We start from the raw sequence: 72,089 nt of genomic DNA, 5'->3' as shown, positions 1-72,089 counted from the left end.
CAACAGGGTCTGAGAATAGGTGGTACCTTCCAGTCCCTCCAGCCAACAACACCAGGTGTCCAAGGACCAGCTGCAATACCTCCACTACATGCTCTACTAGATAGGGACACTCTCTCCACTCAAGCTTCCAGGGGCTTCCATCAGCCCCTGTATTGCTGTGCACATAGCCCCCTACTACAGCCAGATACCTGTGCCTGCCCCAAACACCCCGATGCAGCCCTGCCTATCTAGGACCGTAGGTGAGAGTCTGCACCACACACTCGGTAACTGACAACCTGGACATCTGTGCCACACCTATATAAGAATGAACAAACTCTTGGGCTCACATACCTAGTAGCTGCCCTAACCACCTATCTCACAGGATGTGACAGCTTCAAAGACACCAATAGCCAAAGTAGTTCATACACCCAGCCTACTTGGGCATATCAAAACAAAACAAAAAGTTAGGACACACTAAAGAAACATACAATACATAATTGTAATAATTTACTGATGCCTCAGAGACAACAGTCAATATCAAATCACATAAAGAAGCAGGTCAAGATGGCTCCAGCAGGTGACCAAAATAAAGAACCAGAAAACCTTCCAGAGAAAGATAAGGCAATGGAATTACCTGAGAAAGAATTCAAAAGACTAATATACAGAACTCTCCAAGAGATCAGGAAGGAGATCAGGCAAAACTCAGACCACACAAAGGAAAGTGCAGACAAAGCAATAGAGGAATTCAGGAAAAAAATACAAGAACAAAATGACAAAATTAAAAAGTGGATATAATCCACAGAGACAGCAAAGAGAAATCCAAAATATTAACAATAAAAGTGCTGAATTAGATGCTCAATAATAGGTCATAGGAGCAGAACTGAGTCAATGGAAGTCAGAATTAGTGAGACTGAAAACACATCCCCTGACACCAATTTATTTGAGAAAAATTAGAAGAAAGATTTAAAAAATGAAGAAAGCCTAAGAATTATGTGGAAACTATCAAGAGTAAAAACCTACAAGTGATGGAAGCACCACAATGGGGAGATAACAGAAAATACAGAGAATTGTTAAATATGCTGGCAGGAAATTTTCCGGATATCATGAAAGATGCAAAGATATCTATCCAAGAAACTCAACGGACCCCACACAATGTAGATTCCAAAAGAAAGTCATTAAGATACATAATCAAGCTTGCCAAAACCAAAGACAAAGAGTTTCGAGAACAGCTAGGGATAAACAAAGTCGCCTACATGGGAGAACCAATAAAACTAAGCTAGGACTACTCAGTAGAAACCATGCAGGCTAGAAGTCACTGGGATGACATATATAAAGCCTTGAAGGAAAAAAATTGTCAGCCAAGAATGATACATTCAGCAAAACAGTCTCTCAAATATGATGGCAAAATATCAGACAACAACCCAAGACTAGAACACAAGACAGATCAACCAGTTATCAAGCCAGATACGGAAGTTACAAAAACAAGTCAAAGTTAAAAGACTGAAAATAGGAAACTAGAGACATCAATATGTAAACGATGACAACATCAAATTAAAAGGGGGACTAAATAATGCAGTCATAGAATTTCCATATGGAGAGGAAGTTGAGGTTATATCAAGAAATAAAACATTGATTTAAACTTAGAAAAACAGGTAAATTTTAAGGTCACCACAAAGGAACCTAACAAACCTACCCGTCAAAATAAAAAAGAAGAAAAACATAAAGTCTCAGCAAAGACAAAATCAACAATAATGAAAAAGACGAAAAGAAAATACCTAAAGAAAAATGACTCAGCACAGGAAATAAAGCGGAACAAAGAAACTGCCAACATCACACACTTAAAAAAAAATCAAAATGACAGCAGTAAACTCATACCTCTCAATAATTACACTAAATTTAAATGGACTAAATGCACAAATAATGAGGCAGAGAGGGGCAAGTAAACAGAATGGATAAAAAACATGATCCATCTATATGCTGCCTACAAATGATACACCTTAGATTCAAAGACACAAACTAAACTCAAAGGATGGAAAAAAATATATCAAGCAAACAACAACCAAAAAAGAGCAGGCAGTGGTAATCTGTGACAAAATAGACTTTAAAGCAAAATCTGTCACAAAGGACAAGGAAGGACACTATATAATGATTAAAGGGTCACTACACCAGAAAGATAACCATAATAAATATATATGCACCCAATGACAGGGCACCAAAATACATAAAACAAACTCTAACAGCATTGAAAAGAGAAATAGCCCCACAATACTAGTGGTGGACTTCAACACACCATCAACAGTGAAAGACAGAACATCTAGAAAGAAAATAAAGGTACAAAAGATCTAAATGCCACAATCAATCAACTTGACCTCATAAACATATACAGAACACTCCACCCAACAGCATTCAAGTATACATTTTTTCCAATGCACATGAAACATTCTCCAGAATCGACCACATTTTAGGCCACAAAGCAAGCCTCAACAGTATCCAAAATATTGAAATATTACAAAGCATCTTTTCTGACCATAATGCCATAAAAGTAAAAATCAATAACAGAAACAGCAAGGAAAAAAAATAAAATACATGGAATCTGAACAACACCTTGCTTAAAAACTACTGGGTTTTAGAAGAACTCAAGGACAGAATAACAAAATCCATAGAATCAAATGAGAATGAAAACATAACTTACCAGAACAAAAGCAGTGCATAGAGGTCGATTTATAGCAATAAATGCATACATCCAAAAAGAAAGGCCAAAATTGAAACATTAACCCTAAACTCAAACAAATAGAAAGAAAAGACCAAAAGAATCCCTTGGGCACCAGAACAAAGGAAATAGTAAAGAGTGGAGCAGAAATAAATGAAATAGAGATAGAAAAAAAATTGAAAGAGTCAACAAGACTGAAAGTTGGTTCTTTGAAAAGATCAACAAAATTGAGAAACCACTGGCCAAAGTGACAAAAGAAAAACAGGAGAGGAAGCAATTAACCCAAAGAAATGAGATGGGTGATATCGCAACAGACCCACTGAAATAAAAAGGACCATTAACAGAATACTATGAAAAATTGTAGTCCAAAAATTTGAAAACCTAGAGGAAACGGACAAATTTCTAAAATACACTACTTACCTAAACCAATACAAACTGAGGTAGAAAAACTAAATAAACCCATAACAAAAGAAGAGATTGGAGAGGTAATTTTAAAAAAACTCCGCTCCAAAAAAGCTCTGACCTGGAAGGCTTTACGGGAGAATTCTACCAAACTTTCAGAGAGAGTCAACACTAGTACTGCTAAAGGTATTTCAGAGCATAGAAATAGAAGGAATACTCCCAAAATCATGCTATGAAGCCAGCATAACCCTGATACCAAAGCCAGGTAAGACACCACAGAAAAAAAGAAAATGACAGACCAATATTCCTCATGAACATAGATACAAAAATTCTCAACAAAATTCTAGCCAATAGAATTCAACAGCATATCAAAATAAATAAATAAATAATTCACCATAACCAAGGGGGATTCCTATCTAGTATGCAGGGATGGTTTGACACTAGAAAATCGATCAATGTAATCCAAATAAACATAAAGAAATAAAACAAAAAATAGGGACCATGTGATCTCATCAATCCATGCAGAAAAGGCATTTGACGAAGTCCCTCACCCATTCCTGATGAAAAGCTCAGCAAAACAGGAATGAAGGGAAATTCCATGACTTAATAAAGTCAGCAGCCAACATCATTCTAAATGGAGACAGACTGAAAGCATTCCCCTTGAGAACGGAAACCAGACAAGGATGCCCTTTAACACCATTCTTATTCAACATTGTGCTGGAGGTCCTAGCCAGAGCAATAAAGTGAGAAAAAGAATTTAAGTGCATCCACTTTGGTAAGGGAGAAGTAAAAGTAACCCTGTTCAGTGGGGCTGAGAATAATATGTTTGGCATTCAGGTGATACATAGGTATGTCTTGGTACTCCATTATCCAGATTTGGCAATAAAGTGACAAGTGTAAGAATCATGGCCTGAAAAGGGCATGGTGACTAGGGTTTCAAAATCCTAGGGATCAGTCCTCTCTGTCACCCTACCATGTTAGCCACCTAAGCAAGCAGAGGTATTAGCTAAAGGGAAGGGAAACCATGAGGAGGGGAAGACTATTAACTGTGGCCTTCAGAATAGCTGCAGCAGTGGAAGTTGTAGGCTGTCCCACTAATTTTCATCATTTAAAATTGTCCAGGAAAAGATAAAAACCAGAATCCTGGAGAAGCTGTTCCCAGAACTTATTATATTAAACATGTGACTCTGAACAGTCTAAGAGGTAGATTATAGTGAATCTAATTAAGCCCGGATTCCACCTTAACTCCCCAGCTGTGAGAGTGCTGGTAGCTGACAATTCTCATCTGAATTCCTGTCCAGGGATTGGACTTGGCTGAAGAGAGTTGCTTCATCCATTTCACCCCTTTTCCTTAGGGCAGTCTGCATCTAATATCCATTTCTTGAAAAAAAAAAAAAAAATTTTTTTTTTTTTTTCAATTTCATAGGAAGTATAAATTCCAGGGTCCTTGCTTTAAGGTATGGAAACTGAAAGAAAACCCTAGCTCCTCACTTCCCCAGGAATTGGCTGAGGTCTTTGTGGTGACTACAGTGAAGTAAAACTCAGCCATCTGCCCAATCTTAATGCCTTCACACCCTAATAAGTATTGAATCTGAGAGCATTCCCCAAGAAACTTGTGGCAGGCAAATCTCCATCTCAGAATCTGTTTCCCGGGAAACTCAACTCAGACAAGGTGCTACAGAAACAGATCACAAGGTTAGAAGACACAACTAAACCCATCCCTCAAAGATGAACCTTCTACTTAAGAAATGGCAATCATGTACCAACAGAGGAGGATGCTGTCACGCCAATAACTTAGTAATCTATGGAATCCCTTCTCCTCTACCTAGATAGAATCAACTATCATTGCTGATCCTGAGAAAGCAGGGCGATTAAAAATAAACAGAAAATTTACAGGCAACAGCCATACCTAACTAATAGAAGAAGAAAACAGAGATTGAGAATTCAAACATTTCAGTTGATGAAAATTCTTCCCAGAAAAACAACCAAGGATAGGGAAAAAACTGTAACACAACATCTCAAGGTAAAATCATTATTTAAGCAAGCTTTGTTGAGTAAGGATAAAGAGCTTATAGAATACTTCCAAAATAAGAACTGAGATGGACAAAAGTACGTGTTAAATGAGAACTGACTAATTGGAGATGGACACAAAATCATTTCATAAATTGAGACTGAATTATAAGGTTACCAAGAGAGAAGAGTGTCTACATTAAATTAAGGAACATTAAAGAGAGGAAAGCAAAAGGCAAGAAAATAGAAATAAAAGAAAGTGGTAAAAAGAATCTGAGAGGACATGATAGGTATGGAAGATTAACAAAGATGACACACCTCATATAAAATTGGAGTCCCTAAAAAAGAAAAGAAAACAATGGAGCAGAAACAATATTTCAAATTACAATCCATGGAATTTTCCAGAAGTAACAGATTTAAATCTACATATTAAAATGGCCCACCATATGGTTGGGATAACTGATACAGAAGAGTTAATTCCATGATATAGCCTAGGAAAAATATTAGAAGTGAACATTTAAAAAAAAATTATCTATACCTCCATGTAGAAGCACAACTTCACTTTCAAGGACAGAATATAGGTTTGCATCTGATTTCTCAACAGCAACATACAAATCAAGACAGATATTGAACAATATTTTCAATAAAATTATGGGGAAAAAATGTGAGCCAAGAATTTTATCTCTAGCCAAGCAGTATTTTCCAAATAATGCATTAGAAAGAATAAGGAAAAAAGAAAACTCTATTAAAACACCACAGTGGGCTAGATCCATTTTAAGGAGGAACACAATATTTCTATAGTGTCAAGGTATCTCTCCTAAATATTTATTAATTACTGTGTGTGTTGAGAAGGAAATGAAAATAAGAGTGTGTATATATTTTTATATATATATATATATGTAGAACACTGCTGGCATGGTGGCTAAGTGCTATGGCAGCAAACCAAAAGGTCGGCAGGTTGAATCCACCAGGCACTCCTTCAAAACCTTATGGGCCAGTTCTAGTCTGTCCTGTAGGGTCACTGTGAGTTGGAATAGACTCGATGGCATTAGTTTCATAGGGTTTCGATGAGTCGGAATCAACTCAATGGCAATGGGTATGGTTTTTTTTTTTTTGGTGTAGGATCACTATGAGTTGGAATCACCTTGAGAGCAAAGGGTTTGATTTCTCGGTTTATATATGTATGTGTCCTTTTTCTCATTTTTAGAAAACAAGTAGAGGAAATATACACCAGAAACCAGTGAAAATTATTACTAAATGAAGTTATCACCAGTGAAAATCACTTATAGGCTTCCTTGGAAACATGTCTAATTCCAGTTTTGAGGTAATAAATGCAGAATAGTAGCTTACACATTTTGCACCAGAGAACAAGAAATCTATTAAAGTCTCCTGATGTAGTATCTGAAGGACTTAGGCATGAACTCAAAAGTTTTCAACTTAAGCACCAATTGACCAAAGATGGGACACTGTTAGCATCAAAAGGTACAATAATTATAATGGATTTGAACTGATAAAATACAATAAAATCCATAAGTTCGTGTTAACTAAAAAATTATTGGTAATCTTCATAGGCTATAACAACTTATTATTCTGAAAACTGGTAATTAAATTTATTCAGTCTGCTTTTCCTTTGTGAATTATATTCATTTTGTACTATCAAGTTTGTCTTCATTGAGGAAGTAAAACTTTGGGTCATTAAGCGTGAAAGAAAGGAAAGGGGGAGGAAGGAAGAAAAAAAAAAGAAGGAGGGGAAGGAGAGAGGGAGGGAGAGAGCCAACAAAGGAGACAAAATAAAAATGAATGAAAAACAAAAACATACAAAGATACTCATTCTGAGATTCCATAAAGCCAGGGATAGAGAAAAGCTCCTAAATGCTTTCAGAGAGATGACAAAAGAATGAGAATCAGAATGATATGCAATTTATCAAAATCGACACTGCATACTAGGAAATGAACAATTCTGCCCAAGCTTGGTAGGAAAATTATTTTAAATTTAAAATTCTTTGCAAACCGAGCTATTTGTGAGGAAGGAACAAAGATCAGTTATAAAGTGTCTCGACTTCAAGTATTGACTGTCAGAGATGATGACGATATTTCTTAACACAGCAAGAGAATGAACAAGGAAGAGGAAGACAGAGATCTTGGAAACAGAGTATCTGGCTTAGTCATCTAGTACTGCTGTAACAGAAATAACACAAGAGGATGGTTTTAAAAAAGAGAAATTTATTTTCTCACAGTCTAGTAGGTTACAAGTCCAAATTCAGGGCATTGGCTCCAGGGGAAGGCTTTCTCTCTTTGTCAGCTCTAGGGGAAGGTCCTTGTCCTCAATTTTCCCCTGGTCAAAGAGCTTCTCAGGCACAGGGACCCTGTGTGCAAATGACCCATTCTGCTCCTGGTGCTGCTTTCTTGGTGCTATGAGGTCCCAAACTCTCTGCTTGCTTCCCTTTCCTTTTATCTCTTGAGAGATAAAAGGTGGTGCAGGCTACACCCCAGGGAAACTCCCTTTACATTGGATCAGGGAGGTGACCTGAATAAGGGTGGTGTTATAATCCCACCATAATCCCCTTAACATAAAATGACAATCACAAAATGGAGGACAATCACACATGGCCTAACCAAGTTGATACACAGATTTTTGGGGGGACATAATTCAATCCATGACAGTATCTAACCCAGGACATAAGGAAAAGGAAGTCTCAGCATGACAGCTGTGCACTGGGCCTAGAGAAAAACCTATCTAGACTGGAAAGGGAGGACTGAAAGCACCAGGACAGAAGTCTCCAAGATAATGAAAGAACAAAAGATTATTTAATGCAGTTGAGTTTTTAAAGAATATATTTGATAGGCATATGTGTGAGTCTCACTCAGCAAATGGGAAAATAAATTTTTTTTCATTCAAAAACTCTCAAAAAGGAAATATAAGCATGATACACAAGTTGTCTTAGCAGTGGAAAGTATTTGCAAGTCTCTAATAAAGACTGATGTTCAAATTACTAAAAATTGTGATATACCATTAAAGAAGAGGGAAATGGGAGACCTTAAACAAACAAACAAATGAATTTTTAATTACTATTACAGGAAGGAAAGGCGCCCCAGTGGTGCAGTGGTTACGCCCTCAGCTGCTAAACCAAAGGTCAGGCAGTTGGAAACCACCAGCTGTTCTGAGGGAGAAAGATGTGACAGTCTGCTTCTGTAAAGATTACAGCCTTGGAAACCCTGTGGGGCAGTTCTACTCTGTCTTATAGGGCGGCTATGAGTCGGAATCTACTGGATGGCAATGGATCATAACAGGAAGTCAGTTAATATGTCTACAATTGATGATAAATATGTTAAATTTACAGAGAAGTAGCTACAAAACTTGAAAGTGGTTGTAACTGGAATGCATAGATTACAGTGGGTAGGACACCACAGTTTTTGAAATACATTTTTAGTACTATTTTAAAAATTGGTGTGTCATAAGAAATTTCAAAGGAATGTAAGGAGTGAAGCAGAGAGACTAGTTTGAAGCTATTAATATTGTTCAGGTGGGAGATGATGACAGCATGGAATTGCATGCAGAGGAAGTTGAAATGAAGAGATGTGGGAACATTTAAGATACATAGATATTCCCCAATTTAGGACAGGATTCTGTTCCAATGACTCCATCATTGTCTAAGTCGAACACTTTGGTTTTCTTTTTTCAGTTTACATTACTATTGCCTTTTATTATCAGTGTCTTTAAAACTCTGAACTTTATTTGTCTTTAGGGTTTGACATGAGAATGATAACAAATTATACTTTGCAACATTGTATGTAGTACATATTACTAATAGAATATAAGGGTAGAAATTAGGCCTGTTATATTTTATGTTGTGAAGATTAGCTAGGCTGGAAATAGACTTCAAATGTGCATGTACATGTGAGCGTATGAATGTACCTGTGCAAAAAGAAGGCATGTGAAATTGGTGAGTAAGGAAAGAACTAGTTAACAAATGCTTCTGGAAATACTACTTGTTATTCATTACAAATCAAATTTTAATTCTTATTTCAAAACATTTTAAATGAATTCCAGTTGAATTAAAATGATATGCATAACCATTCATGCTATATAAAAAAGAAAATACAAGTTTATGTTTATAAAATAATCTGTGAATGAAGAAGGCATATAAATTTTAACACAAATGGAAAAGACAAATAGTTAACCCATTGGCACAGGGTTATTTATTAAACAATTTTTTCTTTTTCATTGATTTATGGTGCACTTCATATTTTATGCAGGAATCTCCTTTTAATAATATGATCTGTTCCAGTCGTCCATCTATTGATTCTTGACCTAAAAGTTAACAGCTTTAATTATCGGAGGTACATCACATACTTCGATATTTAATGCACAAAGGCTACTTGTTTTATGGGTTATTAATTTTTCTAGAAAATCTAGAATTCTAGAAAATTTTAGTGTTATTTTTTCTGGTTCCCATAGAAGTACTCCTTTGATTTTTATTCAAACTAAACTAACCTGTGGAATATTTTGAAGACATGGGGGAAAAAAAAGGTACATCCACACCTCGGGCCATATATTAAAAAGTTTAAAGAAGTATCAAGAATGGAAGGTAAATTTAAACTCTCAAAAGTTAAGAAAAAGAGGAGGAGAAGATGAAGAAGAAAAAGAGAAAAAGAAATGTTGGTTAACGTCAAACAACAGATTAAGGAAAGAAATTCTAAACAAATAAGCATAAAATAAACTAAGAAAAAATCAATAAATATGATTACATTGCATTAAAATATTTATCAAATATAAATATCAAAAACAAATATTAAAAGACTATCAACACACTGAGAAATTACTTGGAACAAACAGTCACAGCATTTTAATATTTTCTCTATCAACAGTGGTAAAAATAAATGAGGGCAAAAAACAGTACGATCAAAGGAAATAAGCCGATAATTCATAGAAGGAATGAAAATGGCCAATAAACACATAAAATATTGGATTAAGGTCTGGCAGAATATTTTGAAATTCCAGTCATACGCATTTTAACAAATACATCTTAATGATTTAGAGATGAATATTTTGTAGGAAACATATTTTTCTTTTTCTATGGAAGAATTTTAATAAATTAACATCATCACTGCTGTAGAGGATCAAGTTTGTTTAGGAATATTATAGTTCCTATTGATTTTTTTCAGGACACATCATCTCCTTCTTTCTCAGACTATAAATATAAGGGTTTAATAAAGGAATTGTTATTGTATAAAAAATTGCCAAAGTATATCTGTATCCTCTTCTTCAAATGGTCAAGTATACATGAGAAGACAAAAGCAGAATATTGGTAGAGAGAGAAAGTGGGAAGCATAGGTAGAAAAGGCTTTCCTTCTTCCATTTTGGATTTCATTTCAAAAATTGTGAAAAGGATGTAGAGACAAGAGATCAAGTCAGTGGCAACGGCAAAGATTTGAATAGGCATTAAAAAATGTGTACACTCAGTTCATTAATAAAAGGATCAGTACAGAATAGTCTCTACAATGGCAAAATATCACAAAAAAGTGATCAACTGGATTAGACCTGCAGAAAGTTAACTCCAATAGAAGTACAACAGGAATCATGGAATGCAGGTTACTAGTTATGAAGGTTCCTATGGTCATATGAATGCAGAGTTTCTTTGATATCATGATGTGTTACTGCAATAGACTACACATTGCCATGTAACAATCCTAAGTCATTGCTGCCAGGAGAAAGCAGTCTGCAGTTTCAACAAGACATGGAAAATAAAAACGTGCCATTCATTCACAGAGGGAAATCATTCCGCCCTCAGAAAAGAAGTTCTTTAACATCTTATTGGTGATGACCCAGAAACAGCAGGAATTCATCAGAGCCAGGTTGCCCAGAAAGATGTGTATTTTGGTATATGGAGATGGTGCTCCATGAAAATCAACACCACCAGACCAAGACTCCCTAACACAGACAGCAAGAACATCACAAACAGAACGGTCTTCATAGCTAGGTGATCCAGAAATTCTATAGGATAAACTCAGTTGTCAAGGAATGATTGTCCTTGGTCATCTCTACTTTCATGAAGTAGAGTACATGAAGACTAATGTTATCTATGATTGGCATTTTCCACAGTAAAAATTTAAATAAACAATACAACATAATAAAATAATAAAAGGTTAAAATAGTTAAGTGCCCTAGGACCAGACTAAAAAAAAACTCTTATTTTGTCCTAATTTATTTGTGATGTTATTCTTATCATATAGTTCTGTTGGCTCCTAGTCAATCTATCATTTTCAATGATGTATTTATTGATTGTTGAACTTATATGAAGTTGTTTAAATTATTGTAGATTTATCATACATTTTAAAGCAGATATTTTGTATCAGTCACTTCCTATATTTTCTTGATATAGCTTTGGGACAAATTTTAGAGCTTTGTCACTAAATTCTTTGAGTGTTTATTCTAATATTTTGATGGTATTATATTAAATTCTCAGCTAATTAAAAAAATCTAAATAAATTTAGAAAGCTATGTTAGATCACTCATGAAAAATATATTCCAGATTAACTCAAGAATTAAGTGTTAAAAAAAAGAAGTATTTTAAAATATCAATGATCATAAGATTTCAGATTGGTAAGTTTTAAGCAGCAAAAAAATAGAAAAAATTATGAAGTGATAAATCAATAGATTTGAGAACCTTAAAATGAAAATATCTGTACATCACAAAACATCATAAGCAAACCTGGAAGGCATGGAAATCGTTTACCAGAAAAAAAAAAAAAATGTATTACAACTACAGATAAAATTCCAGTAGCATTTTTATGTTAAATGTATATATAAATAACAAGAAAAATGACAGCGCTCTATGAAACAGGCAAAGGACACAACCAGGTGATTTTCGGAAGAAAAGTAAATGGTAAATAAATGTATGAAAACTATTTAAATTCAGGGAAAAGCATTAACTAAACAAAAGACAAGTGGTAACTTTGGTGAAGGGAGTACAAAATTCTGGGACAGACAGCACAACTTGATCAAGCAATGTCGTGAAAACTTCACAGACACATCCAAACTCCCTGAGGGACTGAATTACAGGGCTGAGGGCTGGAGATCATGGTCTTGGGGGACATATAGCTGAGCTAGCATAACACAATTTATAAAGAAAATGTTCTACATCCTCCTTTAGTCAGAAGCACCTGGGGTCTTAGGAGCTTGTGAGTGGCCATCTGAGATAGTCCAATGGTCCCACCCCATCTGAAGCAATAGAGAATGAAGAAAACCAAAGACACAAGAGAAAGATTAGTCCAAAGGACTAATGAACCACAACTATCACAGCCTCCACCAGACTGAGTGCAGTACAACTAGATAGTGCCCAGCTACCACCACTGATTGCTCTGATGAGGATCATAATAGATGGTCCTGGACAAAGCTCAAGAAAAATGCAAAACAAAATTCTAACTCACAAAAAAAAGACCAGACTTACTGGTTTGAAAAAGACTGGAGAAACCCTGAGAGTATGGCCCCTGGACACCCTTTTAACTCAGTACTGAAGCCATTCCTGGGATTTACCTTTCAGCCAAAGATTAGAAGGTCCCATAAAATAAAGTGAGACTAAATGGGCACACCAGCCCAGGGGAAGAAACAAGAAGGCAGGAGAGGAAAGGGAAACCGGTAATGGGGAAACAAAGGTCAAAAAGGGGAGAATGTTGACATGTCATGGGGTGGGCAATCAATGTCACAAAACAATATGTGTATTAATTGTTTAATGAGAAATTAATTTGCTCTGTAAACCTTCATCTAAAGTACAACAAAGAAAGAAAAAAAAATTAAGTTCACCAGTAATAAAAAATATTAAAAGATCACATCATGTAGTCAGGGAATGTTTATTGAATGCCCTTATATGTCTCTCAGTGTAAGAAGTCCTGGTAAAATAAAATCAGGTATGACATGGTTGATACTCATAAGAAGAGAATGGACTTTGATTTTATCATCCAACAATTACAATTTGCTATTTATTCTTTTTTAAACTGTTGTTTATGTCTATGCACCTCTTTCTTTTGATAAAGTTGTAAAGGACAAAACCACTCAGTCTTTGAAACTTAAGAGGATTTATTCAGTAAAAATTAAAAAAAACAAAAGAAGATACATTTGAATGCAGAGAAACACCAGTTCACATAAGCCAAAAACTGACAATTTTAGCAAGAGAGCTTCTAACAAGAACAGGTATAGTCCAAGGAACAGAGAAATTATATTATAATCATTTGATTGGTTAGTTTTCTGTTGAAGTCACAAGAAGGGTGGGTTTGCAGGTGGGAAATAGGCTTCTATTGAATAATTGCATACAGAGGCTTACAGTGATTGATTTCAGTGGCTAATTAAAGAGATTGTCAATCATTGTCACATATCCTTCAGGAGGGATCATAAAAACATCAGTGGTTGATGTTAAATACCTCTAAACACATATCTCAGGGAGTTGTGATAACCAGTCAGTACTAGTACCTTATTTCCCAGAAACAGGTGGTTAAAACAAAACCCTTTTAAGTTGTCTGGAAAACTTAAATAAGGCTAGATCCATGTCCCTTTCAAAACAATTTTAATTACATCCTTTTCACAAACAACTATTTCTTGGCCCACTTTACACAAAAAGACACCTGTGGCAATATTCCCTTCCTTAGAGTGCACTTCTTTTACACTCTAGCTGGAATCCAGAAAGAAACACTCCTTCAGTTTCCTGGGCTACTAGCAATTAAGGAGCCAGTTAGCAGGTCCCTGTGAACAGTAACCATGCTGAGAGCAGTTGGGTAAGTAGGAAGTCCTAGAAAGGCATGTTGGAAAAAAAAAAAGAAAAGGACCAGTTTAATTCATAAAAAAAACTGAGTTTAAATCAAACATTTAGTTGGTCAAAAAAAGCTTCATGAGCTTCTCCTTTATTTACTGAGTCTTCCCAATTTCAGCTCTTACCACCTAACATTTGAATTATTGCAGTTAGTTGCATTCCTTCTAGCCTTTCTTTCCAGTCAAGTGCCAAATCAGTTTTTGGAAAAAATAAAATCATATTAACAGTTGGCCCTCCATAACCGTGGGTTCCTCATTTGTGAATTCAACCTACTATGAATCAAAAATATTGAAAATGAAGAAATTTCCAAAAAGTAAAATTTGAATTTACCACGTGCTGAGCACTACACTGAATCCACGCAAATGAAACGATGTGTAGGCATACCCTGCTGTAGACTCCTATCATTTCACAGATCTTTACTCTCTCTCCAGCAGACAGAACATACACCAACTCAACAGTTTCTACATGCACAATTATGTGACATTGATTACATTCTTCAAGTTGTGCAACCATGCTCACCCTCCTTTTCTGAGTTGTTTCTCCCCCATTAACATAAACTCACTGCCCCTTAAGTTTCCTATCTAATCTTTTGTGTTTCTGTTGTCAATTTGATACCATATAGGTAGTTCTTAAAAGAGCATAATGCTCAAGGTGGATATTTTTTACTAGTTAAGATAAACTATTGTTTGGTTTTAAGAAGACTCCAGGGAATATTTTTGGTTTAGGGTTTAAAGACAGGGCAGAATTCTTAAATCATTCACAAACAAGGAAAAACTAGGTTGGTAAGATTCACAAGGTAAGTGAAAGAGTTACCGGAAAAAATAGTAATTAAATGAATAGGTTCTTTAGAGAAAAATGGAAGATCCCACCCAGCAAAGTACCCTGAGAATAACTTGTTTGGCTTAACATGATCCAGTAACCACCTATTCTTAAATATTCCTATAAAAATTCTTTTTTTTTCTTCTCTGATTTTTTTTTTATGTTTTAGAGGAAAGTTTACAGTGCAAATTAGTTTCTCATTAAACAATTAATACGCTTATTGCTTTGAGACATTGGTTGCCAACCCCACGATGTGTCAATACTTTCCCCTTCTCTTCTTCAGTTTCCCCATTTCAATTTGTCAAGCTTTCTTGTCCCTTCCTACCTTCTTGACTTGCTTTTGGACTGATGTGCCTAGTCTCATGTACATGGTGAACTACGTATGCTATTGTTTGTTTCACAGACCTGTCTAATTTTTGGCTAAGGGGTGAACTTCAAGAGTGACTTCTGTAATGAGTTTAAAGGGTGTTCAGAAAAAATTTTAGATCTTTTCAAAAGTGGCATGTCACTTGCTGCAGTGGGCCATATGGTTGTTAAGAGAGAATCGAGCGTTCACACAATAAATCAGAAAGAAGCTGAAATTTGTGCAAGAGTTAGTGGAAGTACTGTCTCTACAATGTCAAAAATAGTCTCTCTGGTTTGTGATAAAATGTTTTCAAAGGCTGAAAAAGCATTATTAAGTTTAAGCGTTAACAGCTATTAAATAGTATTTACATTTTTGTAGATATGATAAGTGATCTACAGATGATCTAAAGAATTCAGAAGGATGTGTGTAGGTTAGATGCAAATACTACATCATTTTATCTAAAGGATTTCAACATCCCAGGATTATGGTGTCCACTGGGGGTACTGGAACCAATCCCCTGCAGACACCAAGGGGAAACTCCACTTTGCTAACAGGAAGACATCAATGTTGACGTCTCTAGGACAGATTCAGATTCCCTATATAACATTTAAAATTCTCCGTAAATGGAACCACTTCCATCCTTGTTTTCCACACTTGCCAACAGCTTTCACCAAGAGCTCTGCCAGTTTTTAACACCCATTCTTCACCTCCCTCATTCCCTAGTGCCATTGTCACACTTGTTTCCATAAACATTGCCTCTGCTTGTGCTTTTATTCCTGTTTTTACCTCATATCAATTTTTTTATTCCAGTCTTTACAAATCTGTTATTTCTGACACTACTTAATGACTAAATACCCCAGGCTACACTGATCTCCATATTCTTCATTCTTGAGCACATGCTATATACCTAACAAGACCTAAAATTCCTTGTGTATGATCTACATCGCTTCCCCCCCCCCCGTGTGTATGTCCATTTTCCTTATTAGATTTTAAGCATGTGGAGATTAACTGTGACTTAAGTTTCTGTGAAAGGAGCTGTAAAACAGTATGGGGAAGAGGCATCATTGATTCAAATCCTAACTCCATTCGATGCCTACAAGAACTTGGGCAAGCTACTTCATATTTCAATGTATGAGTTTTTTTACGTGGAAAAGCATGAAAAATAATGCCTAACTAATTGAAAGCTAATATATCTGAAAGGTACAATTTGTGTGTAGCAGAGGGTGGATTCTCATTAAGCCATTTTTTTTTATTAACTTTTATTAAGCTTCAAGTGAATGTTTACAAATCCAATCAGTCTGTCACATACATACATTAAGCCATTTTTGTCTTTCATATTTGCACATTTAAGTGATCAATAAATTTTTTGGTGCTGTTGTTTGGCTTTTAAGGATTTTCCCTATTTTCTGCCTCAATTTTGCAGAGAATTATCTCCAGCTTTCTGTTAAAAATCATAATATACCAATAATTTACATAGGAAGTAGTATAAGTTAGTGATATTCCTAATAACAAGCAAGACAAGTAATGCTATCTTGGGGGAAAACCCTTGAATTAATTGATATATTCAGGAATTGTACTGTCATGCATCATGGATAACTACAAATCTATGTGAAAACATTCAAAGCCATAGGACCTTCAATATAAATAGCAATATTTTCAGCTAAAGATTGATAAATTACCATTATATAAACACTCATTCATAGAGCTTCACAGGAAAAACGACTAATACTAAAGACAAAGGTGTTCTTGATTTGAGAATACACAATTCTGTATAAACTCGCATTCAAACATAAATTATTGAACAACTCAAAAAGATTTGAGAATCGAGTTCATTCTGATAGATGGTGTGGCTTAAGTCATTAATACGAGAACCCAAAATGCGTGTAGTTTGTTTGACTACACTTAGAGATTCCATAAATTTGCCAACAATGCCAAATGGAGGCTACATTTACATATCGACTTTTGCTCCTAGGATTTGTTGGGTGTGTTGAAAATTGTAGCGGATTTCACTTTGACACAATTTGTGACTGTAGGACCTTAATTCACTCCTAAGAGAGCCTAGTAGTTTAGATTTTGTAGCAGATTTTAGCAGTGTCTTAGTCATCTAGTGCTGCTATAACAGAAATACCACAAGTGGATGGCTTTAACAAAGAGAAGTTTATTCTCTCACAATTCAGTAAGCTAGAAGTCTGAATCCTGGGTGCTGGGACCAGGGAAAACCTTTTCTCTTTCCCAGCTCTGGAGGAAGGTCCTTGTCATCAGTCTTCTCTTGGTCTGGGAGTACCTTATCAAAGGAACCTCAGGTACAAAGACACCCTCTGCTCCTGCTGCTGCTTTCTTGGTGGTATGAGGGCCCCTGCCTCTCTGCTCACTTATCTCTTTTATATCTCAAAAGAGATTGGCTTAAGACACCATCTAATCTTGTAGACCTTATCAATATAATTGCTGCTAATCCATCGTATTACACCACAGTGATAGAATTTACAATATACAGGAAAATCACATAAAATGTTGGACGATCACACAATACTGAGAATCATGGCCCAGCTAAGTTGACAGATATTTTTGGGAGAGACAATTCAATCCACGACAAACAGAATCCCTTCTTCAAGAAATTATTTAGCCATTTATACATTATTTGACTTAAAAATCATCACAATTGAATGATTTAATATTTGATATACAATGTAGCCATTTTCCATTTTCCCAGTATCCTAGACTTTGAAAAAAGTTTACCTAATAAAAATCAATTTGTCACAGGAGGTATTTGTTTCAGAACATTATGATGTTTTCTGTTCTTCATAATTCTTTTCATGACATTTGCTACTTCCTTATTTCTTAGACTATAAATAAAAGGGTTTAATAAAGGAATTACTAAAGTATAAAAAATAGCAACTGGTATATCTTTATACCCTTCTTTAACTGAACTTGGCCGAATGTACATGAAGAGAAGAGAACCATAAAACATTGAGACAGAGAGAAAGTGAGATGCACAAGTAGATAAAGCTTTGCCTCTTCCCTCTTTGGATTTCATTTTGAAAACTGTGAAGAGGATGCAAAGATAAGAGATTAGGACTACGGTAATAGTAAAGATTTGAATTGACCCTGAAAAGATATGGATCATCAATTCATTGATATAAGGGTTGATACAGGAAAGTCTGTATAATGGAAGAACATCACAAAAAATGTGATTGATTTGATGAGATCCACAAAAGGTTAACCTTAATAGAAGTACTACATGAATCATGGAATGCAGGTTCCCAGCTATGTAGGACCCTATGATCATCTGAATGCAGAGTTTCTTCGACATCATGGTGTGGTACTGCAGTGGACGACATATTGCCACGTAGCGATCATAGGCCATTGCTGCCAGGAGAAAGCAGTCTGCAGTTTCAGCAAGGCAGAGAAAATAAAATTGTGCCATGCATTCATAGAGGGAAATCATTCTGTCCTCAGAAAAGAAGTTCTCTAACATCTTGGGGGTAATGGCACAGGAACAGCAGGAATCCATCAGAGCCAGGTTGCCCAGAAAGATGTACATGGGTGTGTGGAGACGGCGCTCCAGGAAAATCAACGCCACCAAACCAAGATTCCCCACCATGGTGATCAGATAAATAGTAAAGAATACCACAAACAGAAGGATCTTCAGACCTGGTTTGTCCGTAAATCCTGTGAGCATAAACTCAGTTGCCAAAGAGTAATTGTCCTCGGTCATCTCTACTTTCTGTGTTGAGATAGAAATCATGGAGAGATAAGATTCTAATTTAGACTATTTCTAGTTTTCCCTTTGAATTGCTCTTGGACAACAGGGAGTAGAACCAATCCTCCAAGCTTCCCCTGCTGTCTCTGAAGTACAGACAAACATACTTACAGGGAGTCTTAGTTTCCCTAAAGTGTCATCTTATATGACCTCAAGTGCTGATGCTCCAGATTCAAAAGAATATTTTCATAATTTCAAAGAAATGCTTGCAGTGAAAAGGTTTTTGTATATAAACTTATACAAAGATAGGGGACAAATACAGGGTACTCTAGATTTACTGCTCTCAAATAATTCAATGTCAATTTTGTATTGACAATCTTAAAGTGCACTTGAAATCAATTTTTCTGCATATGTATTTTTTCATTTAGCAAACATTTTTTTTTATATCCTATCCTAGTGGTTTGGTGTTTTTTTTTTTTTTTTTTTTTGGTCTTTCCTAGTGGCAGCTGGTAACTGAAAGGTCAGCAGTTCAAATCCACCAGGCACCCCTTGGAAACCCTGTGGAGCAGTCCTATTCTGTACTATAGGGTTGCTACGAGTCAGAATTGACTTGATGGCAATGGTTTTTTTGTGGTTACCCTAGTGGAGTGAAAATTTAAAAATTACAAAGTATTGGTGTTTTAAATTTATAATTTAGAAAGTACACAAAGGTCACTAATTATTAAGGAGGGAACTATTTAAAGAAAATTAAATTGGAAAGCTAGAGACAGAAAAATGCATTGATTTCCTTAATAAGTTAATTGGTGTATGTCATCTTTATATTTCTATCAACGCATTCTGCTATGATGGAGCAAATTTTCTGAGACTAGCTGTAAATAAAATATTAATATTTTCCCTCTTTATCTGAGTACTTTCCATTTCTAGCATTAAGGGTCTCCTGTTATTCTAATCTTATGAGATTTGCAGGTCATATGCTAATAATTATGACCATATTATAAGAATTGATAACTATCCTCCCTAGTTTGTTCCATAGAGACTTCTACCATTTATCAGATAGAAGCTCCCCGTTGTTTCATTACTTATTTAAGGTCACATTCTCCTGATGATTGCCAGATCTATTTATCTTAGTTGAAGTTCAGCAGCCATTACTTCATGACGTTGTCAAATACAACACAGATACCAAGAAGGCTTTAATATTTGTTGTCTCTAAGATAATTTCAAATTCTTTAGGACAATATTTAAAATTCTCTGTAATTTGATCCACATCCATCCTTATTTCCCACATATACCACTCTGTCCACCCATTGTTCAACTCCCTCATTCCCATCCCCAGTGCCAACTTACTCATTTCCATGAACACTGACCCTGCTCATGCTATAATTTTTAACAAATCATAATTCTAAATGTAGATATTAAATAAAACCATCTAATGATTCAGCTAAATCAGAAATAACTTTAAATTCACATTATTACTGCAAACATAGCAACGATTGTGAGAATGGCACAGCACCAGGCAGTGTTTTGTTCTGTTGTAAATAGTGTCGCTATGATTCAGAACTGACTCGACGGCACCTAACAACAACAAACTTGACTTATTTTGTAGAATTACTTTGTGACTTTACCTGTCTCTTTTGAAATTGTACCTTATAATCAGACAAAGTCAGGATGAATTGCAGTATTGTGTCTTATCCTAGCTCCTCACAGTATTCAATTTACAGAAAAACTAGAAAGATAACTAATCAGTTGAAATCTAAGAACAATGAAGGTAAGAAATTTTGAGAAATAAATATTTATGGATGTCAATATCAAAAGTAAAAATAAATCAGAATATTTCTCTTACTTGGATGTCTCTGAGAAGGAGAATAGCTTGTTACTTCCCTTGTGGTGTTAGGACAAATAGAATTTCTGAATATAAATCTTGGTCTCTAAAACATTTGGGATTGAAAAAATGAAAATCTTGGAGACTACTAATAGGTCAGTGATGATAATGAGAGTGCAAAGTTTGTTTTCCATCTAATCCTAAAGGGATTTTCTTGAATTGACATCATTGTATTTCTGTGTGGAGATTCTGTCCTCAAAACACAGAAACAATATGGCATTCATTAAAGATGCTTTGTAAAATACTGTGGTTAAAGCAAAAGGCCTCACCAAACTGAGGATAATCACCTAGCTGGCTCTTATGTAACTGATCTAATTTCTAAATCCTGTTTGCCGTTCTGTGCGTAAAATGTAAAAGGGGCAGAAAAAAGCCTCAGACTGTATTGACCACTTATTGGAAGAAGCAGGTCTAATTTGGCTTATGAAAAATAAACAGGATTTGGTGAAGAAAAGATGAAAAGGTGTGGTGAGTTCAGCCAAGGTCCCTGACTTCTTCACTCTGTGAATTGAATCCATCCACGTGTCCTTCAAGCCTTCACTGGAAAAACTTTGATATTACTCTTTACTTACCTAGTGCTGTTATAACAGAAATACCACGAGAGGATGGCTTTAACACACAGAAATTAATTTTCTCACTGTTTAGGAGGCAAGAATTAAAAATTCAGAGTGTTGGCTCTAGGGGAAGGCTTTCTCTCTCTGTTGGCTCTGGAGGAAGGTTCTTGACTCTTCTAGCTTCTGCTCCTGGGCATTTTTCTTCTTGCATCTCTGCTTCTCTCCTTTGCTTGCTTAATCTCTTTCATATCTCAAGAAACATTAACACAAGATACATGCTAGGCTTATCCAGCCTCATTAACATAACAAACACAACCCATTCCCAAATCAGATTTTAACCACAGGCATAGAGGTTAGGACATACAATACATATTTTGGGGGATCATGATTCGATCCATAATATTCCACCTTTTGGCTCCTCAAAATTCTTGTATTTACCACATGCAAACCACATCCATTGTGTCACATCATCCCAAAAGTCTCAAATGAACTCCAAGTCTAAAATCTCATCTTCTAAAGCATTTAAATCAAGTATGTGTGAGACTGAAGAAGTATCCCATCCTGAGGCAAAATTTCTTTTCATCTGTTAACTTGTGAAGTCTAGACTACAAATTATCTGTTTCTGAAGTACACTGATACAACAGGCACAAAGTAGACATTGCCTTTGCAAATGAGAGAAATTGAAGGAAAAGAAGGGATAATGGGCATCAAGAAAGTCCACTACCCAGCAGAACAACTAACATTAGCTGTCAAGTCTTGAAATGAATCATGTCTTCTCTGAGACCACCTGAGCAATGGCCCTGCCCTCCACACTCTGGGTATTGGCCATTCTGGGTGAAGATCGCTGGGCCCTGGATTTCACCCATGCGCACAAGGTGCGCTGGTAGGGCAATTCTTCTTAGCTCTGGGTGGTGTTATTATCCTAGTCCATCCGAGAGGCAACTACACCCCTCATTCTCCTGCTCCTCTGCTTTCAGTGGCAGCCACATCCCCTGACACACCTTAAAGGCACCCCAGATTCTGAAAACGAACTAGCAAAGATCCAACTCTTTGAAACCTTGGAGGCTCTTGTGCACCCTTTGAGAACCAGGAGACTGTGGCCCCACCCTTTGAAACTAAGAAGGCCTTGCTTCCCATGTGCCTTCCAAAAATTCTGCTGATCTCCGTGCTGCTCCAGGGATGGTCCTATTCTTTCTTGGACGTAAACAGTTATAGCTCCTTTAGTCTTTTTCCTGTCTGTAGAATGCCAAAGGGCAGACAGCTTGTTTTCATTTTGTTCAGGCTCTGTCTTCCTCACTGTAAGTTGATGGGTTTTCTGCTGCTGCAGTTGGTTAGATCTGTCGGTCACAGGTTTACTCTCCTTAAGAAAAGATTGAGTCACCAAGTCCTTGGTGAATGTTTTAGGGCACGTGTCCTTAGTTTGTACAACAGAATTTTCAAAATTTTTAAGTTATGGTTTCATTTTGCACAGTTCATTTTTTCTTACTTTTTAAAAATTTTTTATTGTGCTTTAAGTGAAAGTTTACAAATCAAGTCAGTCTCTCATGCAAAAACTGATACACACCTTGCTACATACTCCCAATTGCTCTTCCCCTAATGAGACAGCCCATTCCCTCCCTCCACTCTCCCTTTTTGTGTCCATTTTGCCAGCTTCTAACCCACTCTACTCTCTCTTCTCCCCTCCAGGCAGGAGATGCCAACATAGACTCAAGTGTCCACCTGATCCACGAAGCTCACTCTGCTCCAACATCCCTCTCCAATGCATTGTTCAGTCCAATCCCTGTCTGAAGAGTCAGCTTTTGGAATGGTTCCTGTCCTGGGCCAACAGAAGGTCTGTGGGTGAAGATCACCAGGGTCCTTCCAGTCTCAGTGAGACCATTAACTCTGGCCTTTTTGTGAGAATTTGGGGCCTGCATCCTACTGCTCCCCTGCTCCCTTAGAGGTTCTCTGTTATGTTCCCTATCAGGGCAGTCATTGCTTATGGCTGGGCACCATCTAGTTCTTCTGCTGTCAGGCTGATGTAGTCTTGGTTTATGTGGTCCTTTCTGTCTCTTGGGCTCATAAATAACTTGTGTCCTTGGTGTTCTTCATTCACCTTTGCTCCAGGTGGGTTGAGACCAATTGATGCATCTTAGATGGCCATTTGCCAGTGTTTAAGACAAAATAAGCATCTCTTCAAAGTGGGATTCAGAATGTTTTCTTAATAGATTTTATTATGCCAATTGACTTAGATGTCCCTGAAACCATGGTCCCCAAATCCCCACCCCTGCTACGCTGGCCTTTGAAGCATTGAGTTTATTCAGGAACCTTCTTTGCTTTTGGTTTAGTCCAGTTGTGCTGACCTCGCCTGTATTGCGTGCTGTCTTTCCCATCACCTAAAGTAGTTCTTACCTACTATCTAATTAGTGAATACTGCTCTCCTACCCTCCCTCCCTTCCCCCTCTCGTAACCATCAAAGAATATTTTCTTCTCTGATTAAACTATTTCTCGAGTTCTTATAATAGTTGTCTTATACAATATTTGTCCTTCTGCAACTGACTAATTTCACTCAGCATAATGCCTTCTAGGTTTCTCTATGTTATGAAATGTTTCACAGGTTCATCACTGTTCTTTATTGATGCATGGTATTCCATTCTGTGAATATGCCCTAATTTCTTTATCCATTCATCCATTGATGGGCACCGTGGTTGCTTCCATGTTTTTGCTATTGTAAACAGTGCTGCATTGAACATGGGTGTGCATATATCTGTTTGTGTAAAGGCTCTTATTTCTCTAGGATGTATTCCAAGGAGTGGGATTGCTGGATCATACAGTAGTTCTATTTCTAACTTTTTAAGGAAGAGCCAAATCCATTTCCAAAGTGGTTGTACCATTTTACATTCCCACCAGCAGTGTATAAGTGTTCCAATCTCTCCACAGCCTCTTCAGCATTTCTTGTTTTGTGTTTTTTGGATTAACACTAGCCTTGTTGGAGTGAGATGGAATCTTATTGTAGTTTTGATTTGCATTTCTTGAACGGCTAATGATCGTGAGCATTTCCTCAAGTATCTGTTAGCTACTTGAATGTTTTCTTTAGTGAAGTGTCTATTCAAATCTTTTGCCCATTTTTTAATTGGGTTATTTGTCTTTTTGTAGATGAGTTTTTGCAGTATCATGTAGAATTTAGAGATCAGGTGCCGATTGAAATTATCATAGCTAAAAGCTTTTTCTCAGTCTGTAGGTAAACTCTACTCTTTTGGTGAAGTCTTTGGATGAACATAGGTGTTTGACTTCTAGGAGCTCCCAGTTATCTAGTTTTTCTTCTGCGCTGTTAGTAATGTTTTGTGTACTGTTTATGCCATGTATTAGGGCTCCTAATGTGGTCCCTATTTTTTCTTCCATGATCTTTATCGTTTTAGTCTTTATGTTTAGGTCTTTGATCCATTTTCAGCTCGTTTTTGTGCATGGAGTGAGATATGGGCCTTGTTTCATTTTTTTTTTGCAGATGTATATCCAGTTATACCAGCATCATTTGTTAAAAAGAGTGTCTTTTCCCCATTTAACTATTTCGGTGACTTTGTCAAATATCAGCTGCTCATATGTGGATGGTTTTATGTCTGGATTCTCAATTCTGTTTCATTGGTCTATGTATCTGTTGTTGTACCACCACCAGGCTGTTTTGACTACTGTGGTGGTATAATAGATTGTAAAATCAGGTAGAGTAAGGCCTTCCGCTTTGTTCTTCTTTTTCAGCAATGCTTTACTTATCCAGGGGCTCTTTCCCTTCCATATGAAGTTGGTGATTTGTTTCTCCATCTCATTAAAAAATGTCGCTAGAATTTGGATTAGAATTGCATTAAATCTATAGATCACTTCTGGTAGAATAGACATTTTTATAACGTTAATTCTTCCTATCCACGAGCAAGGTGCATTTTTCCATTTATGTAGGTCTCTTCTGGTTTCTTGCAGAAGGGTTTTGTAGTTTTCTTTGTATAAGTCTTTTACATCTCTGGTAAGATTTATTCCTAAGTATTTTATCTCCTTGGGGGCTACTGTAAATGGTATTGATTTGGTGGTTTCCTCTTTGATGTTCTTTTTGTTGGCGTAGAGGAATCCAACTGATTTTTGTATGTTTATCTTGTATCCTGATACTCTGCTGAACTCTTCTATTAGTTTCAGTAGGTTTCTTGAGGATTCCTTAGGGTTTTCTGTGTATAAGATCATGTCATCTGCAAATGGAGATTACTTCTTCCTTGCCAATCTGGATGCCTTTTATTTCTTTATCTAGCCTAAATGCTCTGGCTAGGACCTCCAGCAGAATGTTGAATAAGAGTGGTGATAAAGGGCATCCATGTCTGGTTCCCGTTCTCAAGGGGAATGCTTTCAGGTTCTTTCCATTTAGGATGATTTTGGCTATTGGGTATGTATAAATGCCCTTTATTATGTGGAGGAATTTTCCTTCCATTCCTATTTTGCTGAGAGTTTTTATCATGAATGGGTGTTGAACTTTGTCAAATGCCTTTTCTGCATCAATTGATAAAACCATGTGATTCTTGCCTTTTGTTCTATTTATATGATGGATTACATTAATTGTTCTTCTAATGTTGAACCATCCCTGCATACCTGGTATGAATCCCACTTGGTCACGGTGAATTATTTTTTTGGTATGTTGTTGAATTCTATTGGCTAGAATTTTGCTGAGGATTTTTGCATCTAAGGCCATGAGCAATATAGGTCTGTAATTTTCTTTTTTTGTGGTGTCTTTAGCTGGTTTTGGTATCAGGGATATGCTGGCTTCATAGAATGAGTTTGGGACTATTTTGTCCTTTTCTATGCTCTGAAATACCTTTAGTAGTAGTGGTGTTTACTCTTCTCTGAAAGTTTGGTACAACTCTGCAGTGAAGCCCTCTGGGCCAGGGCTTTTTTTTTGCTGGGAGTATTTTGATTACCTTTTCAATCTCTTCTTTTGTTATAGGTCTGTTTAGATGTTCTACCTCTGTTTCTGTTAGTTTAGGTAGGTAGTGTATTTCTAGGAATTCTTTCATTTTTCATTTCTTCTAGGTTTTCAAATTTGTTAGAGTACAATTGTTCATAGTAATCTGATATGCTTCTTTTAATTTCAATTGGGTTGGTTGTAATATCGCCCATCTCATTTCTTATTCACGTTATTTGCTTCCTCTCCTGTTTTTCTTTTGCCAATTTGGCCAATCATTTAAAAATTTTGTTGGTTTTTTCAAAGAACCAGCTTTTGGTTCTGTTAATTCTTTCAATTGTTTTTCTCTTTTCTATTTCATTTAGTTCTGCTCTAGTTTTTATTATTTGTTTTCTTCTGGTACCTGAGGGTTTCTTTTGTTGCTCTCTTTCTATTTGTTCAAGTTGTAGGGATAATTCTTTGATTTTGGCCCTTTCTTCTTTTTGTATGTGTGCATTTATTGATATAAATTGACCTCTAAGTGCTGCTTTTGCTGTGTCCCAAAAGTTCTGATAGGAAGTGTTTTCATTGTCATTGGATTCTACGAATTTCTTTATACCATACTTAATGTCTTCTATAACCCAGTTGTTTTTGAGCAGGGTGTGGTTCAGTTTCCAAGTGTTTGATCTCTTTTCCCTGCTTTTCTGTTGTTGATTTCCACTTTCATGGCTTTATGGTCAGAGAAGATGCTTTGTAATATTTCAGTGTTTTAGATTCTGCTAGGGATTGTTTTATGACCTAATGTGTGGTCTATTCTAGAGAATGTTCCATGTGCACTAGAAAAGAAAGCATACATGGTTGTTGTTGGGTGGGGTGTTCTGTATATGTCTATGAGGTCAAGTTGGTTGATTGTGGCATTTGGATCTTCCAGGTCTTTATCGAGCTTCTTTCTGGATATCCTGTCCTTCACCGAAAGTGTTGTGTTGAAGTCTCTTACTATTATTGTGGAGCTATCTCACTTTTCAATGCTGATAGAGTTTTTTTTATGTATCTTGCAGCCCTGTCATTGGGTGCTTAAATATTTAATATGGTCATATCCTTTGGTATATTGTCCCTTTAATCATTATATAGTGTCCTTCCTTACCCTTTATGATGGATTTAACTTTAAAGTCTATTTTGTCAGAAATTAATATTGCCACTCCTGCCCTTTTTTGATTGTTTGCTTGATATATTTTTTCCATCCTTTGAGTTTTAGTTTGTTTCTCTAAGTAAGGTGTGTCTCTTATAGGCAGCATATCTATGGATTTTGTTTTTTAACCCATTCTGCCACTCTCTGTCTCTTTATTGATGCATTTAGTCCATTTACATTCAGCATAATTATGTATAGGTATGAATTTAGTGCTGTCATTTTGATGTCCTTTTTTTGTGTGTTGTTGACAGTTTTTGTTTCCTACTTAATTTTAGGTGCTGAGCAGATTATCTTTATGTATTGTCCTTTCCTCATATTCATTGTTGTTGATTTTTTTTCTGCTGAGTCTCTATTTTTTTCTTGTATTTTATATTGATGTGTAGGATAGTTTGCCTCCTTTGTGGTTACCTTATTATTTACCCCTATTTTTCTAAATTTAAAACTTTTATTTCTTTGTATCACCTTATCTTCCTCTGCATCTGGAAGAGCTATGACTACATTTCTTAGTCCCTCTTTATTTTTTTTAATGTTGTCTTCATTTAGTTAACAACATCACTGTTACCCTGTTTTAAGCTTTTTTTTTTTTTAATCTTGATTTATTTTTGTGATTTCCCTTTCTAGGTTGACTTCTGATTGCTTTGCCCAGTGTTTTAGTCTTGATTTGATACCTGATATTATTTTGATTTTCTAACCAAAGAACTCTGTTTGCTATTTCTTGTAGTTTTGGTTTGGTTTTTACAAATTCTCTAAACTTCTGTTTATCTGGAAATGTCCTAATTTCACCTTCATATTTAAGAGACAATTTTGCTGGATATATGATTCTTGCCTGGCATTTTTTTTTCCTTCAATTTTTTAAACGTGTCATCCAATTGCCTTCTTGCCTGCATGGTTTGTGCTGAGTAGTCCGAGGTTATTCTTACTGACTCTCCTTTGTGGGTGACTTTTTGTTTATCCCTAGCTACTCCTAAAATTCTCTCTTTATCTTTGATTTTGGCAGGTTTGATTATAATATGTCTTGGTGACTTTCTTTTAAAATCTACCTTATGTGGAGTTCGATGAGCATCTTGGATAGATGTCTTCTCATCTTTCACAGTATCAGAGAAGTTTTCTGCCAATAAATCTTCAACAATTTCCTATTATCCCTCCCTGTTCTGGTACTCCAATCACTCATAGGTTATTTCTATTGATAGAGTGCCATATGATTCTTGAGGTTTCTTCATTTTTTAAAATTCTTTTGTCTGATTTTTCTTCAAATACATTAGTGCCAAGTGCTTCTGAACCATCTCCTCCTTCCCCTGCCCTCTGTTCATTTTCTAAGCTTGCTTTTGATGCTCAGAGCTCCTAGCTTTTCATAAATATACTTGTTTCACTTGTTTTTTAGGGTCTTTGTTGTGAAGATGGCTCACCGGAAAGATCTGTCTGTTCCTCCATCTTGGCTCCCCACAGTTCATTTTTAAATCCATCTTTTTCCTCTCACATTTTACTATAAGTGGCAAGAAGGATCCACATGACCCTTTTAAGATCTTGCCTAGAAATCTCCTCAGCTAGATAGCCAAGTTTATCACTTACAAATTCTACCTTCCACCAAACATTTGAACATAATTCAGACAAGTTCTTTGCCACTGATAAAAAGCTTTGCCCTTCCTATTTGTCCAATCACATGTTCATCATTTTCTTTTAAATCCTCACCAAAAGCACAGTTAATATCCCTATTTCTAACAATATTCTGTTGCTGGCACCATATGTGTTCTCACAGACCATAGAGGCTCTCTCTATAGCTTACCTCACTTCCTTCTGAGCCTTCACTAGAATTGTCTTTGACATCCATAGTTCTACCAACAGTTTCTTCAAGGCAATCTAATGTTTTACTATTAGGAAACTTAAACTTCTTCCAGTCTCTGCCATTATCCAATTCCAAAACTACTTCCACCTTTTAGGTATCTGTTAGAACAGCACTCCTCTCTTCCAGTACCACATTCTTAGTTATCTAGGGCTTGTTTAATCTTGCTTATATCTCTAAAGAGATTGACTCATGATACACCCTATACTCATTCCATCACCTTAACATAACAAAGACAACCCATTCCCAAATGGGATTATAACCACAGGCATAAAGGTTAAGATTTACAACACAAATTTTTTTTGGGGGGGGTCACAATTAAATCCAAAACAATTATTTAGTCCAAATGAATTACTGAACTTGTGTTTATTTCTGTTCACCATAGCTGCTCTTTATCTTCATTACCTTGTTTCCATTTTTGTTGTTGTTGTACCACTAATCATGCCTCAACATATCATATGTTTATTAGTTTGCACGTGTGTAATCCATCATCCCCACTCTACCACCACCATTAGCATATAGATTAAAGAGAGGAGGAAATGCCTCTGCTTTTTTCATTATTATGGTCCCAACAACTTCACAGTGTCTGGAACTTTGGAGTGCTCAATAAATACTTGTTCAATAAATGAAGAAAAAGATACTCTCATGCTCAAGAATTTTTTATTTTTCAAGCCAAATCCATTTTCTGTGTTTTGGTATTTCAGGTACTGCATACTCTCCGTGGGTCTTATCTGTCCCCTCTCTTTCTTCCTTTCAGCTCAAGGCTCTTGACCTCTTGTTTTCTTCCTTTCAGCACATCACTTTACTCTTTCTCTGTGAACTTGGTTCAATTTGACTCAATGATCTTGCTCATAACATTTCCTCATTTGAAACACCTACTCCTCAGTCTTTCCACCCCAATTCTTCTCATCCTTGAGTTCTTCTGATCTCCTCCAAGAGGACTTTCTCAGGTCCTTTAAATCAAATTGAGTTTTCCCCTTCCTGACCTACATGGTACTTACTTGCCCTCATAACACATTTGACACCTAATTAAGTGTAACTTATATATCCTTCTAACTTTATGTCTTGACTAAATATCCTTAAGTCAGGGACCATGTTACATATCTTTTAAGTTCCTTACAGAACACTAACCTCGAGCTTCACTACAAACTTACTTGTAAAAATTTGAGTTTTCTTTAACCTTTATTAAGTACTTATATAGGGCATTGGATAAGACAATAGGCATGAAGGGGCACAAGATGTGGACCAAGTGGGAATAAGACATTCATAGATATTAGAAGAAACTCCTGACAATAAGCTCATAATCTAGCAGGAAAGAAAGACGCTTACGTTACTAACTAGAGTACAAGTCAGGCTGTGATAAGTGTTATAAAAGAGATGTAATCTTATTATGTGGGAATATAGCAAAGGAAGTGAATAGTGGCTAGAAGCAAGAAAGAAAGATTTCGCAATGGAAGTGTCATTTGGCATGATAAGTAGGTTTTTAATAGACAGAAAACACGTGGAAGGTCAGTAGTCTAAAGGCACCACATGGGTAAAGGCCTAAAAGTTTGAAAGAACAAGGCTTAACCAGAGAATGGATAGTAAAAACAGGTGGCTGAACCTTAAGCATCCATGACATAAGGGGACATAGGTGGAGGGGGGTGTGAGATTGAGAATTTTTCTATGTTTCCCTCCTACTTGTTATTTTTCTTTCCCTGCTATTTCACTGAACCATCACTCTCACTAAAGTCACTACCAAACTCTAAATGTCAACAATAAAGAATATTTCCTAATTATTTTCCTAAGTTGTAGCATTTAGTACTCTTGAAAGTCTCCCACCACTAGCTTTTGTAATAACATTCATTTCTTCTATCTTCTCAGCTGTTTCATCTCAGTTTTTTATGTGGATCATTTCTGTCTTTGCCCTTAATGGTGCTTGTGTTTCCCTCAGTTCTGTATTTGGTCTCCCTTTTTTTATTCTATAGATTTCTGGAGATTATCTCATCTACTTTTGGGTTGTCAAATGTCATCCGTCTGTTAGTGGCTGCATTAAGGAGGGATTCCCAAATTTTTTAGTTGTTTGTTCATATCATTAAAATAATTTGGAGTATATTCATTTTACCTGTTTTATCACTATACTAAAATATTATGTATATTATTATACATAAAAATAGAAAAGTAAAAAGAATGAGATTGTCAAAGAAGTGGTAATAAAAATATTTTTTATTTTTACAAGTTAAAAATAAAAGCATTGTTTTCTCTAACATTATTATTAAAATAATAGTAATGATTGTTATAGTCATTTAAAAATGTAAAGATACATATGTTTTATTATTTTTGGAATCTTAGTTTAGCACTGTGATACAGTAATTCAAGGTCTTGCTTAAAATTATTTCCTAACTTTTCTTAATGTCTTACATTAAGAATGTAGGGGTCCACGATCTCAGAAGAGAAATGCTTTTACTAGGAAACACAGACAGTATCCTATTATACTTAAAGCTACACCTGCCACCAAGTCACGTTGAGTTCCTTGAACCAGGAGACCAGAAGACAAGGAAAGGAATTACAAGTCTTGCAGTGATAATTGACCCTGATCATGAGGAAAAGCTAGAGCTGCTGTTACTCAGTGGGGGTTGGGAAAAATATATTTGGCATTCGAGTGATCCATAGGTATGTCTTGGTATTCCATTGTCCAAGTTTGACAATGAAGCAGTGAGTGTAAGAGCCATGGCTTGAAAAGGGCATGGTGACCAGTGGCTTAGAACCCAGGGATCAGACCTCTTTGTCACCCCACCATATTAGCCACCTAAACTAGCAGAGGTATTGGCTAAAAGGGAGAGAAACTAGGAGGAGGTGAAGAAAATTAATTTTGGGTTTAGAATAGATGAAGCAGTGGAAGCTTCAGGCTGTCCCACTAATTTTCATCACTTAAATTCTCCAAGAAAAGACAGGAACCAGAATCCTGGAGAAGGTGTTCCCAAAACATTATATGACACAACCTGCTTTGAACAATCTAAAAGGTACACTGTAGTGGATCTGTGGTTCACAGTCCAGCTCCCACCTTAATTCCCCAGCTATGAGAGCACTGGTAGCTGACAGTTCTCATTTGAATCCCTGTCCAGGAACTGACCTTGGCTGAAGAGAGTTGCCTCATTCATTCCACACCCTTTCCTTGGGGTAACCTGAGTCCAATAACCATTCCATAGGAAGTATAATTTCCAGATCCCTTGCTTTAATGCATGGAAACTCAGAAAGAAAACCCTAGCTCCTTGCTTTCCCATGGAATTGGCTGAGGTCTTTGTGGCGACTACGTTGAAGTTAAACTCAGGCATCTGCCCAATCTTAATTCCTTCACACCCTCAATAAGTACTGAGCCTAAGAGCATTCCCGAACAAATTTCTTGCATGCAAATCTCCTTCTTAGAATCTGTCTCCTGGGGAGCTCAACTTAGAAAAGGTGTTACAGAAAGAAGAAGATCCCAAGGTTAGAAGGCACAACTAACCTTATCCCTCAAAGATGAACCGTCTATTTAAAAAATAGCAAATTATGTACCAGTAGAGGAGGGTGCTCTAATCTACAAATCCGCTCAATCCTACCTAAATAAAATCATCTATTATTGCTTATCCAGAGAAAACAAGGTAATTAATAATAAACAGAAAATTTACAGGCAACATCCATATCAAACTAATAGAAGAAGAAAACAGAAATTGAAAATCAAAACACTTCAGTTGATAAAAATTCTTCCCAGAAAAACAACTATGTATAGAGAAAAAAGTGTAACACATCATCTCAGCCTAAAATCATTATGTTTAAGTGAGCATTTTCAAATAAGGAAAAAGAGCTTTTATAAAAACTTCCAAAATAAGAGCTGAGATGGAGAAAAGTACATATAAAATGAGAATTGACTAACATTGAAAAATACTGGAGAAAAAGACAAAATCATCTTATAAATTAAGACTAAATTACAAGGTTACCAAGAGAGAAGATATTCTACACTAAAAATAAAGGGCATTAAAGAAAGAAATGAAAACAGTCAAGAAAATGAAAATAAAGGAAAGGGGTAAAAAGAATCTGAGATGACATGATAGGTATGGAAGTTTGCAAAGTTGATATACCTCATATAAAATTGGAGTCCCTAAAAAAGAAAACAATAGAGCAGCAACAATATTTAAAATAATAATCCAAGAAATTTTTCAGAAATAACAGAAGACTGAAATCTACATATTAGAACAGCTGAGACTGGAAAGCCGCTGAATGGTGGCTCGGAGAAGCTAAGCCCCCATCTTCCCTCCATTGAGGCCCCAATGCAAATGTGCAGACCAGATGATGTCGGCATCATCACAGGAGCTGTCCACCAATCTTGAGGGACCTCCTAAACACACCCCGGAAGAAGAGTCCACCCTACTCTGTTTCCTCCCAATATAAAAATCCCTGCCTGTGGATAAGGGAGGCATCTCGGATACATAGGTCCCGGTGTGCTCCTTAGCTTGGCCAACCAAATAAAGTTTCCTTCTTTCACTTTCACCTGACTTGTGTCTCAGTGTCACGCTGAGTGAGACCTGGAGGTCCAGCAACATATATTAGCAAGCCAGCCAGGAGCCTACCACTCAGTGTTTGGGGCATGCCAGTCCCAACCTCACGAAGACCTCGATAGCTGGCAACAGAACCGTTTGTTGGGTCTGGGCCCCTTTTTGGACTCTTGGAGGACAAGCTGCAAACTCAGTGGTGACTCTGAAAAGCAAGGGAAAAAAATCTGCGATAATCAGGTAATGCTATTTTTGGTGGATTTAAATCCTGGCAGGCCCATAAGGTGGTCCATGGTAGATAGGACTAGACCCCTGCCATCTGGTGGACACCCCTCTAGGTTGAAGGGATGTCCTTCTGTATGAGTGCATCTAGAACTGGTGTTCTTTGTCTGTCTGTCTTTGTGTGAGTGTGTAGGAGTAAGAACATGCGTAATACTAAAACCATTCTGGAGTGTTCAACCCTTAGGGTGTATTTTAATGAATTTGGATAAATTTGGCTATGATCCTATGAAAAAAGAAGAAATTAATTTTCTTATGTAATACTGCTTGGCCCCAATATTGTCTAGGCAACCAGGAAAGGTGGTCCGTGAACAGATCACTAAACCGAAACACCATCTGTCTTAGTCATCTAGTGCTGCTGTAATAGAAATACCACAATTAGATGGCTTTAACAGAGAGAAATTTATTCTCTCATAGTCTAGTAGGCTACAAGTCCAAACTCAGGGCTTCAGCTCCAGGAGAAGGCTTTCTCTCTCTCGGTTCTGGAGAAAGGTTCTTGTGATGCATGTGTTTTCCTGTGGTCTGGGAGCATCTCAGCACAGGAACCTCGGGTCCAAAGGACGTGCTCTGCTCCTGGCACTGCTTTCTTGGTGGTATGAGGTCCCCAACTCTCTACTTTCTTCCTTTCCTTTTATCTCTTGAGAAATAAAATGTGGTGCAGACCACACCCCAGGGAAACTCCCTTTACATTGGATCAGGGAGGTGACCTGAGCAAGGGTTACATCCCACCATAATCCTTTTAACCACAGCAGAGATTATGATTTATAACACACAGTAAAAACACAAAATGGAAGACAACCACACATGGCCTAACCAAGTTGACACACATTTTTCAAGGACACAATTCAATCCATTATACCATCCCTTAGCTAGATTTATGTTGAACAAGAAATGGTAAGTGGGATTAAAAGCATTATCTGGAAACCTTCATGTCATTGTATAACGATGAGGAAACTCAGAAGGCTTGTAAAATATGTGTACAAAATGAAAAAGCCCACCCCGCCACTGCCAGTGCTAGTGGTGGGTGACCCTTTTGACCCCATGGGACCACCACAGCCTCCTTCACCTTACCTACGTTCTCCTGCTCCTGTCCCAGCTGCTGCAGCATCCTCCAGCAGTGTGTATGGTTCTCCTTCTGGACCTGAGCTGGACTGGGTAGGGGCAGCTAGGAGAGGGGAAGGTGGGCTGGAGGAAAGGGGCAGGGAGTGCATTCCTGCCCCCCCTTCTCAGCAACTGTCCTTTCCTGGAGCCTGGAGGGGAGGATGGAGAGCCAAACTGGAAAACAGGACCATCCAAATGTCCTGGAGATCTTCCCTTGTTACTACCATATATGGGAGGAGAGACACCCTACCAAGGTACAGATGTGGCCCAGGGTGCCTTAGGGCTGGGACAGAGTCAACAGGGAAGGCCAGCCTCTGGCCAGCATCCCCTCCGCCAAACTCCAGTAGTGGATGGAGGTATGGTTTGGGTTTTTGTTCCCTTTAGTACAGTGGACCTGGTTAACTGGAAGAATTACAACCCGGGATATTGCAAGAAACTGATAAAAATGTATGAACTGTTTACCACCATCTTTAACTCTTTTGATTCAACTTGGGCAGACTGTCAATCCCTCTTAAGCACCCTCTTCTCCCTGGAGGAGAGACGGACGGTCCTAGACAGGGCCCAAGAGGAATCCCAGAGATGACATGACACTCAGCTGACCAGAGATGCAGTTGATTATATCTTCCCCTTTCGAGACCCCTGCTGGGATCATGATCACATGGCAGAGTACTGTATGCTCATCTGTCATCAGGACTGTCTCTTAGTGGCTCTTAAGAAATGGAGTACCTAAGCTCTAAAATTGGAATAAGGCATACGATTATATGAGATTAAACAGCATAAAGATGAGGGTCTTTCAAGTTTCCTTGAAAGAATCTATACAGCCTTTAAGCAACATACAGATCAGGATCCAGAGGACCCAGCTAAACCTTGGATGGTCAATAGTATTTTTATAGGACAATGTGCCCCGGACATTGGGAAAAAACTTCATAAGTTAGATGGGGCAGTAACTATGAATATCAGATACCTGGTTGAGATGGCATTTAAGACCTGTAACAACAGGGAAGACCAAGACAGAAAGCGCCAGGTTGCCCTATTAGCAGCAGCAGTACAGGCTAGGCCCCCCAAAAGGAGAAGACCCATGGACCACCATAGTGGGGCTCGACCCCAGCACCCACTGGGAAGGAACCAGTGTGCATATTGTAAGGAAGAGGGCCACTGGAAAAGAGAGTATCCCAAGAAAAAGAGCAGGCAATGAGTAATTTAAATGCCAATCCTCACTCTGGAAGAAGACTCTCACTAGGGCAGACTGAGGGCATGAACTCCAGCCAAACCTCTGGTTATAATGAATGTGGAGGGAAAACCTACTCAATTTTTAGCTGATACTGGAGCTACACTCTTGGTTATCACCAAGCCAGTAGGACTTCTGTCCAGACAGAATATCCCAGTAGTTGGGGTAGTGGGTAAGGAGGACACCCACCCATTTCTTGAGCTCCTTACCTGCTCCCTACCCTGCAAAGTGAGAGCTCTGACTCTCCTGTATATGCCTGATTATCCTGTCCCATTTTGGGGCTGAGATTTATTAAACAAATTGCAGGCTGAAATACACTTCAGCCAGGGACAGATGCATGTTCAAGTTCCAGTAGAACAGGGGTAGAAAGCATGCTTGCTGTTGTGCTCTGCTCCACAAAATCAGGGATGAGAAACAGTCCATTTTCCTTGCCAAGCCATGGTGGCAAAGATTAACCCATTTATATGACCCACTCAAAGACCAGGAAGGGCACACAGTGCAATCCCAGTAAAGGAAGAGCTACTGCCAGGAATAACCCAGCCTAGGCTAAAACAATACCCAATAAGACAAGAGGCTGGGTTGGTGGTACAACCTTTAATACAGAGATGCTTAGAATTTGGACTGCTAAGGCCCTGCACATTTGCCTTTAGCACTCTCATTCTGCCTGTGAAGAAGAAAGATGGCGCTTATCGATTCATCCACGATCTGCTCGCCATCAACCACGTAACAGCAACAATACGCCCCACTATGGCTAATCCTTATACCTTGCTCTAGACACTGTTAGCTACTTGGAAATTTTTTTTGGTATTAGATTTAAACAGTGCTTTCTTCTGCGTGCTCTTGGATTTCAGCAGCCAAGAGATTTTTGACTTTGAATGGGAAGACCCATACACTAGACAAAAACAACAATATTGCTGGCAGGTTCTTCCTCAGGGTTTTAACAGTCCTACTCTGTTTGGAATCACCCTGGCCTGAGAGCTCCAAAGGCCGACACTGACCAGTGGCGCCCTGTTGCATTAGGTGGATGACTTATTGATTTCCAGCTCTGATGAGTTCAGTGTGCAGAGAACACTGAGACTGTGTTAAACTTTTTGGCAGAGGCCAGGTATAGGGTGTCAAAAGAAAAGGCCTAAATGGTCCAGTTGAAGGTCACTTATTGGGGGTTTATCATCACACCTGAGGGTGGGTGGGAGCTCCACCCAGACAAGAAAGAAGCTATATGTAGACTAGCTCCCCCAGAGAACTGGAAGTAGCACTGAGTGTTCCTGGGGATGGCAGGCTTCTGCAGGATGTGGATCCCTAATTATGGGCTACTTACCAAGTCCCTCTATGTCCTCCTAGTAGGAAAAGAGACAGGCCTGTTTCTTTGGACCAAACAAGAACAGGCAGTATTCAAACAGGTTAAAAAGGCCCTACTAGAGACCCCAGTGTTAGGACTTCCAGACATGCATAAACCTTTTGATATTTTTGTGCATGAACATCAGGGTATAGTTGTTGGGGTCCTCAACCAAAATCTGGGCTCCTGGAGGCAACCAATAGTTTACTTCTCCAAGACTATGGACCTAGTCATCTGTGGATGGCCAGTGTGTCTTAAAGCAATAGCAGCCACTGTACAGATCCTGAAGGCAGCCAAAAAGCTAACCTTGGGCAAAACTATTTGAGTTCATGCCCTCATTTGGTACTCACTATATGGAACAAAGGGGAAGCCATTGGTTATCCCAGAGTCAAATAACTCAATATTAGGCCTCTCTGGCTGATAATCTCAATGCGTTGGCCCAATCTGCTGTCCCTCTAAATCTGGCCACACTTCTCCCTACTCTGTTCCTGGGAGACCTCATCCGCCATGACTGTGTCCAGACGGTGGACCTCATCTCTGCCAGCCACCCAGACCTACAAGGTCAACCTCTACTGAACGCTGACTTACAGATCTTCACAGATGGGAGTAGCTTGTAGAGGGTGGCCAATGCAGGGTGTGCTACCCAATTGTCAGCTGCACTGAGATCCTCAAAGTGAATGCTCTCCCCAACGGAATCTCAGCCCAAAGGCTGAGCTGGTTGCAATGATCCAGGCTTTGCAGTTGGCTACATCTAAGCACGTGACCATTTACACGGACTTGAAGTACATATTTTCAGTTTTACATGCTCTCAGGGCTTTGTGGAAGCGGAGGGAGCTTTTGAATTCAGCCAGTAAAGAAATAAAACATGGCAACAGATTTTACAACTCCTTCAGGTGGTTACTGCCCCCCCGCTCTGGCCGTGGTACACTGCAAAGGACATCAGCAGAGAGATATACAGCAGTGGCCCAGATAACTGAAGGGCCAACTTAGAGGCCAAGTGGGTGGCAAGAAGAATGACCCCAGTGCTAGTTGCTGCCCTCTTTCCAGACCCTAGCTTGCCACAAGCCACCGAAGACCCTGTTTACAGTAAAAAAGACCTTTATGTGGCTGATTGGTGGCAAAAAAAGGGTATGTGCTTCTGCACAAGGGATGGGAGGCTATTCATTCCACAACCCAGGATCTCCAGCATCCTAAAGCACCTACATGAGACCACCCACTATGGGTGGGAAGTGATGTATGATTGGGTAAAGAGACACTTTGTAATCCAGAATTTGCAGGCTATTATCAGAGATGTTACTAGACAATGTGTCATCTGTCAGAAGAACGACTTCAAGACCTTCTCAGCTGCGCCAGAGGGAAGCCAGTACCAAGGATATGTTCCGGGAGAAGACTGGAAGATAGACTTCACTGAGATGCCCCGGACTTCAGGTAATTACAAGTATGTGCTAGTGTTTATAGACACCTTTTCCAATTGGGTCGAAGCATTCTCCTGTAGGACTGAAAAGGCCACAGAAGTTGCCAAAAGACTGCTGGAAGACATCATCCCCAGATCTGGACTTCCCCAAACTATCAGGAGTGACAACGGAACACACTTTACTACTCAGGTCACACAACTTGTAGCCTGACATCTGGGGATTAAGTGATGTCTTCACAGTGCATGGAGACCCCAATCCAGAGGAAAAGTTGAAAAGAATGAACCACGCTATTAAAACCCATTTGGCCAAACTGCCAGGAGACCAAATTTACTTGGGTTAGGGCCCTTCCCTTGGCTCTGTTCAGGGTTAGAGTTGCACCTCAAACCAAACTTAAGGTAAGCCCATTTAAGCTTATGTACACGCATCCCCTCCTCTAACTTTTGGAAGGCTTAAATACTTTGGATCCTGAAAACACTCTAGAGGCTGAAAACATGCATAAGCAAAGCTAGCTAGCTATTAAATAATATGTGTATTTTGTGGTGGGGATGTTTGACTTTCTTCACAAGTACGTGAAGTGGCAGGTTCTTCCACAACCCCAGGTCCCTCTCCACGTTTTGAAGTCTGGTAGCTGGATATATGTCAACACCTGGAATGCTGCAGACCTGGCAGAAAAGTGGAGGGAACATTTTGAGGAGCTGATGTCCAAATCGCTGTGGTGTTGATGAAGAATATTGAATATACTATGGACCACCGAAAGAATGAACAAATCCATCTTGGAGGAAGTACAGCCAGAATGCTCCTTAGAAGCAAGGATGGCGAGACTGCGTCTTACAAACTTTGGACATGTTGTCAGGAGGGGTCTGTACCTGGTGAAGGACATCATGCTTGGTAAAGTACAGGGTCAACAGAAAAGAGGAAGACCCTCAACAAGGTGGGTTGACACAATGGCTGCAACAATGGGCTCAAGCATAAGTAATGTAAGGATGGTGCAGGACTGGGCAGTGTTTCGTTCTGTTGTGCATAGTGTTGCTAAGAGTCGGAACTGACACGACAGCGCCTAACAACAACAACATCATTACCAGTGAAAACCACTTACAGTCCTTGTTGGAAAAATGTCTAATTCCAGTTCTGAGATAGTAAATGCAAAAGGATAGCTTAGACATTTTGTACCAGAGAACAACAAATCTATTAGAGTCCCTGATGTCATATATGAAGAACTTATGAATCAACTTAAAGTTTTCCAGTTAAGTATCTATTGACCAAAGATTTGACAATGTTGGCATCAGAAGGTACAATAATTATAATGGATTTGAACTGATAAAATGTTCATAATGTTAATTAAAAAATTATTGGCAGTCTTCATAGGCTATAACAACTTATTATTCAGAAAACTGGTAATTAAGTTTATAGTCTGCTTTTCCTATATGGATTGTATTCATTTTGTACTATCAAATTTGCCTTCATTGAATAAGTAAAGCTTTGGGTCCATAAACATGAAAGAAAGGAAGGAAGGAAAGAAAGGAAAGAAGGAAGTGAATGAGGGAGGAAGCCAACAAAAGAGACAGGAAATAAAAATGAATGAAAACCAAAAACATACAAAGACATTCATTATGAGATTTCGTAAAGCCAGGGATAATGAGAAACTCCTATATGCTTTCAGGGAGACAACAAAAGAATGAAAATCGTAATGATGTGCAATTTCTCAAAAGCATACTAGGATGTAAAGGAACAATGCTTTCAAAGTTCAGAAGGAAAATTACTTCAAATTTAAAATTCTTTATAAACCAAACTATTAATCATGTGTGAGGAAAGAACAAATACCACTTATAACACATCTAGACTTCAAATCTTGACTGTCAAAGAGGATGGCAATATTTCTTAGCAAAATGAGAGAATGAACAATGAAGAGGAAGACAGAGATCTTGGAAACAGAGTGTCTAACACAGGAAATCAGAAAAGAGAAGTCTCAGCAGCGCAGCCATGCTCTGGACCTAGAGAACAACCTCTCTAGACTGGAGAGGGAGGACTGAAAGCACCAGGGCAGAAGTCTCCAAGATAATGAAAGAACAAAAGATTAACATAATTGAGTTTTTGAAGAATACATTAAATAAGCTCATGTGTGAGTTTCACTGAGCAAATGGGGAAATAAATGTTTTATTATTAAAAAAATTCACAAAATCATACAGAAAAGGAAATATAAGCATGATACACAAGTTGTCTTAGCAGTGGAAAGTGTTTGCAAGTCTCTAATAAAAATTGATGCTCAAGTTACTGAAAAATGTGATATATCATCAAGGAAGCGGGAAATGGGAGGTTTTAAACAAACGAATTTTTTATTACTGTAATAGGAAGGAACAGTACCATGGTGGTGGCTGAGCCCTCAGCTGCTAACCAAAAGTTTACGTGGTTGGAAACCAACAGCTGCTCTGAGGGAGAAAGATGTGGCAGTCTGCTTCTGTAAAGATTACAGCCTTGAAACCCTGTGGGGCAGTTCCACTCTGTCTTATAGGGTGGCTTTGAGTCAGAATTGACTCGATGGCAAAGAGTTATAATAGGAAGTTAGTGCGTCTACTATTGACAATAAAAAATATGATGTTAAATTTACGGAGATGTAGCCACAAAATTAGAAAGTGGTTGCAACTGGGATGCATAGATTATGGTGGGTAGGACACTACAGTTTTTGAAATATGTTTTTAGTACTACTTTAAAAATTGGTTTGTCATAAGAAATTTAAAAGGAATGTAAAGAGCGAAGCAGGCAGACCAATTTGAAGCTATTAATATTGTTCAGGTGAGAGATGATAGCAGCATGGAATTGTGTGCAGGAAATTGAAGTGGAGAGATATGGGTACATTTAAGATATATATTAAGATATATAGATATTCCCCGACTTATGACAGGATTCCATTCCCATGACTCTGTCATAAATTGGTTCTAAGTCAAACACTTTGGTTTTCTTTTTTTAGTTTTCATTACTATTGCCTTTTATTATCAGTATCTTTATAAGTCTGAACTTTGTCTTTAGGGGTTACCATGAGAATGATAACATCAGTAAATTATACGTTGCAACATTTTATGTAGTACCTATTACTAACAGAATATAAGGATAGAAATTGGGCTTGTCATATTTTATGTTGTGCAGATTAGCTAGGCTAGAAATAAACTTCATATGCACATGTACATGAGTGTGAGTGTACCTGTGCAAAAAGAAGATATGTGAAATTGGTAAGGGAAGAGCTAGTTAACAAATTCTTCTGGAGCTACTACTCATTATCTATTACAAACCAAATTTTAATTCTTATTTCAAAACATTTAAAAATGAATTCCAGTTGAATTAAAAAGATATGCATAACCATTCATGCTATATAAAAAAGAAAATACAAGTTATGTTTACAAAATAATCTCTGAAGAAGAGGTTTATAAATCTTAGCGTAAATGGAAAAGATAAATAGCTAACCCATTGACACAAGACCATTTATTAAACAATCCTTTCTTTTTCATTGGTTTATAGTGCACTTCTTATTTTATGCAGGATTCTACTTTTAATAATATGATCTGTTCCAGTCATCTATCAATTGATTCTTGATCTAAAAGTTAACAGTTTTAATTATAGGAGTTGCATCATATATTTTGATATTAAATACACAAAGGCTATTTGTTTTATGGGTTAAATTTTTTTCTAGAAAATCTAGAATTCTAGAAAATTTTAGCATGATTTTTTCTGGTTCCCAAAGAAGTCCTCCTTTGATATTTATTCAAACTAGACTAATCTGTGAAATATTTTGGAAGAAGGGGGGGGGGAAGGTACATCCTTACCTCATGCCATATATTAAATAAGTGTCAGGATGTATCAAGAGTCAAGGGTAAGTGTTTAAATTATCAAAGAGAAGAGAAAATCAGAGAGAAAGAGGAGGAGAAGATGAGGAAGAAAAAGGAAAAAAGAAATCCTGATTAATATTAGACCTCAGATTAAGGAAAGAAATTCCAAACAAATAAGCATAAAATAAACCATATAAGAAAAAAATCAATAAATATGATTATTTAAAAAAAAAAAAAAACCCAAACACATTGCCGTCAAGTTGATTCCAACTCCTAGGGACCTTATAGGACAGAGTAGAACTGTCCCATAGGGTTTCCAAGGAGCACCTGGTGGATTTGAACTGCTAACCTTTTTGTTAGCAGCTGTAGCACTTAATCACTATACCACCAGGGTTTCCAATATGATTATATCACATTAAAATATTTATCAGTTATAAATATCACAAACAAATATTAAAAGACTATCAACACACTGAGAAACTACTTGCCATGAATAGTCATAGCATTTTAATATCTTCTCTATCAACCGTGGTACAAATAAGTGATTTAAGAAAACAGTAAGATCAAGGGAAAGAAACAGATAATTCTTAGAAGAAATAAAAATGACAAAAAACACATAAAATATTGGATTAAAGTATGGCAGAATGTTTTGAAATTCTAGTCATACACATTTTAAGAAACACAGCTTAATGATTTAGAGATGACTATTTTGTAGAAAACATTTTTCTTTTTCTATTGAAGTGTTTTAATAAATTAATATCAGTTTGCCATAAAGGATGAAGTTTATTTAGGAATATTATAATTTTTCATGATTTTTTTCCGAGCATTTGTCACCTCCTTATTTCTCAGACTGCAAATACAAAGGTTTAATAAAGGAATTATTATTGCATAAAAAGTTGCCAATGCTATATCTTTATTCCCTTCTAATGGTCAAGTATACATGAGAAGACAAAAGTAGAATATTGATACAGAGAGAAAGTGGGATGTACAGGTAGAAAAGGCTTTACTTCTTCCATCTTTGGATTTCATTTTGAAAATTGAAACAGGATGCAGAGATTAGAGATCAAGACAGTGGCAATGGTGAAGATTTGAATAGGCATTGAAAAAAATCCCTACCATTAGTTCATTAATAAAAGGATCGTTACAGAATAGTCTGTATAATGGCAAAGTATCACAAAATAGTGATGAATTTGATTAGACCTGCAGAAATTTAACCTTGATAGAAGCAAAATATGAATCATGGAATGCAGGTAACTAGTTATGAAGGTTCCTAGGATCATATGAATGCAGAGTTTCTTCAACATCATGGTGTGGTACTGCAGTGGACTACATATGGCCACGTAGCGGTTATAGGCCATTGCTGCCATGAGAAAGCAGTGTGCAGTTTCAGCAAGGCAGAGAAAATAAAATTGTGCCATGCACTCAATGAGGGAAATCATTCTGTCCCCAGAAGTTCTCTAATGTCTTCAGTGTGATGGCACAGGAACAACAGGAATCCATCAGAGCCACATTGTCCAGAAAGATGTACTTTGGTGGATGGAGATGGTGCTCCATGAAAATCAGCACCACCAGATCAAGACTCCCCGACACAGCGATCAGATAGATAGCAAGAATGCCACAAACAGAAAGGTATTCATATCTGGGTGATCAGAAATCCTATAGGATAAACTCAGTTGTCAAGGAATGACTGTCCTTGGTCATCTCTACTTTCTCTGTTAAGACAAAAATTATGGAGAAAGAAGATTCTAATTTAGAGTGTGTGTAATTGTCCCTTCAAATTTCTCCTGGACAACAGGGAGTAGAGCCATTCCCTGAAGCTTCCCCTCCTTTCTCTGAAATACAGGCACACGTACTTCTAGGGGGCATTTTTTCCCAAAGTGTCTTCTTGTATGACCTCAAACACTGAAGTTCCAGATTCCCAAGTATATTTTGATAATTCCAGGAAACTGCTTGCAGTGAAAGGTTTGTGTTTATAATTTATAGAAAGAGAGTGAACAAATACAGGGTACCCTAGATTTTGTGTTCTCAAATATTTCAATGTCAGTTAATATTTCAATGTCAGTTTTTGTATTGACAATCCTTAAAGTGTACTTAAAACCCATTTTCCTGTATATATATATATTTCACTAAGCAAACATTGTTTTATACAGTATATTTTTTATCCATTAATTTATGCACTTTATTTTTATATACTATCCCAGAGAAGTGAATATTTAAAAATAACATACAATATTTACTATATTACAAATCAAAGCTGAGAAATTAAAAAATATATATATTCATTCATTCAAAAAAAAATAAACCTCTTACATGTTGACTATACTAAAAGCATATTAAAACTTGATAGTAGATACATGAAGACTAATTTTATTTATTATTGACATTTTCCACAGTAAAAATTTAAATAAACAATACAACAAGGAGAAAAGGTCAAAATAGTTAAGCAAGTACCCTAGGACTAGATGTAAAGAACTGTTATTTGTCCATTTGTCCTAATTAATTGTGCTGTTATTCTTATCATACACCTGGGTTGGCTTCTAGTCAATCTGTCATTTTGCATTATATATTTATTGATTGTTGAACTTACATGAAGTTGTTTAAATTATTGTAGATTTATCATCCATTTTAAAATAGATACTTTATATCAATCACTTTCAATATTCTCTTGACTCAGCTTTGGGACAAATTTTAGAACTCTAAATTCTTAGAGTGTTTATTGTAATATTTGATGAAATTATATTAAATTCTCACCTAATTTTAAAAAATTTTCTAAATACGTTTAGAGACCTATGTTAGATCATTCACTAAAAATATATCGCTAATTCAAGAATTAAATGTAAAAAAATTGAAGTATCTAAAAATATCAATGATCAAAAGATTTCAGATTGGGGAATTTTAAGCAGGAAAAAAAGGAAGTTATAAAGTAATAAATCAATAAATTTGATGTCCTTAAAATGAAAGTATCTGTACATCACAAAACATCATAAGCAAATCTGGAAGGCATGAAAATCATTGACCAAAGGAGGGGGGGAAGTATTACAGCTACACATGAAAGCCCAATAGCCTTTTATGTAAAATGTATACATAAATAACAAAAAAAATGACAATGCTATATGAAAGAGTAGGCAAAGGACAAGAGCAGGTGATTTTCAGAAAAAAAGGTAAATGGTAAATAAATGTATGAAAAATATTTAAATTCAGGGAAAAACACATAGACATGTGGTAACTTTGGTGAAGGGTAAGACAGTACAAAATTCCGGGGAAGTCAGCACAACTTGACCAAGGCAAGGTCATGGAAGCTTCATAGACACATCTAAACTTCCTGAGGGACTGAAATACAGGACTGAGGGCTGGAGACCATGGTTTTGGGGGACATCTAGCTCAACTGGCAGAACAGTTTATAAAGAAAATGTTCTACATCTTCCTTTGCTGAGAAGTGTCTGCCGTCTTAAGAGATTTTGAGTGGCTGTCTGAGATACTCCACTGTCCCACTCCATCTGGAGCAAGAGAGAATGAAGAAAACCAAAGACACAAAAGAAAGATTAGTCCAAAGGACTAATGAACCACAACTACCACAGCCTCCACCAGACTGAGTCCAGCACAACTAGATGGTGCCCAACTACCACCACTGACTGCTCTGACAGGTTTCACAATAGAGGGTCCCAGACAGAGCTGGAGAAAAAAGTAGAACAAAATTCTAACTCACAACAAAAAACCAGACTTACTGGTTTGTCAGGAAACCCCGAGAGTATGGCCCCTGGACATGCTTTTAACTCAGTACTGAAGTTGTTTCTGAGTTTCACCTTTCAACCAAATATTAGACAGTCCTATAAAACAAAATGAGACTAAATGGGCACATCAGCTCAGAGACAAGAATGAGAAGGCAGGAGGGGACAGGAAAGCTGGTAATGGGGAACCAAAGGTCAAGAGTGGGAGAATGTTAACATGTTGTGGGATTGGCAGTCAATGTCACAAAACAATATGTGTATTAATTGTTCAATAAGAAATTAATTCGCTCTGTAAACCTTCACCTAAAGTACAATTTAAAAAAAGAAAAATATTAAATTCACCAGTAACAAAAAATATTAAAAAATCACATCATGTAAGTCAGGAAATGTTTATTGAGTGCCCTTATATGTCTGGCACTGTAAGAAGTCCTGGTAATATAAAATCAGATATGACATGGTTGATACTCACAAGAAGGTAATAGGCTTTGATTTTATTATCTAACAGTTATGATTTACTATTTATTCTTCTTTAAACTGTTTTTTATGTCCATGCACCTCTTTCCTTTGTTAGAGTTGTTGTAGAGAACAAAATCACTCAGTCTTTGAAACTCAAGAGGATTTATTCAGTAAAAAAAAAAAAAAAAAAAGAAGATACATTCAAATGCAGAGAGACACCAATCCACATAAATGAAAAACTGAAGTTTTTTAGGAAGAGAGCTTCTGACAGGAACAGATACAGTCCAAGGAACAAAGAATTATAATACAATCATTTGATTGGTTAGTTTTTGGTTTAGGCCACAAGAAGGGTGGGTTAGGAGTTGGGGAATAGGCTTCTATTGAATAATTGTGTACAGATGCTTACAGTGGTTGATTTCAAGGTCTAATTACAGAGGTTGTCAATTATAGTCACATATCCTTCAGGAGGGATCATAAAAACATCAGTGGTTGATGTTAAGCAACTCTAACCAGATGTTTCAGGGAGTTGTGATAACCATTCAGTACAAATACCTTATTTCCCAGAAATAGCTAGTTAAAACCAAACCCTTTTAAATTGTCTGGGAAACTTTGAGTAAGAATCGACTTGACAGCAACAAGTTTCTGTTTTTGGAAACTATAGATAACGCTAGCTCCATGTCCTTTACAAAACAATTTTAAATACATTCTTTTCATAAACAAATATTTCTTGGCCCACTTTACACAAAAAAGACACCTGTGGCAATATTCCCTTCCTAAGAGTGCACTTCTTTTATATCCTGGCTTGAACCCAGAGAGAAACACTCCTTCAGTTCCCATGGCTAATAGCAATTAAGGAGCCAGATAGCAGGTCCCTGTGAGAGCAGCTAGGCAAAAAAAGAATCCTAGGAAGTCATATTGAAAAAAAAAAAAAGGACCAGTTTAATGGTTTAATTCATCAAAAAACTGAGTTTAAAACAGTCATTTAGTTTTTGCCAAAAAAGGCTTCATGAGCTTCTTTTTTATTTATTGAATTTTCTCCTGTTTCCGCTCTTACCACCTAATACTTGAGTTATTGCAGTTAGTTGCATTCCTTTTAGCCTCTCTTTCCAGTCAAATGCCAAATCAGTTTTCTAAATCATATTAATGGTTGGCTCTCTGTAACCATGGATTCTGCATTTGCAAATTCAACTGAAGACAAATAAAAAATATTCAAAATTAAGAAAGTTCCAAAAAGCAAAACTTGAATTTGCCACGTGTTGAGCACTATGTTGAATTCCAGTGAATGAAATGATATGTAGGCCTACCCTGCTGTAGCCTTCTACCATTTCACAGATCCATTGTCTCTCCCCAGCACTTGTTTGAGCATTGTTCGCCTCAGGTCTCATTTGTTGACTACATATGCTTTGTGAACCCTTGGTTTCTGTGAAAAAAATGACTCCTGAAATGCAATTTAGTGGTCAAAGCAATCCCTCAAAGGCTAAGAGGAAGTGTAAAGTGCTAGCTATTGATAAAAAAATAAAAATCTTAGGTCTTTTGTTTTCTCTTATTTTTAAAATTTTTTTTTTGTTGTTTTGTCATCAATTCAGCAGTCTCTACATGCACAATTATCTGACATTGATTACATTCTTTGAGTTGTGCAAGCATACTCACTCTCCTTTTCTGAGTTGTTTCTCCCTCATTAACATAAACTCACTGCCCCCTAACTTTCCTACCTAATCTTTCACATTCCTATTGTTAATTTGATACCATATAGATAGTTTTTAAAAGAGCATAAGGCTCAAGGCAGACATTTTTTACTAGTTAGATTATTGTTTGTTTTAAGAAGACTGTAGAGAATACTTTTGGTTTAGAGTTTTAAAACACAGCAGAATTCTTAAATCATTCACAAATAAAGAAAAACTAGGTTGGTGATATTCACAATGTAAGCAAGAGAGCTACAGGACAGATATTAATCAAATGTATAGGTTCTTAAAGAGAAAAATAGAAGATCTTACCCAGCAAAGAGCCCTGAGAAAAACTTGTTTGGCTTAACATTATCCAGTAACCACCTATTCTTAAATCTTCCTATACAAATTATTTTTTTCCCCTCTGCTCTCTCTCTTTTTTTTTTTTAATTGTGCTTTAGGTGAAAGTTTACAGTGCAAGTTAATTTCTCATTAAAGAATTAATACATATATTTGTTGTTTGTTACCAACCCCACGATGTGTCAAGATTCTTCTCTTCTCGATGTCAGGTTCCCCATTTCCATTCCTTCAGCTTTCCTGTCCCTTCCTGCCTTCTTGATTTGCGTTTGGGCTGGTGTGCCCATTTAGTCTCATATACATGGTTGAACTATGTGTGTAATTGTTTGTTTCATAGGCCTAATTTTTGGCTAAAGGGTGAACTTCAGGAGTGACTTCTGTAATGAGTTTAAAACGTGTCCAGAAAAATCTTAGATCTTTTCAAAAGTGGCATGCTGCTTGCTGCAGTGGGCCATAAGGTTGTTAAGAAAGAATCAAGTGTTCACACAATAAATCAGAAAGAAGCTGAAATTTGTGCAAGAGTTACTGAAAGTGCTGTCCCTACAATGGCAAAAATAGTCTCCCTGGCTTGTGATAAAGTGCTTTCAAAGACTGAAAAAGCATTATTAAGTTTAAGCATTAACAGCTATTAAATATCATTTACATTGTGTTAGGTGTGATAAGTAACCTGGAGATGATTTAAAGAATTCAGAAGGATGTGTGTAGGTTATATGCAAATACTACACCATTTTATATAAGGGATTTCAATATCCCAGGATTTTGGTATCCCCGGGGGTTCTGGAACCAGCCCCCTGCATATACCAAGGGATAACTCCACTTTGCTACCGGGAAGACATCAGTGTTTGATGCCTCTAAGAAAAATTCAGATTCCCTATTGTGACATTTAAAGTTCTGAGTAAATGGATCCATTTCCATCCTTATTTTCCACACTCACCAATAGCTTTCATCAATACCTCTGCCAGCTTTCAACACCCATTCTTCACCTCCCTCCTTTCCTACTGCCATTGTCACACTCATTCCCCTAAACATTGACTCTGCTTGTGCTTTTATTCCTGTTTTTACTTTGTATCAATTTTTTCCCGTCTTTATACATCTGTTATTTCTAATGCTACTTAATGACTAAATACCCCGGGCTACATTGATCTCCATATTCTTCATTCCAAAGCACATGCTATTTACAGAACAGAACCTAAAATTCCTTGAGTATAATCTACATTGCTTCCCCCCACCACACACCCTTGTGCATATGTCCAACTTCCTCATTAGATTTTAAGCATGTGGGGATTAACTATGACAAGTTTCTGTGAAAGGAGCTGTAAAACAGTATGGGGAAGAAGTATCATTGATTCAAATCCTAACTCCATTCGGATGCCTACAAGAAGTTGGGCAAACTACTTCATATTTCAACGTATAAGTTGTTTATACTGGAAAAGCATGACAAATAATTCCTAAGTCATAGGAAGGTAATAAATCTGAAAGGTATAGTTTTGTGTCTAGCAGATGGTGGGTTCTCATTGCACATTTAAGTGATCAATAATTTTTGTTGTTGCTTTTTAGAATTTTCACTATTTTCTGCCTCTTTTTTGCTGAGCAGCATCTCCAGCTTTCTGTTAAAGCTCATAATATACCAATAACTCACATGAGAATTGTTGCAAGTTACTGATATTCCTAATAACAAGCAAGACAAGTAATGCTATCTTGGGGGAAAACCATTGAATCGATTGATATATTCAGGAATTGTACTGTCATGCCTCATGGACAACTATCAAACTATGTGAAACATTCAAACCCACAGGGCTTTCAATATAAATAGCAATATTTTCAACTAAAGATTGATTAACTACCAATATACAAACACTTTCAGAGAGCGTCACAGGAAAAATGACTCGCACTAAATATAAAGATGTTTTTGATCTGAGAATACATTTTCTGAATAAATTTATATTCAAACTTAAATTCTGCAACAGCTCAAAGAAAGTTGAGAAGTGGATTCGTCTGCACAGTTTACTTCTGATAGATGGTGTGGCTTAAGTCATTAATATATGAGAACGCCAAATGCTTGTAGTTTGTATGACTATGCTTAGAGTTTCCATAGTTTGCCAACAATACTAAATGGAGGCTACCTTTATATACCAACTTTTGTTCCCAGGATTTTCTGGATATGATGAAAATTGTAGGTAATTCCACTCTGACACAATTTGTGACTTAGGACCTTAATTCACTCCTAAAAGATCCTAGTAGTTTAGATTTTGAAATTGATTTTAGCAGAATTCCTCCTTCCTGAATGTATCTAACCATTTATACATTATTTGACTTAAAAACCAGCATGATTTAGTGATTTAATATTTGATATACAAAGTGGTCATTTTCCATTTTCCCAGTACCCTTGACTTTGAAAAAAGTTTACCTAATAAAAATCAATTTGCCACAGGAGATATTTATTTCAGAATGATATGAGGTTTTCTTTTCTTCAAAATTCTTTTCATAACATTTTTTACATCCTTGTTTCTTAGGCTATAGATAAAAGGGTTTAATAAGGGAATCACTAGAGTATAAAAAATAGCAACTGTCATGTCTTTAGCCCCTTCCTTAACTGAACTTGGTCGAATGTACATGAAGAGAAGAGAACCATACAATATTGAGACAGAGAGAAAGTGAGATGCACAAGTAGATAAAGCTTTGCCTCTTCCCTCTTTGGATTTCATTTTGAAAATTGTGAAAAGGATGCCAAGGTAAGACGTTAGGACTACGGAAATAGTAAAGATCTGAACTGACCCTGAAAAGATAAGGATCATCAATATATTGATATAAGGGTCGACACAGGAAAGTCTGTATAAGGGAAGAACGTCACAAAAAAAGTGATTGATTTGATGAGATCCACAAAATGTTAACCTTAACAGAAGTACTACGTGAATCATGGAATGGAGGTTCCCAGCTGTGTGGACCCCTATGGTCATATGAATGCAGAGTTGTTTTGACATCATGGTGTGGTACTGCAGTGGACGACATATTGCCACATAGCGATCATAGGCCATTGCTGCCAGGAGGAAGCCGTTTGCAGTTTCAGCAAAGCAGAAAAAATAAAATTGTGCCATGCATTCATAGAGGGAAATCATTCTGTCCTCAGAAAAGAAGTTCTCTAACATCTTGGGGGTAATGGCACAGGAACAGCAGGAATCCATCAGAGCCAGGTTGCCCAGAAAAATGTACATGGGTGTGTGGAGACGGCGCTCCATGAAAATCAATGCCAGCAAACCAAGATTCCCCACCATGGTGATCACATAAATAGTAAAGAATACCACAAACAGAAGAGTCTTCAGACCTGGGTGATCCGTAAATCCTATGAGCATGAACTCAGTTGTCAAGGAGTAATTTTCCTTGGTCATGTCTACTTTCTCTGTTGAGATAGAAATCACAGAGAGATACAATTCTAATTTAGAGTGTTTCTAGTTCCCTTTGAATTTCTCTTGGACAACAGGGAGTAGATCCACTCTTTCAAGCTTCCCCTGCTGTCTCTGAAGTACAGGCACACATACTTATAGGGAATGTTAGTTCCCCTAAAGTGTCATCTTATATGACCTTGAGTGCTGAGGCTCAGTATTCACAAGAATATTTTGATAATTCCAAGGGAATGCTTGCAGTGAAAAGGTTCTGTGTATGAATTTGTACAAAGATAGGGGATAAACACAGGGTACCCTCAATTTATTAATATCAAATAATTTTCAATGGTAGTAATGTATTGATGATCCTTAAACTGGACTTAAAATCAATTTTCCTGTACATATTTTTTTTTCCATTGAGCTAACTTTTTTTTTAAATCCTATCCTAGTGGCAGCTGCTAACCCAAAGATTGGCAGTTCGAATCCACCAGCTGCTCCTTGGAAACCCTATGGGGCACTTCTACTCTGTCCTATAGGGTCACTATGAGTCAGAATGGACTAGATGGCAATGGGTTTGTTTTTTTTGTTTTTTTGTTTTGTTGTTGTTACCCTAGTGGAGTACAAATTTAAAAGTTACAAAGTATGGATGTTTAAATTTATAATTTAGAAAGTGCACAAAGGTCACTAATTATTAAGGAGAGAGCTATTTAAAGAAAACTACACCAGAAAGCTAGAGAAATAAAAATGTGTTGATTTCCTTAATAAGTTAATTGAAGTATATCATCTTTATGTTTCTATTAACCCATTCTGCTATGATGGAACAAATTTTCTGAGACTAGTTATAAATAAAATATCAATATTTTCCTTCTTTATCTGAGTACTTTCTATTTCTAGACTTAAGGGTCTCCTGTTGTTCTTATGCTATTTGCAGATCATACTGTAATAATTTGGGCCATATTACGAGAATTGATAAACATCTAGTATGTATCCTCTACAGTTTGTTCTGTAAAGACTTCTACCATTTATCAGATAGAATCTACCCATTGTTTCATTAAGTATTTAAGGCCACATTCTCCCCATCATTTCCACATCTACATTGTTGAAGCTCAGTGGCCATTACTTCATGACACTGTCAAATACAACACTGCTGCCAAGAAGACTTTAATATTTCGAATTCATCAGAACGACATTTAAGGTTCTCTGAAACTTGATCCACATCCGTCTTTATTTCCCAGATACACCAGTAACACTTCAAGGTTTCTCACTCTGTCCATTCATTGTTCAGCTCCCTCAATCCCATCCTCAGTGCCACACCTGCTCATTTCCGTAAACACTGACCCTACCCATGCTATAATTTCTTACAAATCATTATTCCATTTATAGATATTTGGCACTTTGACCAAATATCTATATGCTTTCCATACTTTTTTAAGGCATAGCTTACATATAAAGATATGTAATAAATTTTAACTAAATAACCCACTGATCTCCATTTCTGAGTCCTTAAGCATATATTATATACCCAACATAATGTAGGTTTTCTCATGTTTAATCTACATTGCTTTTATTACATGTGTATCCACACCTTGTTTATAAGATTGTAAGCATTTTGAGATTAACCCTGACTTATACTTCTGTGAAGTGAGCTGTAAAATGCTCTGGTAAAAAGACAAAATTGATTCAAATCTCAGCTCCACCCTGATCACCTGGGACAAGTGAACTTCTTTTCAGTATCCTACCAGTGATGCTACGTGACTGCTGTGGCTTCTGCAAATTAAGATGTTTAACCTTGAAGAAAAGCCTACAAAGGAAATTATTCAAACTCTTTATTTGAAAAAATTTGGGTATCTTTCTATTACTTGAATTGATTTTTCAAAAGTTGTAAAAATATATGTAACACGACATTCGCCAATTCATGATTTTTCAAGTGTACAATTTAGTGACACTAACTACATCAATCACGTTGTACAATCTTATCTACTATATTTCTGTTTCCTTGGAAAATTATAAAATTTTCTGAATTATATCACAATAGCTTATATAAAGTAAGCTTGCCTTTATACTTTAGTTTTCTAAAACATTTTAAACAGTCTTAGGATTTCTGAGAACAAATTTTGTTTTGCTTTACAAGGCTATCCCATTATCTAGTGTTAGCAGAAGAATATTTCAACCAAAGACGCTAATCATGTAAATTCTATGGTCAAAATGGATTTGTTTTTTTATAATGTTGAAATTAATTTTTCTATAAACATCAAAAGAAAGACAATGCCTAAGCATTTTTTTAAATTTGTTTATTTAAAAATATTAGATATAAACCATCCAATTATTCAGCTAAATTAGAAATAACTTTAAATTCACATAGCTGCAGCAATGGGTGCAAACATAGCAACGATTGTGAGGATGACACAGGAACAGGCAGTGTTTTGTTCTGTTCTACATAGGGTTGCTATGACTCAGAACTGACTTGACAGCACTTAACAACAAAAAACTTGAATTATTTCATAGAATTACTTTGTGACTTTACCTGTTTTGAAGTAATATAATCAGAAAAAGTCAGAATGAATTGCAGTATTGTGTCTTATCCTAGCTCCTCACGGTATTCAACTCACAGAAAAACTAGAAAGATAACTAATGAGTTGAAATTTAAGAACAATGAAGATAATAAATTTTGAGAAATAAATAATCGTGGATGTCAATATTAAAGGTAAAAATAAATTAGAAAATTATTCTTACCTGGATTTCTCTGAGAAAGAGACTAGCCTGTTACTTGCCTTATGGTGTTAGGGCAAATAGAATTTCTGAATATAAATCTTGGCCTCTAAAGCATTTGGGATTTAAGAATGAAAATCTTGGAGACTACTAAGTCAGTGGCTATAATTACTGTGCTAAATTTGTATTCCATCTAATCCTAAAGGGATTTTCTTGAATTGACATCAGTGTATTTCTGTGAGGAGATTCTGTTCCCCAAACACAGAGACCATATGGCATTCATTAAAGATGCTCCGTAAAATACTGTGTTAAAGCAAATGATCTCACTAAAGTCTGTGATGATCATCTTGCTGACTCTTATGTAACTGACCTAATTTTTAAACCCTGTTCACAGTTCTGTGCATAAAATGTAAAGTAGGCAGAAAAAAGTCTCAGACTGGTTTGACCACTTACTGGAGGAAGTAGTCTAATGTTGCTTTTGAAAAATAATTTGGATTTGGAGAAGAAAAGATGAAAAGGTGTGGTGAGTTCAGCCAAGGTCACTGACTTCTTCATTCTGTGAATTTTAACTGTCCATGTGTCTTTTGAGCCTTCATTGGAAAACCTTTGCTACTGCTATTGTCTTAATTATCTAGTGCTGCCATAACAGAAATACCACAAAAGGATGGCTTCAACAAACAGAATTTTATTTATTCTCAGTTTAGGAAGCTAGAAGTAAAAAATTCAGAATGCTGGCCCTAGGGGAAAGCTTTCTCTCTCTGTCAGCTCTGGAAGAATGTTCTTGTCTATTTTAGCTCCTGCTCCTGGGCATTTTTCTTCCTGCATCTCTGCTTCTTTCCTTTGCTTCCCTAATCTCTTTTATATCTCAAAAGATACTGACACAAGATACACCCTAGGCTTATCCAGCCTCATTACCATAACAAACACAATCCATTCCCAAATAGGATTTTAACCACAGGCATAGATGTTAGGATACACAACATATATTTTGGGGGATCATATTAAATCCATAACATTCCACACTTTGGTTACCCAAAATTCTTGTCCTTACCACATGCAAAACACATTCACCCCATGACATCATCCCAAAAGTCTCAAATAAACTTCAATTCCAAAATCTCATCTTAGAAGCATTTAAATTAAATATGGGTGAGACTGAAGGAGTATTCCATCCTGTGGCAAAATTTCTTTTTATCTGTTGTCTTAGCCATCTAGTGCTGCTATAACAGAAGTACCACAAGTGAATGGCTTTAACAAAGAGAAATTTATTTCCTCACAGTAAAGTAGGCTAAAAGTCCAAATTCAGGGCGTCAGCTCCAAGGGTCATGTTATACATCTTTTAAATTCCTCAAAGAAAACTGACCTAGAGACTCACTACAAACTTACTTGTTAAAATTTGAGTTTTTTTCAACCTAGGTTGAATTCCAGTGTTGTTACCTGTAAATTTCCTTTTTTTTTTTTTACTTTAGATGAAGGTTTACAGAGAAAATTAGTTTCCCATTAAAGAATTGGTTGCCTACCCCACAACATGCCAACACTCTCTCCTTCTCAGCCTTGGGTTCCTCATTACCAGCTTTTGTGTCCCGTCCTGCCTTCTCATCCTTGCCCCTGGGCTGGTGTGCCCATTAAGTCTCGTTTTATGGACCTGTCTAATCTCTGAAGATAAAGAGGATCTTGATAGACAGACAGCATGCGGAAGGTCAGTAACCTGAGGGAATCACATGATTAAAGACATAGAAAGTTGAAAGAGCAAGGTGTAATCAGAGACTCAATGGTCAAAAAAAGGTGAATGAATCTTAAGTGTCCAAGACATAAGAGATACTAGGTAGAGTGGGGTATTTGGGAATTGTTCCATCTGGTTCCCTCTCACTTGTTATTTTTCTTTCCTCACCATTTCACCGAATCTTCACTTTCACTAAAGTCACAACCAAACTCTAAATACCAACAATTAAGAACATTGTCTGATTACATTCCTGTAGTGTTGTAGTGTTTAGTACTGTTGAAAGTCTCTCACCATTAGCTTCTGTAAAAACATTCATTTCTTCTCTTTTCCTAACTGCTCCATCTCAGTCTTTTATCCTGGATTATGTTTCTGTCTTTGCCCTAACGATGCTTTTGTTCCCTCAGTTCTTTATTTGGTCTCCTTTTTTTTTTATTCTATAATTTTCTGGAGATTATCTCATCTGCTTTTGGTGTGTGAACGGTCATCGATTTGTTAGTGGCTTCACTACAGGAAGGATTCCCAAATTTTTTAGCTCTCCATTCATCTCAGCAAAATCATTTGAAGTATATTCATTTTACCTATAAACTATATAGTTGTACTACTATACTAAAATACTATATGTTATAAAACATAAAAATAGAAATGGAAAAAGAATGAAATTAAATCAAAGAAATGGTAATAAAAATAATTTTTTATTTTATTACGTGTTAATAATAGAAGCATTTTTTTCTCTCACTAATACTATTATTAGGAGGAGTAACCAAGATGGCAGAATAGTCAGATGCTTTCTGACATCCCTCTTACAACAAAGACCTGAAAAAACAAGTGAATTGATTATATATGACAATCTAGGTGCCCTGATCATCAAAGAAAAAGCTGTACAGTCAGACTGAGTGGCAGGGTCAGGGAAAGACAATCCAAAAGCAGTGGCGAAGTACCAGTTGCAAGGTCTCCTGTGGTCTGCTGGCTGTGGCAGATGTTACATGCAGACTGAGGTAAGCAGTAGTATTTGGGATGCATGTCACCACGTTGGGTAAAGCCAGGTGATGGCAAGTCTGAATATACCTCTGAAGATGGGTGGAAGCATTGCTGGACCTGTGAAAGTTAAGTGCAAGCATCTAACCTACCCTGTGGGGGCAAAATAGCCCGTCTCCCCCCAGAGTTTCACGGTGGAGAAATACTTCCCTCTGCTCACCCACACACCACCCGACTCCACTCTGACACCAGTCTGGCAGTATTCAACAAATGCCACAACCCATAAACCTGGAACTCAGAACTATCACACCCACACCATTCTTGAGGCTTTAAGAAAACACCACACCTGCTAAGCCAAGGACACAGGTGGGTCAGAAGGCCCTGCATCTTCACTCAGCCACCGACATAAGGGATCCACAGATCTACAGAACACTTACCCTGCCTAAAGCTGTGTGGGCTGGCAACACCACATGCCCTCATTAGCATAAAACAGAAGGGCATATGCCTGAAGCCCATTTTCAAATGCTAGCAGCCAAGAAGGAGCTACAAATTTGTGACATTTGACACTGCCCTTCCCCTTAAGCTGGAGACTCACCCACCCACACCAGGCGCCTGAAGCCTGGTGCTACCACTCACTCCATCTAGCCACCCAAAACAGGGGCCTGAGAATAAGTGGTGTCTTCCAGGCCCTCCAGCTAACAACACCAGGCACCCAAGGACCATCTGCAATACACCCTCACTATGCACTCTAGGGTACAGGGGCATGCCCTCCACTCAGGTTTCCAGGTATCAGCCCCATGCCTTGCTCTGTGCATATACCCCTACTGCAGCTAGATACCACTATGCAGCCCACCCTGTCTAGGAATATAGGTGAGACTCTGCACCACAGACTTGGTAACTGACAACCTGGAAACCAGTGCCACACCTGAACAAGAAAAGTGGACAGACTACTGGGATTACACACCTAGTAGCTGCACTGACCACCTGGAGACAGGATGTGAGCACTTCAAAGGGGCCAATAACCAAAGCAGCTCACACACCCAGCCTACTTGGGCATATCAAAACAAAACAAAAATTTAGGACAGAGTAAACAAGCATAAAATAAATAATTATAATAACTTATTGATGCCTTGGAGACAACAGTCAATGTTGAATCACAGAAAGAAGCAGGTCAAGATGGTTCCAGCAAGTGACCAAAATAAAGATCCAGGAAACCTTCCAAAGGAAGACAATGTAATGGAACTACTTGAGATAGAATTCAAAAGACTACAGAGCTCTTGAAGAAATCAGTAAGGAGATCAGGAAAAACTCAGACCAAGCCAAGGAACATGCAAACAAAGCAATAGAAGAATTCAGGTAAACAATACAAGAACAAAATGAAAAAATTAATAAACTGATATAATCCACACAGAGACAGCAACTAGAAATCCAAAAAATTAACAATAAAATTTCTGAATAAGACAACACAATAGAAGGTCATATGAGCAGAACTGAGGTAATGACAGTCAGAATTAATGAGATTGAAAATGCATCCACTGACACCAATTTATTTGAGGAAAAATCAGAAAAAAGAATTTCAAAAAATGAAGAAAACCTAAGAATTATGTGGGAAATTATCAAGAGGAAAAACCTACAAGTGATGGGAGTACCAAAACAGGAGGATAACAGAAAATACAGAGAATTGTTGAAGATTTGCTGGCAGAAAATTCCCCTGATGTCATGAAAGGCAAGAAGATATCTATTCAAGAAGCTCAACGAACCCCACGACAGGTAGATCACAAAAGAAAGTCACCAAGATATATCATCAAACTTGCCAAAACCAAAGACAAAGAATTTTGAGAGCAGCTAGGGATAAACGAAAAGTCCCCTAACAAGGGAGAATCAATAAGACTAATCTAGGACTACTCAGCAGAAACCATGCAGGCAAGAAGGCAATGGGATGATATATATTAAGCCTTGAAGGAAAAAATTGCCAGCCAAGAATTATATATCCAGCAAAACTGTCTCTCAAATACAATGGCAAAATATGTCCATTTCCAGATAAACGGAAGTTAAGGGAATTTGTAAAAACCAAAACAAAATTACAAGAAATATTAAAGGGAGTCCTTCAGTTAGAGAACCAACAATATCAGACAACAACCCAAGTCTAGAACACAGGACTGATCAATCAGTTATCTACCCAGGTATGGATGTGGCAAAAACAAGTCAAAGTTAAAAGACTGAAAATAGGGAACCAGAGAATTCAGTATGTAAATTTTGACAACATCAAATGAAAAAAAAGGGACTAAATGACACAGTCATAGAACTTCCATATGGAGGGGAAGTTAAGGTGATATCAAGAAATAAAAGATTGGTTTAATCTTAGAAAAATAAAGGTAAATTTTAAGGTAACCACAAAGGAAGCTAACAAACCTACCCATTAAAATAAAAAAGAAGAAAAACATAAATTCTCAGCAAACACAAAAACAACAATAATGAAAAAGATGAAAAGAAAATACACAAAGAAAAGCAACTCAGCACAGAATATTAAGTGAAATAAAGAAACTGTCAGCACCAAAAAAAAAATCAAAATGACAGCAGTAAACTCATATCTATCAATAATTACACTGAATGTAAATGGACTAAATGCACCAACAAAGAGAGAGAGTGGCAGAATAGATTTAAAAAACATGATCAATCTATATGCTGCCTGCAAAAGATATACCTTAGACTCAAAGAAACAAACTAAAACTCAAAGATTGGAAAAAATATATCAAGCAAATGACAACCAAAAAAAGAGCAGGAGTGGCAATATTAATCTCTGACAAAATAGACTTTAAAGCAAAATCCACCACAAAGGACAAGGAAAGACACTATATAATGATTAAAGGGTCAATACACCAGGAGGATAACCATAATAAATATATATGCACTAATGACAGGGCTCCAAAATACATAAAAGAAACTCTAACAGCATTGAAAAGAGATATAGACAGCTCCACAATAATAATGGAGACTTCAACACACCACCCTCAGTGAAAGAGAAAACAGCTAGAAGGAAACTCAATAAATATATGGAAGATCTAAATGTCACAGTCAATCAACTTGACCTCATAGACATGTACAGAACACTTCACCCAACAGCAGCCAAGTATACATTCTTTTTCAATGCACATGAAACATTCTCCAGAATAGACCACATTTTAGGCCGTGAAGCAAGCCTCAACAGAATCCAAAATATTGAAATATTACAAATAATCTTTTCTGACCATAATGCCATAAAGTAGAAGTTAGTAACCGAAACAGCAAGGAAAAAACATCAAATACATGGAAACTGAACAACACCTTGCTTAAAAACTACTGAGTTTTAGAAGAAATCAAGGACAGAATAACGAAATTCATCGACTCAAATGAGAATGAAAACATATCTTGCCAGAGCCTCTGGGACACAGCAAAAGTAGTGCCTAGAGGGCAATTTATAGCAATAAATGCACACATCCAAAAAGAAGAAAGGACAAAATCAAAACATTAACACTACAAGTCAAACAAATCGAAAGAGAGTGGCAAAAAAAGTTCTTGGGCACCAGAAGAAAAGAAATAATAAAATATTAGAGCAGCAATAAATAAACTAGAGATAGAGAAACAATTGAGTCAACAAGACCAAAAGTTCGTTCTTTGAAAAAATTAACAAAATTGGCAAACCACTGGCTAAACTGACAAAAGAAAAACAGGAAAGGAAGCAAATAAGCCAAATAAGAGATGAGATGGGCGATATCACAACAGGCCCACCTGAAATAAAAAGGACCGTAATAGAATACTACAAAAAATTGTACTCTAAAAATAGAAAAACCTAGAGGAAATGGACAAATTTCTAGAAACACACTACCTTCCTAAACTAACACAAACTGAGGTAGAAAAACTAAATAAACCCATAACAAAAGAAGAGAGTGAAGAGGTGATAAAAAAAAAAACTCCTAACAAAAAAAGCTCTGACCCAGATGGCTTTACTGGAGAATTCTACCGAACTTTCAGAGAAGAGTTAACATCTGCATTGCTTAAGGTATTTCAGAGCATAGAAATGGGAGCAATACTCCCAAATTCATACTATGAAGCCAGCATAACCCTGACACCAAAGCCAATATCCCTCATGAACATAGACACAAAAATCCTCAACAAAATTGTAGCCGATATAATTCAACAGCATATCAAAAAAATAACTCATCATGACCAAGTGGGATTCATACCTTGTATGCAGGGATGGTTCGACATTAGAAAATCAATGAATGTAATCCATCAGATAAATAAAACAAAAGATAGGAACCACACGATCTTATCAATTGATGCAGAAAAGGCATTTGACAAAGTCCAAAACCCATTCCTGATAAAAACTCTCAGCAAAACAAGAATAGAAGGGAATATTCACGACATAGTAAAGGGCATTTACAGGAAGCCAGCAGCCAACATCATTCTAAACGGAGGGAGACTGAAATTATTCCCCTTGAGAACGGGAACCAGACAAGGATGCCCTTTATCACCACTTTTATTCAACATTGTGCTGGATGTCCTAGAGAGAGCAATAAGGCGAGAGGAAAAGAAACGAAGTGCATCCACGTTGATAAGGAAGAAGTAAAAGTAACCCTGTTCAGTGGGGGCTGGGAATGATACATTTGGCATTCAGATGGTCCATAAGTATGTCTTGGTGCTCCATTATCCAGGTTTGACAATAAAATGCCAAGTGTAAGTATCATGGCCTGAGAAATACATGGTGACCAGGGGCTCGAAACCCTAGGGATCAGACCTCTGTGTCACTCCACTGAGTTAGCCATCTAAACTAGCAGAGGTATTAGCTAAAGGGAAGAGGAACCATTAGGAGGGGAAGAATATTAATTTTGGCCTTGAGAATAGCTGCAGCAGTGGAAGTTGTAGGCTGTCCCACTAACTTTCATCATTTAAAATTATCCAGGAAAAGACAAAAAGCAGAATCCTAGAGGAGCTGTTTCCAGAATTTATCATATGAAACAAGTGACTCTGAACAGCCTAAGAGGTAGACTGTGGTAGATCTAATTAAGCCCACATCCCACCTTAATTCCCCAGCTGTGAGAGTGCTGGTAGCTGACAATTCTCATCTGAATTCCTGTCCTGGAATTGGATTTGGCTGAAGAGAGTTGCCTCTTCCATTTCTCACCTTTTCCTTGGGGCAGCCTGCATCCAATAACCATTCTAAAAAAAAAAAAAAAAAAAAAAATTTAGAGTCCTTGCTTTAAGGAGTGGAAACTTTGAAAGAAAACCCTAGCTCCTCACTTCTCCATGTAATTGGCTGAGGTCTTTATGGTGACTACATTGAAGTTAAACTCAGCCATCTGCCCAATCTTAATTCCTTCACACCCTCAATAAGTGTTGAGTCAGAGAGCATTCCCCAACAAACTTCTTGCAGGCAAATCTCCATCTCAGATTCTGTTTCCTGGGAAATTCAACTTAGACAAAGTGCTACAAAAACAAGATCACAAGGTTAGAAGACATAACTAAACCCATCCCTCAAAGATGAAACTTCTACTTAAGAAATGGCAGTCATGTACCAACAGAGGAGGATGCTCTCACACTAATAACTTAGTAATCTATGGAATCCCCTCATCTCTACCTAGATAGAATCATCTATCATTTCTGATCCTGAGAAAACAGGGCAATTAAAAATTAACAGAAAATTTACAGGCATTATTCATACCAAAGTAATAGAAGAAGAAACAAGAGAGTCAAAACATTTCACTTGATGAAAATTCTTCCCAGAAAAACAACCATGAATAGCGAAAAAACTGTAACACAACATCTCTGAGTAAACTCATTATCTTTAAGCAAGCATTTTCAAATAAGGAAAAAGAGTTTTTATAAAACTTCCAAAATAAGAACTGAGATGAACAAAAGTACATATAAAATGAGAACTGACTTATTGGAGAAAAAGACAAAATCATTTTATAAATTAAGACTTAATTACAAGGTTATCAAGAGAGAACAGATTCTACACTAAAAGTAAGGAGCATTAAAGAGAGGAATGTAAAAGGCAAGAGAATAAAAGTAAAAGAAAGGGGTAAAAAGAATCTGAGAGGACATGATAGGTATGGAAGATTAACAAAGATGATACACCTCACATAAAATTGAAGTCCCTAAAAAAGAAAAGAAAACAATGGAGCAGAAACAATATTTCAAATTATAATCCAGGGAGTTTTTCAGAAGTAATAAAAAGGTTAAATCTATATATTAAAACAGTCCACCATATACTTGGGATAACTGATATAAAAGAGTCAATTCCAAGATATAGCCTGGGAAAAATATTAGAAGTGAACATAAAAAAGTACCTGTACCTCCATGTAGAATCACTCTCAAGGACAGAAAATAGGTTGGCATCTGATTTCTCAACAGCAACATACCAATCAAGACAGATGTAGAACAATATCTGCAATAAAATCAAGGGGAAAAAATGTGAGCCAAGAATTTTATTTCTAGCTAAGCAATACTTTCCAAGTAATACATGTAGAAAGAATTAGGAAAATTGAAAATCCTGTTAGAATACTCCAGTAGGCTAGATCCACTTTAAGGAGGAACAGGATATTTCTGTAGTGTCAAAGTATCTTTCCTAAATATATTTTAATTACTGTGTATGTTAAGAAGGAAATGAAAGTAAGAGTGTATATATATAGAACCCTGCTGACATAGTGGTGAAGTGTTACAGCTGCTAACCAAAAGGTTGGCAGTTTGAATCCACCAGGTGCTCCTTGGAAACTCTATAAGGCAGTTCTACTCTGTCCTATAGGTTCACTATGAGTCAGAATTGACTCAACGGCAATGGTTTTATAGGGTCACTATGAGCCAAAATCAACTCAATGACAGTGGGTTTAGTTTCTTGGTTTCCATACATAAATATGTTTATGTGTTCTTTTTCTCATTTTTATAAAAGAAATAGAAGAAATATACATCAGAAACCAGTGAAAATAATTATTGCTTAATGAAATTATCATTACCAGTGAAAATCACTTATAGGTCTCCTTGGAAAATTGTGTAACTCCAGTTCTGAGGTAGTAAATGCAGGAGAGTAGTTTAGATATTTTGAACAAGAGAACGAGGAATCTGTTAGAATCTCCTGGTGTCATATCTGAAGGACTTAGGAATCAACTGAAAGTTTTTGAGTTAATTATCTATTGACCAAAGGCGGGACACTGTTGACATCAAAAGTTACCATAATTATAATGGATTTGAACTGATAAGATACATTAAAATGCCTAAGTTAATAATGTTAATTTAAAAATTACTAGTGATCTTCATAGGCTATAATAACTTAGTATTCTGAAAACTAATAATTAAATTTATTTAGTCTGCTCTCTTATGTGAATTACATTCATTTTGTACTATTAAGTTTGTCTTCATTAAGGAAGTAAAGCTGTGGGTCCTTAAACTTGAAAGAGAGGAAAGAAGGAATGAAGGGAGAAAGGAAGGAATGAAAGAAAAGAAGGGAGTGAATGAGGGAGGCAGAGAGCCAATAAAAGAGAAAGGAAACAAAAATGAATGAAAAAGAAAAACATAGACCTTCATTATGAGATTTCATAAAGCCAAGAATAATGAGAAATTCCTAAATGCTTTTAGAAAGACAACAACAACAACAACAAAATGAGAATCAGAATGATAAGCAATTTATCAAAAGCAACACAGCATACTAGGATAAAAAAAAAAAAACAGGATATAAAGCAAAAATTCCATCCGAGTTTGGTAGGAAAATTATTTCAAATTTAAAATTCTTTACAAACCAACTATTATTCATATATGAGGAAAGAACAAAGATCACTTATAACATGTCTGGACTTCAAATCTTGACTGTCAAAAAGGATGACAATATTTTTCAGCATAATGAGACAATGAACAATGAAGATGAAGACAGAGATCTTAGAAACAGAGTGTCTAACACAGGAAATTGGGAAAGGGAAGTCTCAGCGTGACAGCTGTGCACTGGGTCTATAGAACAGCCTCTCTAGACTGGAGAGGGAGGACTAAAAGCACCAGGACAGAAGTCTCCAAGAAAACGAAAGAATAAAAGTTTATTTAATCTAAATGAGTTTTTGAAGAATATATTTGATAGGCACAAGTGTGAATCTAACTCAGCAAAAGGGAAGATAAAATTTTTATTATTAAAAAAACTCACAAAATCATACAGAAAAGGAAATATAAGCATGACACACACATTCTCTTAGCAGTGAAAAGTATTTGCAAGTCCCTAATAAAAACTGATGTTCAAATTACTGAAAATCGTCATATACCATCAAGGAAGAGGAAAATGGGAGACTTTAAACAAACAAACGAATGAATTTTTAATTAGTATAAGTAAAGGAGCCCTGGTGGTGGAGTGGTAAAGCCATCAGCTGCTAACCGTCGGACAGTTGGAAGCCAACAGCTGCTCTGAGGAAGAAGGATGTGCCAGCCTGCCTCTTTAAAGATTACAGCCTTGAAAAACCTGTGGGGCAGTTCTCTGTCTCATAGGAATCACTATGAGTCGGAATCAACTTGATGCCAATGGTTTATAACAGGAAGTTAGTTAATATGTCTACAATTGACGATAACAAACATGATGTTAAATTTACGGAGAAGTAGCTACAAAATTAGAAAGTGGTTGCAACTGGAATGTATAGATTATGGTGGGTAGAACACTATAGTTTTTGAAATACATTGTTAGTACTATTTTAAAAATTGGTTTGTCATAAATTTAAAAGGAATGTAAGAATTGAAAGCAGGGAGACCAATTTGAAGCTATTAGTATTGTTCAAATGAGAGATGATGGCAGCGTGGAATGGTGTGCAGGAAGCTGTAATGGAGACATGTGGGCACATTTAAGATATACAGATATTTCCCGACTTAAGACTAGGTTCTGTTCCAATGACTCCATCGTGAATCAGTTCTGATATGTCAAATACCTTAGTTTTCTTTTTTAGGTATCATTACTATTGCCTTTTATTATCAGTGTCTTTATAAATCTGGTCTTTATTTGTATTTAGGGGTTGACATGAGAATGATCACATCAGCAAATTATGGGCCACAACATTGTATGTAGTACATATTACTAATACAACATAAGGGTAGAAATTGGGCCTGTCATATTATGTCCTGCAGACTAGCTAGGCTAGAAATAGACCTCATCTATCCGAACATGAAAAGAAGGCACTCGAACTGGTAAGGGAAGAACTACTTAGCAAACGCTTCTGGGACTATTACTTGTTATCCATTACAAATCAAATTTTAATTCTTATTTCAAAACATTTAAAAATGAAATCCAGTTGAATTAAATGACGTGCATAACAATTCATGCTATATAAAAAAGAACATACGAATCATGTTTACAAAATAACCTCTGAGTGAGAGGGGCATACAAATTTTAAAACCGAAGGGAAAGAAATAGTTAACCCATTTAGGGTACCATTTACTGAACAATTCTTTCTTTTTCATTTATTTATGGTGTACTTCTTACTCCATACAATACACCACTTTTAATAATATGATATGTTCCAGTCATCCATCTATTGATTCTTGATCCAAAAGTTAACAGTTTTAATTATTGGAGCATCATCATATATTTTGATATTTAATACACTAAGTCTATTTGTTTTATGGGTCAATATTTTTTTTTTCTAGAAAATCTGGAATTCTCAATTTTTCTGGTTCCCAAAGAAGTCCTCCTTTGATATTTATTCAAACAAAACTTCTCTGGAATATTTTAAAGACACAGGCAAAAAAAAAAAAAAAAAGGTACATCCTGACCTCACGCCATGTATTAAATAAGTTTCAGGAATATCAAGAGTTCAGGGCAAAATTTAAACAATCAAAAAAGAAGAGAAATCAAAAGAAAGAGAAGATGAAGAAGAAAAAGAGAAAAAGAAATTTTGGATAATATCAGACCTCAGATTAAGAAAAGGAATTCTAAACAAATAAGCATAAAAAAACTGTATAAGAAAAATATCAATAAACATAATTATATCACATTAAAATATTTAACAATTATTAAAATGCTATCAACACACTTAGAAACTACTTGCCATAAATAGCCATAGCATTTTAATATCTTCTCTATCAACAGTGGTGCAAATAAATACCAAAAAAAAAAAAAAAAAGATTATAGGGAATAAACATAATTCATACAAGAAATGAAAATGGCCAATAAACACATAAAATATCAGAGTAAGGTTTGGCAGAATATTTTGAAATGCCGTTCATATTAATATTTTGTATAAAACATGTTTTTTCTTTTTCTATGGGAGTGTTTTGATAAATTAACCTCAATTTGCTGTAGAAGATAAAGTTTGTTTAAGAATACTGTAGTTTCTCATGGCTTTTTTCAAAACACTTATCACCTCCTTATATCTCAGACTATAAATAAAAGGTTTAATAAAGGAATTATTATTGTACAAAAAATTGTGAAAATTATATCTTTCCCCCCTTCTTGAAAAGATCGAGTATACATGAGGAGACAAATGTAGAATGCTGAGACAGAGAGAAAGTGAGATGCACAGGTAAAGAAGGCTTTGCTTCTCCCATCTTTGGATTTCATTCTGAAAATTGAGAAAAGTGTACAGAGATGAGAGATGAAAACAGTGGCAATGGTGAAGAGTTGAATAGGCATTGAAAAAATACATACCATTAGTTCATTAATAAAAAGGTCAGTACAGAATAGTCTGTACAATGGCAAAATATCACAAAAAAAGTGGTCAATTTGATTAGACCTGCAGAAGGTTAACCTTAATAGAAGCACAACATGAATCATGGAATGCAGCTTACTAGCTATGAAGCTTCTAGTGGTCATCTGAATGCAGAGTTGTTTCGACTTCATGGTGTGGTACTGCAGTAGACATAACAGTCATAGGCCATTGCTGCCAGGAGAAAGCAGTCTGCAGTTTCAGCAAGGCAGAGAAAATAAAATTGTGCCATGCATTCATAGAGGGAAATCATTCTGTCCTCAGAATAGAAGTTCTTTAACATCTTGGGGGTAATGGCACAGGAACAGCAGGAATCCATCAAAGCCAGGTTGCCTAGAAAGATGTACATGGGTGCGTGGAGACGGCGCTCCATGAAAATCAATGCCACCAACCCAAGATTCCCTTCCATGGTGATCAGGTACATAGCAAAGAATACCACAAACAGAAGAATCTTCAGACTTGGGTGATCCATAAATCCTGTGAGTATAAACTCAGTTGTCAAGGAGTAATTGTCCTGGGCCATCTCTGCTTTCCCTGTTGAGATAGGAATCACGGAGAGATAAGATTCTAAATCAGAGTGTGTCTAATTTTCCCTTCAAATTTTCCTTGGACAACAAGGAGTAAAGCCTCTCCTTCAAGCTTCCCCCGCTTTTTTACAGGCATACATACTTCCAGGGAAAATTAGTTCCCCAAGCATCATCTTACATGACCTCAAACGCTGAAGCTACACATTCCCAATAATATTTTGACAATTTCAAGGAAATGCTTGCAGTGAAAAAGTTTGTGTTTATGAATTTATACAAAGAGAATGAACAAATCAGGGTACCCTAGATTTAGTTTCTCAAATATTTCAGTGTCCCTTTTTGTATTGACAACCCTTAAAATGTACATAAAATTTATTTTCCTGAATACATGTTTTTTTTCACTGAGCAAACTTGTTTTATACACTATATTTTTTATACATTATTTTATGTACATTATTTTTGTATGTACTATCCCAGTGGAATGGATATTTTAAAATAGCAAACAATATTTACTACAGTAGAAATTGAAGCTGAGAAAATAAAAATATATATTTATTTATCCATTCAAAAATAAAAATAATATAGCTATTACACATTAACTTTATATTAAAAACATATGGAAACTTGAAAGTAGGTACATGGAGACTAGTTTTGTCTATTTTTGGCATTTTCTACATTAAAAATTTAAATAAACAACACAACAAAGAGAAAAGGTCAAAATAGTTAACTGCTCCAAGATCAGACATAAAAGAAGTCTTTTTTTTTTTTTTTGTCCTAATTTATTTGTGATGATATTCTTATCATATGCTTAGGTTGGTTTCTAGTCAATCTATCATTTTCCGTGATACGTTTATGGGTTCTTGAACTTATGTGAAGTTGCTTAAACTATTGTACTTTCATCATACATTTTTAAACAGATATTTTATGTCAATCACTTTCAATATTTTCTTGTCTTAGCTTTGGGACAAATTTTGCAACCTCACTAATTTCTAAGAGCAATTATTCTAATATTTTAATGGAATTATAATCAATTCTCATCTAATTAAAAAAACTTACCTAAATAAATTTCCAGACCTACATTAGATCATTCCCCCAAATTATATCCCAGACAAATTCAATAATTAAATGTAAAAAATTGAAGTATCTAAAAATTCCAATGATTCTGAGACTTCAGATTGAGTTTTTTCCTCTTTTAATATGTATATATACATATATATATATATTGTGCTTTAAGTGAAAGTTTATAGCTCAAGTTAGTTTCTCATACAAAAATTTATACACACATTGTTATGTGACCCTATTTGCTATCCCTTTCCACCCCGGGTTTCCCATGTCCATTCAACCAGCTCCTTTCCCTTTCTGCCTTGTCATCTCACCTCTGGGCAGGAGCTGCCCATTTATTCTCATGTTTTTTTTTTATCTACATGAACCAAGAAGCACACTCTTCACTAGTATCATTTTATATTTTTTAGTCCAGTCCAATCTTTGTTTGAAGAGTTGGCTTTGGGATGGTTTTAGTTCTGGGTTAACAGAGTCCAGGAGCCATGTCTCCTGGGATTCCTCCATTCTTAGACCATTAAGTCTGGTCTTTTTCTGCATTCCACTTTTCTCCTGCTCCATCGGGGACTCTGTTGTGTTTCCTGTTAGGGCAGTCATTGGTGGTACCAAACAAAACCAAACCCACTGCTGTCGAGTCGATTCCAACTCATAGCAACCTTATAGGACAGAGTAGAACTGCCCCATGGGACCGCCTGGCAGATTTGAACTGCCGACCTCTTGGTTAGTAGCTGTAGCACTTAACCAGTACACCACAAGGGTTTCCTCATTGGTGGTAGCCGGGCATAATCTAGTTTTCTGATCTCAGTCTGATGGAGTCTCTGGTTTACGTGGCCCTTTTTGTTTCTTGGGCTTATGTTTTCCTTGTGTCTTTGGTGTTCTTCATTCTCCTTTACTCCAGGTGAGTTGTGACAAATTGATGTATCTTAGATGACTGTTTGCTAGCTTTTAAGACCCCAGATACCACCCACCAAAATGGGATGCAGAACATTTTCTTAATAAACTTTGTTATGCCATTTGACCTAGATGTCCCCTGAAACCATGATCCCCAGACCACTACCCCTGCTACACTGTCTCTTGAAGTGTTTGGTTGTATTCAAGAAACTTCTTAACTTTCGGTTTAGTCCCAGTTGTGCTAACTTCCCCTGTACTGTATGTTGTCCTTCCCTTCACCTAAGAAAATTCTTGTCTACTATCTAGTTAGTGAACACCCCTCTCCCGCCCTCCCGACTCTCATAACCATCAAAAAATGTTTCCTTCTGTGTTTAAGCCTTTTCTTGAATTCTTGTAATAGTGGTCTCATACAATATTTGTCCTTTTGCAACGGACTAATTTCACTTAGTATAATACCTTCCAGATTCATCCCTGTTATGATGTTTCCAGAATTAATTGTTGTTCTTTATCATTGAGCAGTATGCCATTGTGTGAGCATACCATAATTTGTTTATCCATTGATCCGTTGATTGGCACCTAGGTTGTTTCCATCTTTTTGCTATTGTCAACAGTGCTACAATGAACATGAGTTGCATATATCTATTCATCTGAGGGATTTTATTTCTCTAAGATATATTCCAAGGAGTTGGACTGCTGGATTGTATGGTACCTCTATTTCTAGCCTTTTAAGGAAGCACCAAATCAATTTCCAAAGTGGTCGTACCATTTTACATTTCCACCAGCAGTGAATAAGTGCTCCAGTCTCTCCACAACCGCTCCAACATTTATTATTTTGTGTTTTTTGGATTAATGCCAGCCTAGTTGGAGTGAGATGGTATCTCATTGTAGTTTTTGATTTGCAATTCTCTAATGGCTAATGATCGTAAGCAATTCTTCGTGTACCTGTTAGTAGCCTGAATGTCTTCTTCAGTGAAGTACCTGTTCATATCTTTTGCCCATTTTTTAATTGGGTTAATTATCTTTTTGTTACTGAGGTTTTGCAGTATTTTGTAGATTTTAGAGATTAGACCCTGATCAGATATGTCATAATAAATTTTTTTTTCCAAGTCTGTACT

At 36.6% G+C, this 72,089-nt stretch overlaps 2 protein-coding genes and 3 pseudogenes across 2 annotated transcripts; all 5 read right to left on the bottom strand.

The window, feature by feature from the left end:
• Positions 1-10,250: 10,250 nt before the first annotated feature.
• Positions 10,251-11,141, bottom strand: LOC126061359 (olfactory receptor Olfr180-like; annotated as a pseudogene).
• A 6,675-nt stretch (positions 11,142-17,816) lies between these two features.
• On the bottom strand, positions 17,817-18,785 carry LOC126061358 (olfactory receptor 5K3-like). Its single transcript, XM_049857866.1, has one exon. It carries the CDS (start codon positions 18,783-18,785, stop codon positions 17,817-17,819), a length of 969 nt encoding a protein of 322 aa, XP_049713823.1.
• A 24,779-nt stretch (positions 18,786-43,564) lies between these two features.
• On the bottom strand, positions 43,565-44,506 carry LOC126061418 (olfactory receptor Olfr180-like; annotated as a pseudogene).
• Positions 44,507-51,448: 6,942 nt separating this feature from the next.
• On the bottom strand, positions 51,449-52,396 carry LOC126061648 (olfactory receptor 5K3-like). The gene has a single exon (XM_049858308.1). The coding sequence runs from the start codon at positions 52,394-52,396 to the stop codon at positions 51,449-51,451; it is 948 nt and encodes a 315-aa protein (XP_049714265.1).
• Positions 52,397-68,083: 15,687 nt separating this feature from the next.
• Positions 68,084-69,023, bottom strand: LOC126061295 (olfactory receptor 5K4-like; annotated as a pseudogene).
• Positions 69,024-72,089: the final 3,066 nt, after the last annotated feature.

This window comes from Elephas maximus, chromosome 18, assembly GCF_024166365.1.
Source record: "Elephas maximus indicus isolate mEleMax1 chromosome 18, mEleMax1 primary haplotype, whole genome shotgun sequence".
Classification (NCBI taxonomy): Eukaryota; Metazoa; Chordata; class Mammalia; order Proboscidea; family Elephantidae; genus Elephas; species Elephas maximus.
The sequence above is the reverse complement of the archived record's forward strand: the minus strand, read 5'-3'. Positions and strand labels throughout refer to the sequence as shown.

What these genes read in the sequence shown, in the direction of transcription:
- LOC126061358 (XM_049857866.1), bottom strand. Translation starts at nt 18,785, where the DNA reads ATGACCGAGGACAATTACTCTTTGGCAACTGAGTTTATGCTCACAGGA.
- LOC126061648 (XM_049858308.1), bottom strand. Translation starts at nt 52,396, where the DNA reads ATGACCAAGGAAAATTACTCCTTGACAACTGAGTTCATGCTCATAGGA.